Raw genomic sequence first — 72,089 nt, forward strand, 5'->3', positions numbered from 1 at the left:
GAACCAGTGTATTGGGGAGGCGTATGTGCAGAATAGTTGAGGAATGTTTAAACTAGGGACTGGGTGGGCAGGGAGGTCAGTTAAGAATTTATGTGGGGAGAGACGGAAAGCCCAAATAAATATTAAAAGTAGACACTGTAAAAGGCCTACCATTAGTGGTCTGTATTTGAATGCTAGGAGTATTAGAAACAAAATTAATGACTTAGAGGCTTTAATTTCTTCTGACAATTACGACATTATAGGAATAACTGAAACATGGATGAGTGACAATGATGGTGATGAATATAATATGGATGGTTATACGTTGTTCCGTAGAGACCGGATAGGCAAGAAGGGAGGTGGTGTTGCAGTATACGTAAAAGAAAACTTGCAGGCAAGGGATCTCACTGATAAAAATAAAAATTCAGAAGCTGTATGGATCAAACTTGATGCTAAAGATTCAAATGGCCTAATTGTCGGGGTTTGTTATAGGGCACCTAATGTAGCTGTAGAGGAAAGCAGAATATTATATGATGATATCAGGATTATGAGTAATAAAAATGATGTGGTGGTTATGGGTGATTTTAATTTACCTGGGATACAGTGGGACACAGTCTCTGGCTCTTCTGTAAATGAACTTGAGATGGTGGAATTAGTACAGGATTGTTTTTTTACTCAGTTTGTTAATACTCCTACCAGGGGAGAAGCCCTTCTTGATCTCGTTTTTTGTAATAACCAGGATAGGATTGGAAAATTAGAGGTTTTAGACCCATTGTACGGTAGTGATCATAACATGGTTAAATTCGAGGTTAATTTTAGTGTCCGAAGAGCAAAGTCTAAATTAAAAGTATACAATGTTAGGAAGGCTAACTTTAATGGTATGAGACGGAAATTAGAAACTGTAAACTGGACAGAGTTAAATAGCAAAACAGTTGAAGAGGCATGGGAATTTTTCAAAAGCACATTGTTGCAAGTGCAAGAGGACTTCATACCTGTTTCCAGCAAAACTAAATCTAGGAAACGGCAACCAAGGTGGTTTACTAAGGAAATTAAGAATAAAGTCAGGAGGAAAAGGGCTCTGTTCCACAACTGGAAAATAACTAATGATTTCAAAATCAAGCAGGAGTATCTAAGTCTACAGGCAGAGTTAAAAAATGACATTAGGCTATCAAAGAGGGATGTAGAAAGAAAAATTGCATTGGAGGCTAAGCATGACAGTAAAGGTTTCTTCCAATATTTTAACTCCAAGAGAGCACTAAAAGCTGAAATCACTAATTTGCAGGATAGTAAGGGCCTTATAATTGATAACGAAATTGATATGGTAAACGAGTTTAATGATAATTTTTCAAGGGTGTTCACAATAGAGAACACAAGTAACTTACCACCTATTAATACGAATACAGCATCGTCTATGACCAATATATGTATAACTGAGGTTGATGTGATACTAAGCCTAGCTAAACTCAAAATAAATAAATCGTAGGGGCCTGATGGCATCTTACCTTTAGTCTTGAAAGAGATGAGGGATATTATTAGCCAACCTTTGACTTTAATATTCCAGAAATCGTTATCTGCGGGTGTGGTACCATCAGATTGGAAGCATGCTAATATAACACCCATATTCAAAAAAGGGGATAGAAGTAATCCAGCAAACTATAGGCCAATCAGTTTAACTAGCATTACTGGAAAAATAATGGAAGCTATAATTCAAGTGAAAATGGTAGATTACCTAGATGCAAATAACATTATAAAGGATAGCCAACATGGATTTAGGAGAGGTAGATCCTGCTTAACGAATCTGCTTGAGTTCTTTGAGGAAGCTACAAGTGAAATTGATCACAAAAAGGCCTATGATGTGATTTACTTAGATTTCCAGAAAGCCTTTGATGTTGTCCCCCACAAACGGCTCTTGTTAAAGCTTAAAGCTGCAGGAATTTTAGGAACTGTGGCAGCTTGGATCAAAAACTGGCTAACTGATAGGAAGCAGCGAGTAGTTATTAGAGGCACTATGTCACAGTGGGCATCCGTTTATAGTGGGGTACCGCAGGGTTCAATTTTAGGACCACTATTGTTCCTAATTTACATTAATGATATTGACACGAATACATACAGTAAACTGGTTAAATTTGCAGACGACACTAAGGTGGGCGGGGTAGCAGATACTAATCTAGCAGCAGAGAGGCTTCAACGGGATCTGGATTTAATTAGCGAATGGGCTGATACTTGGCAGATGAAATTTAACACAGATAAATGTAAGGTAATCCATGCAGGGAGCAGAAATATACAGTACAGATATTTTATGGGTTCCACTGAAATAAAGGTAGCTGATTACGAGAAAGATCTCGGTATGTATGTTGATGCTTCCATGTCCCACTCTCGCCAATGTGGGGAAGCAATAAAAAAGGCGAACAGAATGTTGGGTTATATCTCTAGATGTGTGGAGTTTAAGTCAAGGGAGGTGATGTTACACTTATATAATTCCTTGGTAAGACCCCACCTAGAATACTGTGTGCAGGTTTGGTCACCATACCTCAAGAAGGACATTGCTGCCTTAGAAAAGGTGCAACGAAGAGCTACGAGAATGATTCCTGGTCTTAGAGGAATGTCTTATGAGGAGAGGTTAGCGGAACTGAATCTGTTCAGCCTTGAGCAAAGGAGACTAAGGGGGGATATGATTCAGGTCTATAAGATTCTAACGGGTCTGGATGCTGTTCAGCCAAATTACTATTTCAATATTAGTCTAAATACTAGAACTCGTGGCCATAAGTGGAAATTAGCGGGAGAACATTTTAAAACAAATTTGAGGAAGCATTTCTTTACACAGCGTGTAGTCAGAGTATGGAATAGTCTTCCTGCTATTGTAGTGGAAGCTAAAACCATGGGTTCCTTTAAATCAGAGCTAGATAAGATTTTAACAACTCTGAGCTATTAGCTAAGGTCTCCCCAAACGAGCTTGATGGGCCGAATGGCCTCCTCTCGTTTGTAAATTTCTTATGTTCTTATGTTCTTCAAATGATTGCTTGCAAATTTAAGGATCTAGGAAATTAGCTTAAATAATATAATATTATAATATAAATATTATATATATATACACTCACCTAAAGGATTATTAGGAACACCATACTAATACGGTGTTTGACCCCCTTTCGCCTTCAGAACTGCCTTAATTCTACGTGGCACTGATTCAACAAGGTGCTGAAAGCATTCTTTAGAAATGTTGGCCCATATTGATAGGATAGCATCTTGCAGTTGATGGAGATTTGTGGGATGCACATCCAGGGCACGAAGCTCCCGTTCCACCACATCCCAAAGATGCTCTATTGGGTTGAGATCTGGTGACTGTGGGGGCCATTTAAGTACAGTGAACTCATTGTCATGTTCAAGAAACCAATTTGAAATGATTCGAGCTTTGTGACATGGTGCATTATCCTGCTGGAAGTAGCCATCAGAGGATGGGTACATGGTGGTCATAAAGGGATGGACAAATTGTAGCCTCTTTTCCTATTTGTAGTGGAGATGAATGGTACCCGGTGGGGTCTTCTGCTGTTGTAGCCCATCCGCCTCAAGGTCGTGCGTGTTGTGGCTTCACAAATGCTTTGCTGCATACCTCAGTTGTAACGAGTGGTTATTTCAGTCAAAGTTGCTCTTCTATCAGCTTGAATCAGTCGTCCCATTCTCCTCTGACCTCTAGCATCAACAAGGCATTTTCGCCCACAGGCCTGCCGCATACTGGATGTTTTTCCCTTTGCACACCATTCTTTGTAAACCCTAGAAATGGTTGTGCGTGAAAATCCCAGTAACTGAGCAGATTGTGAAATACTCAGACCGGCCCGTCTGGCACCAACAACCATGCCACGCTCAAAATTGCTTAAATCACCTTTCTTTCCCATTCTGACATTCAGTTTGGAGTTCAGGAGATTGTCTTGACCAGGACCACACCCCTAGCAATCATGGCGTTAAATGCAAAACATAACAGTTCATTTCTTATATTTAATCAGTGCAGTATGGTTATTCAGTGCAGTCGGTATAGTCAATGCAGTATTCAATGCAATTTGTATATTTTGTAATATTTTATTACTCTTTTTATACCTCACATTGACTTGAATTGCATTTTCAGTTTCGTTGTCCAAGTGACAATGACAATAAACATTATCTTTATCTTTGTTAGGTGGCTACGTTTACATGCCTTAATGCAATTAAGATGTTTTCATGTAAACAGATTAATCGGGGAACTCATTTATAAATCTGATTGAAAAAGATGGTAAGCATTCATACAAACATTTATAGGAATCCTATAAATACATGATACAATCCTATCATTCTTATACTATGGTATCTTATATCATATAATCTTATCTTAACCTTATGGTAAGTTATCCTGTCTTAGTCTTAACTTATATGCTATTTTATGTTATACAATCTTAACTTGACCTATCTTAACCTTATTGTTGAGCTTTCTGCCTCCATATGTATGAACCAAATGTTCTCTTCATTCATTTGTGTAAATCAATAAACTGATTAATATTGTAAACTGGTGTTTTATTTTACGTCTTTTCAGTATTTACATTTTCGTTTTAAAGCATACATTTTGACACACGTCTACACACGTCTGCTGTCATGAAAAACTTACAGAAAGAGAGAAGAAATCACTCCACACGCAGCATACATCGTGTCACACATTATACATGCGCAGAAAAGAAAAAGTAGACCCTTTTTGTCAACATCGTGGAAAAAACTTAATAATCAGAAATAATACAAACATATGAGATGAGAACACATAATCCAACACTTATCCTATATAATCTTAACTTATCCTATGTTACCTTATGCTACAGAACTTGATCTTAACCATAACATATCCTATCTTAATACTGATAGCCCATCTCCACAGCCAACTCCTGAACCCCAGGGATGGCACTTAGCTGCTCCAGTGCATCAATAGGAAAGATGAAGACAGCATGTTCCCCTAATTTCCTGTTTCTGATGGAACGCCATCCGACCTCACCGTGGCGAAATGAATGGCTGATATTATAGGTACGGTAATAGATACAATTAGACAGTTGTATTGTCTGGCGTTGTCATAGCTGCAACACTAAAATAATATAACTAACCAGAGTGCACATGCACATGCATTGGTACTATGTCTCCGCGATGCTTCAAAATCCATCGGCAAACATCTCTGTGATGCAGAAACATCGCTACCGAACATTTGATTCCATATTCCCCCGATGTCTGCGCCATGTATTTCAACAGTGATGCGATGTTAATTTGATCACTCTGCAGCCTTTAGCCCGCTGTTATTTTCCGTTATTAGGTTATTATACAGGGCAGCTCAGGCCGGGGGAGCAGGCGCTGATGCAGCCCGGTGCCGCACCCACCACACGTCGGAACTGCTCGCGATCCCGGCCGGCGACCCCCCAGGCAGAGATCTAGACACGCTCGATTCAGTCCCACCCTTATTATAATTACTTTTATATCCTCCTGAGACCCAAGGAAAAAAGTGTCCTTCAATTGTAGGTTATGTGTCTTTGGAGGAAATAAGACATCTTACAATTTAGATTTTTTCTAATTTATTTTTATTTTTAATTTCACAGCATGTCCTCTTTAGTGCACAACAGGAATAAATACGTTTCCTAACATCAGTGAAAAAATAAATGCAAAAATACAATGTCCACTACAATGGACATAAATGAATGGGTCGGGTCTCAGGAGGATATGCAGTAATTGGTAACTAGTCATTTTCAGTAACTTGCACGAGACTGCCAGTTGGCTGAATCCGAAATAGTTGTAGTGCTACAAGGCTGGATTGTTACAGGGACTGTGTTAAATGCAAATGCTGTTCTGATTGCGTTAAAATCAAACGTTTTTGCTCAGATTTCATGAATTTGGTGGTGTGCTCTTTATACTATGCCAAGTTTTCCTAAAAGCAGATATTTTATTTTAAAGGTGAAATAGAGCAGCGCATTGAATTGTAATGCCTGTATCTTGAAACGTAGCGTGTTGCCAGACTCTCCGATGCACAGCTCTATGGTCCATACAGAGGAGATGAGGAACATGCAGTTTGCAAAGTCACCAAATTACCTTTTGTTAAGTGGCTACGTTTACATGCCTTAATGCAATTAAGATGTTTTCATGTAAACAGATTAATCAGGGTGCTCATCTATAAATGTGACTGAAAAATATGAGAAGCACTCATACACACATTTATAGGAAGATTTTGGGATTTATGAAGAAAACGTTTTGTGAAAAAAACGCACATATCCCTGGGGAAACCAGACCACCTTATAATTAGAGGAAAAATATGTCCATTGCTTAAAATTATCATACAGACCCAGTGAACTCAAAAACAGGTATTTTGTAAAAATAAATGAGATTGAAGGAGATGCTGTTTCGACAGAATCCTGTAGAGGGCACTGTGTATGCTAAATCGAAGGCTCCAGGAATGTATTCGGCAGTTATAATAATAAACAATAATAATTCAAATATTTGTGTACACACGGCATTTGGCTCTGAAATTACACAGTTCTTTAAAATAAAATTGTTTAAAAAAAGTTTTATGAACAAGTCAAATATGAATTATAAAATACAATTTTCCAGTTAAAATACTTATTTTAAATACATGCCTCAGAAATTCCGACACTGAAGAGGGAAGTATGGTGAATAAGTATCATTGGTTCTAACTGAAGCCAAAGGCGAGGAGTACAGCAATTTCACCCAAGAAATAAAAATATCCTCAAAGCCAAACCGCTTCAGAACATAAAATAAATAGTTCCATTCAACATGATCAAAGGCTTTCTCAGCATCTAAAGATAGGAGTACCTCTGGGCACTCAGACGAAGATGATGTGTAAAGGATATTAAATACACGCCTAATATTAAAAAAACAACTGTCTATTTTTAATGAAACCAGTTTGATCAGATGACACAATGGAGGGTAATACAGATTCAAGACGGAGAGCCAACACCTTAGCCAGTATCTTAACATCAACATTAAGGAGACTAATTGGACGGTAGGAGGAGCAAGCGAGGGGATCCTTGCCCTTCTTCAGAAGTAAGGATATTGATGCCTGACGTAGAGTTGGAGGCAGGCATTGGGACTTTAAGCTGTCATCAAATACATCCTTGAGTAAAGGGTTTCATTTTGCTGCAGACTTTTTATAAAACTCTGTAGGAAAGCCGCCCGGGCCTGGACATTTCCCACTCTGCATGCATGTGATAGCTTTATGAATTTCATGTAAGGAAATAGGATTCTCTTACATTCTCATCCACGGTGGGTATATTCAGGTCTTCAAAGAACCTATCCATTAAACTCAGATCAAAAGAGTGTTTAATACAAATTAAAATAGAAATCACTAAACTGCTTATTAATATCTAAGGGATCTGATAATAGTCCTGTGTCAGAATCAATCTGGGCAATTACTTGAGTACTAGATGTCTGTTTTAAACTATAAGCCAGAGCCCTGCTTGGTTTCTCCCCATACTCATAAAACATGTGTCTGGTTTTTAACAGAGCCCGTTCCGCCTGTCCAGTTGAGAGCAGATCAAATTCAGCCTGATACATCATCCGCCGTTTATATAGCTCTGGAGATGGACCAGTGGCATAGGCTTTGTCTACTCTAGAGATGAATTCCAAAAATTATGTTTGCCTAGCTACCTGTGCTTTATGAACAGAGGCATTGTAGGAGATAATTTGGCCCCTCAGGTAAGCCTTGAGCGTCTCCCAAAGTAAGGAAGGGGAGGTCTCTTCATTTACATTAGTTTCTAAAAACATATCTATACCAGCATTTACGAAGGCAATAAATGATTCATCTGACAAAAGAAGTGAAGTGAGCCTCCATCTGAATCTGCTAGGTCTATGATAGGGGAAGGTCAGGACCAGTGTTACAGGTGCATGATCTGATATTACTATACTGTTATAAACACATTCTTTTACCAATGGGAGTAGATATGTATGTATGTATGTATAAAGAAATAATCTATACGTGAATAATAAAAAGAGTATTCCCTCTTTGTAGGATAAAGAAATCTCCATGGGTCAGACACCTTGCAAGATTGTAAAAAAGTCTCTATGCATTCAGCTGTTTCTGAAGCACCAATTGGGCGATTGGAGGATCTATCCAATACTGGGTTAATTACACAGTTACAGTCACCAGCTAAAATAAGCTGATGAGTGTCCAGGTATGGTACGGTCAATAGAAAATTGTTCATGAACTTAGAATCGTCCCAATTTGGAGCATATACACAAGCTAATATCACAGGCAAACGGTACAGTTTACCCACCACAATAACAAAGCGGCCATTGGGGTCCAATATTGTTTCAGACACTTCAAATGATACTGATTTGTTGATCAAGATTCCAGCCCCCCTGGCCCTACTCCGAAAGGTTGAATGGAATACTTGTCCAACCCAGCCTCTTTTTAAACTCAAATGATCTGACCTGCGCATGTGCGTCTCAGTTAAGAAGGTTATATCCGTTTTTAAAAACTTAAGATGAGCAAGGACCTTGGTGCGTTTCATAGGATGATTTAGGCCTTTCACATTCCAATTAGTAAACTTAACTGACTGGCCACTCCTCCCAGAAGCCATATTTGAATTTGCCATATTTAATACTGGTAATATCCAGCAGACATAATCTGAGTTGCAGTAAATTAATTCTGTGACTCTGGTAGATGTCATGTTCGAAACAAAGTGTAACCACTAATGGACAAAATGAAAGACAAAAAAAACAACAAAATAAAAAAGAGACTTTAAGTACAAAAACACCACCACCCCCACCCCCCAGCACTATCCCGAACACAGTGCATATCCCAAGAGCAAAACACTGCAAAATTCTAACTTGGGTCTCTAATTTAACCAAAAACGACCCAAAGCACAGCGAGCAATCACATTCAGAAATATATATACAGTGGTACCTCGGTTCTCAAACTCACTAGAACTCCAATTTCTTGAAAGTCGAACAAACCAGTTTGACCTAGAACTCGATCTGAATATCAGAAGTCGAACCATGAACACTGACTTAATATAAATTGTACGCGCCAGGAAATGAGTCATACGACAATGCAATTCTTACTTGAATGCCTTCTTCACAGACTGGACGATTAACCAAATAAAACAGCGCAACATTACAGTAACTAACAATAAATAAACCACTAACTTACGTGTACTATTAGAGCATTTATGTCATTTATTTAAACTTTATTTTACCAGGTAAATTAACTGAAAACCACTGCTTTACGTGATATTCGGGAGAAATAGCAGATTACGCATCGGAACTGCCTGGGATACAAACGTCATGCATGTAACTAAACTCTTCAGCCAATAAGGGCAAAGGTGTGTTGTCACGGAGGCGGTTCCAGTTTGTGCAGCCGGGTGAGAGGTCGCAATGCATCTAACCGTAATGCATTGCGTCAGGATCAGAATGTGTTGCTTTAAGCCAGCGCTGTAAGCAAGTCGAACGCACCCAATGACCGGACTGGGGAAACAAAATTTACAAGCGGACTTAATACAGAGGACTAATGACAACAACCAGAAACAGCTGATCACATGGGGATCCCACACGAGCTTAACGAGGGGGCGTGGCACACGGAAGGAGCGGACGATCGGGGCAGGACAGGGGTAATGTTGGGATAATATCTTTATCGTTTTGGAAGCCATTAAGAAAAAAAATGCTCTTCTTGTTTTATCCTGTTCATTTTGTGTTGAAGTGCTTAAAAAAACACACACACACACACACACACACACACATATTTAGGTGTCATTTTGGGGGGCCGGGAACCAATTAATTGGTTTTCCATTATTTCTTATGGGAAAAATTAGATCAGAACTCAAACTTTTTAGGATTCGATCTGGAGTCCGGAACGGATTAAGTTCGAGAACCGAGGTACCACTGTATAGTGCAAAATACCATGTATTTTGTAATGTCTCAAATGAAGTAGGCCTAAACTAATATTAGGCCACTAAACATAGTGTACTATCAAAGAGCAGCCCATTGGTTTTCAATTCAGTAGCCTAATATGAAATACTATGGTTTAATGGTTTAAAATTATAGTAAACAAAAGCAGCTCAAGAAAATCAACTATTCATATGTTATAGCCTATTTATATGAGGAAGAGAACAAGAATTCCCGGCATGTTGAAAAAAGTGCCTACACCAAACCTTTCCATATAGACTAATAACAACCGAGAGAAAAAAGGGAAAACAAATGTCTTTCTCATAAATTGAGCAACATAGCACTATCTGCATTTAGTAGGCTATAGACCTGGTTAATTCAACTTTGACACTGACGGTGAAATAAACCTGTACAGTTCGGTCACTTAAAAAACACTGACCGTTTTTGAAAGTTATGTCTGTACCTGATCATGATGGAGGAGAATGGTAGTCTTTATATACGAGATGGCCCGATGGGGATCGGTAAAGGTTTTTTCCTCGCCATCAAATGTGATACGGAATGTAGCTGGATAACGGAGACCAAATCTCACATCCTTAACAGTTCTAAGGAGCTGCTTTGCCTCTTTAAAGGCAGCTCGCTTCTTTGCTATCTCCAGAGTGAAGTCCGGAAAGATGTGCACACGCTTCTTCTGGCTGGAGAGGCGAAGGATGCGATCCTTCACGTCACCATGATGTACACGGATTATGAATGGTCTTGGCCTCTCCCCTTCCCGCAGCCTCGGTGCTAATGAACGGTGGCCCCAGTCCAGACGTGGAGTTTCCTCCAGGTTCAGTATCTCCTTCAAAGCAGTTGCGCAGAATTGCCGCGGGTTGGTCCCCTCTTGGCCCTCCTCTATTCCAACAATGCATTTAGTTGTCAGGTTACACACATCTGACTGCAGTTTTTTCGCAGCAGTTTCCAAAGTAAAGACTGTAGAGCTCCACGCCGTGGTAGACTGCTCGAGGTCGTCCAAATGCTCGGAATGCTGTGCATTAGCAGTCTGTAAGGAGCTAGCCGTAGAATGCAACTCTTGGCGGATAGAAGTTATTTCTTGCCAGAGGACAGCAGTTTGTGTATCTATTTTCGTGCCCAATAGTTCAATCGCTGTCATAATTTTCTCAACCGAATCCGAAGAAAGTTGCTGTGCATCACCCTCAGTGGTAGCCTTCTTGCTAGCTGTAGCAGGTTTCTGTGAGCGACTAGCCATTTTTAAACGGGGAGGAAAACAAAACTTTTAAACGCGTTTTCTTGCTGCCTTAGTCCTTCAATTAGTGATGTTAAACTTTTCGGATAAATATTTATCTATCAATATGGCTTCTGCAAGTATGTAAATATAATGAAAATGAAATTGCTCGCTGAGCTCCAGGACCTCACAGCCTCACGTGTCGAACGTCAACCGGAAGTTCCCATGCAATTGTTTCTTAAACATACCTTTACCTATCTTATCTTATCCTATGTTATCTTACGTTATGTGAAATGTCGCTATTTACATCTGACAGATAGCCCATCTCCACAGCCATCTCCAGAACCCCAGGGATGTCACTCAGCTGGTCCAGCACATCACTAGGAAATTTGACCTCATCTTCATCAAGTCTCGGTCGCAGGGGCACCCTCATTATCCCCGTACGAATAGTGAGCCTCAGAGTTTCCATTCCTCTGTTGCTTGCAGATGTGAGCTGAGCTCATGAAGTCGTTCCAGAACTGCTGGCACCAGTAATGAGCATAGCACTTGGCATCATAGGTCATCTTATTGTAGTTGCTTATATCGTAATTATTGAATTTTTCCATTTTTTCAATAACAAGAGAAGGGGACAAAAACGGTGGTGTTGGACCCATGACCAGCTGAGATGAGGGGGCCTGCACCAGAACGTGAGGCAGAGGGGTGGGATGAACTACGGCTGGGGCTGAAGATGGTTCTGGAGCTGGGCTAACTGGTGAGGCTACGCATGGGGATGAAGGAGGGGAGTCCATAAAAAGAGATGGAGAAGGAGGTAAAACAAAAGAGGATGGGACTGGTGAGGGAACTAAGAAGGAAGTTGATGATAAGGCTGGTGAGTAGGGCTCAGGGTGCGACGTTGTTGGGACTCGATGCAGGATGGTAGCGATCCCACATGGGTTGAATCGAAGGGGTTACTGGAGAATAGCAGCTTTTGTAAGTTCTTGGTATATGGCCCCCTTCCGTCCTTTAGGTTTCCTCCTTCGTCCTGATAAAAGAATGACGGTACAATTATGCAAAATAAAGTGTAAAAATACAAGAGTCAAATCAATTGATGGCTGTTAGTGACAGACAGACAGCACACTTGCCAGTCAGTACTGCACATTGAGAAAAATACTGCCGTCTCATTGTCTCATTGGAGACAGGAAACGAATGCTTGGGAGACTTACGCGCTGGTCTCGGATTGGGCTGCCTGCATTTCCGTAGGGGTACTTCACCTATAAAAACACACCAGTCAGTGCACAGATTGCCTGATATGCAGAACAGCATTTACTATAGAGAATAGCAACGCTGGAAAGGTTCATGTGCACCAAGGCTAACAGCCCACTCAATCCAAATGCTGGCATCAGGAACTGACTATTCAATCAAATCATTTACTGTATATAAGTGAACTTTATTGTCATTCACACCATACAACAGTACAACAACGGAAGCATAGCTGAACAAAATTGCATACCTCCAGGCTCAATGTGCAGACATAAAAAGACAGGTGCACATAGTCAACATATGGATAACACAAAGAAAATTTCACTTCTTACACAGAAGTAATTAAGACTGTGTAAGACAGCATAAGGCAGCACAGGACAGACACTAAATATACAAACCAATATACATATATCTTGCGCCTTCCATAAATTCCATTATTTCTTTACTCTCAGGGTACCTAAAGTAAGAATTCTGCCTTTTCTGATTTACATTATGGGGACATATTCACCTGTTATCTTACTATTTCACAATGATTATCTGTGATGTTTAAACACATCACAGCAGCAGAATTTACCGATTCCATTATACAATACAGTAACCATGTGGATTAGAGCCCCGTATGTTTACCGTTTCATGGTAACAAACACGATCTATTACTCTAAGTAAAACTCCATCCATCCCTTATGAACATTTTATTTTTAAGTATTCCAAGACACACACTTCCAAAACAATATGATTGTCACAGAATACAAGACTCAACAACACCAGACAGCCCTATTCTGACTTTCATTCTTCAAGTGTTGAGTTACTCTGGCCATCATTTTGCCATTCTTACCGGGGCTAATGGAACCAGGGTTGTTTTCTGGAGCAATCCACACAAGTTTCGGGGTGACAATGAAACAATTAAGACGGACCAATTAGTGCTGGGCTGTTTATCGGATATTTACGGAATATCGATATATTATCAAAACCAGATAAAGGAGGACACAATACAGTTTATATCGACATAATTTGGTCGTTTGTTAAAATCGGGCGCTATTAAAGACTTTGAATATAATTCCTTCCCCTTTTAGAAGTAACGCGAGAGCTGCGGTCCCGACGTTGCACAGACTCCCAGAATTCACAGCGAAAAGCGACCCATTCAGTTAGGATTCATGGGGGTTTGATGGAGGGCTTAATGCAATGGGACAGATAATATGTCACATGTGGTTTTCATTTAAAACTGAATATTTACCACACTTGAAGGAAATTTTCATGTATTGCTAATCTTCCTAAAAATACAGAGGTGGGTCTATGCACTTATGCCGATATTATGTTTTGTTTACCCATGTTTACAGTTTTATCCTTAACATAGCCTCCACGGGTTTGCTCTAAAGACATCTCATTTCATTTACACAATGACAATAAAGCTATCTTTATCTTATCTGAGAGTGGAAGAAGCAAAATGACGCAATGCTAACGTTAGCATTAGCAAACAGCTGCCTAGTAATCTTTGGAAGTAACACGTTACTATAATTCCACTACGTTTGGCTGTAAGGAGTAATATAGCTAAATACCCTTTCAAGTTAAATAACACAATTAACAGTACCGAAATTTAAATGGACTTGTTACTTTTGTCTTTCGTTAAAATATTAAGTTACAAATGCGTCCTGTTCCGCTAATTTCCGGTTTATGATCTAACGCCATCCGACCTTACTGACAATTTGTCAGTTGTATTGTTTCGCACTGTCACAGCTGCAACACTAAAATGATATAACTACCAGGCATTGGCATTGTCTCCGCGATCCTTGAAAATCCATCGTCAAAGCATCTCTGTTGCAGAAACATCGCTACCGAACATTGATTCGACATTCCCCCGATGTCTGCGCCATGTTTCTCAACAGCGAGGCGACGTTAATGTGCTCACTATGCTACCTATAGCCCACTGTTATTTTTCCTTATTTGGCTTTATAACCCACAACAGGTTTATAGTATATATGTATTCCTATAGGGTAGATGTGTTCTGTTAGCCCCACATGCAGGCATACTGTTTAAAAGCACATATATAGAAACAATCCATTACAACGTTTACTGTTTGATATTGACAACATGACAGAAACAGAATCACTAGGTTTAACATTTATGCTGAAGTGATTATAACACAGCAATACTGTCCGATAGTGGTGGGCGGATCGATCCAAATATCGATAATAAGTGTACTTTGTAAATATGTCAAATTTATGTGAAGTTTGTAATTTGACATTCAAAGTATAGACATTGCAAAATGCAGTTTGGAACACTTGCAGAAACATTATAAAAGTACATAGTAAGCAATGCTGGCAGTTTGTTTTGATCCCAGATATCTGATCACCAAAGTCTTGGCTACATGAAGATGACTAAATGGTGTAGTTGCAACATTCATTTGGATAAATAAATAAGAAAAACCTAACTCATGTAACTATTTCTGGCTCCTTTCATTGAATATGTAGCAACTTTAATGTGTATGAATGAACCATTGTCACCTGGCCACGTCCCTACCCCCCTTTTATGGCGCTGATGGGGACGTACAGTATCTGGATCGCGTTTCACCATTGCGCTGTTAATCAAATTACCATGCGAATGCGATTTGAATACGCGCTACACGCCCCCGATGCAGGTAAAACAAAGTAAGGTGACATGGTTTACTTTTTTGCCGATTCAACCTAATTTAAAAAACTTTAATACTTCCGTCAATGGATGTTTTGAAAAGAAGACAGATTTTTCATGATTCTACATTAAGATTTGTGGGATTCAATAGAATTATAAAGAACATACAATGAATAGAGGAAAAGGAGAATATAGCTTAAAGCAGGGCATGATGAAAGGAGGGGGTTGATTCTAAAATAATACAACTAACAGAAATCAGGAACTGACAGTGTGCGAGCAGGGCAGGATGACCTCGTCCCAGACAGTTGGAAAAGAGGAACAGATGCTTATTTTAACTTTTGCTTAACAAAAGGGGGCTGCAAAAATGCTGACACAATAAGATGCTGGGAGGGGGGACATGTGCTAACTGACAAACAGAAGCAAATGTAAAAACATGTTGATGTCACGTAGCTGGGAAAATACCAAAAGAGGGGGGAACACGTACCCGGAGGGCTATAAAAAGACAGCCGATAACTATTGTTCGAGCTTCTTACTGTACATGCTGAATGTATGTCAGATAGTCGCTCCCTGATTGTAATCAGTCAGAGAATAAACTGGTGACTTGCAACTACTCCTCGTCTCAGCTGTGAATCTCTTCTCATCCACGGACCCGGTGGAGACTACTTACTCCAACAGATTTCAGCGAGATATAAACTGAAATAGACGCGAAAAGTACGTTGCATCGCCGACGATGCACTCGACCCCAGAGGGTAAAACAGCAGGGATAGTTCGGGGTTTAATCATCAGATGCATGCGTTTATTACAATTGCACTACTACAACCCACACACCGGCACTGCTCACCGTGCACGTCGCCCCGTTTACTCCTCATACACACGGTGGGCGCACGCACACATACACACACACTACACACAACAATAAACATTAACCACTATACATGACATAACACACAGCACATTTATAATCACACAAGCGATTACTTATAACTATTTATAAGCTATCATCAGTCCAAGGAGTGACGCCGATGTTTCCGTTCTGCCTTATTTGCTGTAACTGTAGTTCCGCTTTTTGCCAGCAGGCTGCGCACAGACAGCGTTTCTGTGGGCTGCACATGGTATGTAGTTAGATTAGTATTTCATAACTGCACTGCAGGACATTGCGTAAAATCATTTTCTGCAGTAAGTATTGGAGTGTTTATAAAGGATCTTTTAAAAAAAATAATAATAATAATAATAATAAATCAGTTTCTCACAAACACCTCCATTCATGACTGACTGAAATATCAAGGATGAAAGTGATTAGGATCAGCTCAGAGAGCCCATGCCGAGCTGTTGCTAAAGTAGCAGCAGTCAACTTTAAACCAATGTTAAACAAATACTAGTCTGAAAACAATCAGTCATTAAAATTAATCAGCTTGCTAAGTTGTGTTTCCTTTAATAATATAAATGTTATAGAAAAATGGAAACCCCACGCTCTCCGCGAATATTAATCACCAAGATTTATAAAAACCGCAACTGTACTGAAAAATAACGTTGCTTATGAATGTTGGCAAGTAAAAAGTATTTGTACTTTGTGATCAAGTGCCATTCTTGGCACATCACACAACGACGAAATGTGTCCTCTGCATTTTAACCCATATGTGACATATTAGTGGGCGGCTATATTATTTAGCTTCATTCTTAAAATAATAATACTAATACCAATAATAATAATAACAAAACCAAATATCCTGTAAATTTTAGAATGTGAAATGGTCGGCTAAGTTGACCTCGAACGGTTCTGCGTACTCATTGTTTTTTTTTTTTTTTTTTTTTCGTTTCTTGTTTTAAGAAACTGAAGCCACCCAATCAGCGTGCCAATGGAGTGACGTCAAGCGAAGGTTCAGAGAGATTCTAGAATTTATAGTTATTGCTACGTATATCTGGAAGCAGAAGCTGTATTTTTTTTTATTTCTCTCAGTCTTGATTTGGGCTTGGTTGGTGATTACTGTTCCTGTTCAATTCCTTTAAATAACTTCGGCAATGGCTCCTTTCAGTCGCTTACGTAGTTTTCTACGCACTTGTCTGAGAAGCTTGAAGCGTTCCAACTTTCGTGTGGGCAAATCCACTGCACCATGCTCAAGTGTTGCAACGGGGGTTGCTATAAATGGCAACGCCCCTGCAACGGTCGGGAGTGGCATCCACCTCCCCAGTGGACACGGGGATCACGGGGATCAGTGGGCGGCAGTCTGGGAGAAAATTACAGCCCTCGAAGACGAGGTGGGCCGTTTACGGTCCGAGATCTCCCAGCTTGCCGGTGCCCTGACTCACCCAAATATGCCCCGGAGCAGTTCGGAGACCACTCTTATAGTCCCCACTTCAGCTCCAAGCTGTTTCCCGCCCCCTCCTCCTCCTCCACCGCCTCCTCCTCCACCGCCGCCTCCTCCTCCTCCGCCTGCTAATATCCAGGGCCCGAAGCAGAAGAGGAGTCATCCTCAGGGAAGTGGCACAGGACCCACTAATGGCCCCAGCATGGTGGATGTTCTGGCGGAGCTGCCGCACATTAAACTGCGCCCAGTGCAGAGGTCGCCAGTTGGGACGCCAGTGACCAGGAGGGGACCGACGCAGGGGACGCCCATGCCCTCAGAGGACTTTGCTGCCATTTTAGCAGAAGCACTGAAGAAAAAGTTTAAGCATCAGAACCACTCTGATGAGTAAGAGCAGCAGTCCTCTGAGGCCTTTAACACTAGGTTTGCTAAACCTACGCAAATCTACGTAAAATCCCCTCGGCCCGACCGGAATGGAACTCCGTAACCGATTCATGCTGCAAAAGGCAATGGAAGCAGAGAGGGAAGCTTTTGCAGCTGCTGCATCATTTGCTGCTGCTGTGCCAGGAACTGTTCAGACAACTCAGTGCCAGGTACAAGAGAGCTGCAACAGGAATCGCAGCAGATATCTCTGCGCAAAGTGTTGCAAATTCACCTGCGCCAAATGCAGGCACAGAGGTTACTGGGTCTGCAAACGCTGCAAACACTGACTATGAAACCACTGAGATGATGAAGAGGAACTGAGGGACTGAGAATTTTTTTTTACTTCTTTTATTATTATTATTATTATTATTGATTCTGTTTTCAGTCTATTTTTGACAAATAAAACACTTGTGTTTCTATATTTTGTGAAATTGTGTCTTTCATATTTGTGGGTCAGTCAGAGTGTGGGATATTTTGTATAGATATGGCAAGCTTGCCAGCAGCAGTGGCGGTAAAGAAATGCAAATGTGGCAGGGTTCACAGGTAACTAGTGTTTTTGCACAACAAAAGCAGGAGGACAATGGAGCTAATGGCCTCTCCACCCGAGGACGGGCCGAGGGAATTCTCACCAGAAAATAAAAAGCTCAGTAAACCTAGTGTTAAACCTTTTTTACTTAAACTTTTTTTACTTAAATTTTTTATACTTATAACATTTTTATACTTATAACATTTTTATACTTATATCATTTTTATACTTAAGATTTTTATACTTATATACTTTATATACTTAAACTTTATATACTTATACTTTGTGTACTGATTCTATATACTTATTAATAAATAATATATTTATATCACTATTATTTTTAAAAGAGTTGCTGATTTTGTAATACTGCTGCAGCATTCTCCACATGCTAATCACTGCCCCACATCGAATTGGCACTTTGATCAGCCACGAATCACTTCACTACCCCCTGTTGAATGTTGCATCGTATGTTGTTAGATATTTCGTAGTAGTAAGTACTTCATTATTAGGCTGCACAATATTGGAAAAGATGTATTTCTGCAATGAGTATTGCAGTATTTATTTAAATTGAAAATGCTTAAAACAAACCAATTTCTCACAAACACATCTATTCATGAGTGATTTAAATGGCAAGGATGAAAATGATTAGGATTACCTCTTATGATTAGCTCTTGCCAAAATAGGGCTTGTAAACTTTTGTGGTACTCAGAATTAACCCAAACAACTATGACTCTATAATCCTCTATAATCACTCTCACTGAGGGGGCCTGCACCAGAACGTGAGGCAGAGGGGTGGGATGAACTACGGCTGGGGCTGAAGATGGTTCTGGAGCTGGGCTAACTGGTGAGGCTACGCATGGGGATGAAGGAGGGGAGTCCATAAAAAGAGATGGAGAAGGAGGTAAAACAAAAGAGGATGGGACTGGTGAGGGAACTAAGAAGGAAGTTGATGATAAGGCTGGTGAGTAGGGCTCAGGGTGCGACGTTGTTGGGACTCGATGCAGGATGGTAGCGATCCCACATGGGTTGAATCGAAGGGGTTACTGGAGAATAGCAGCTTTTGTAAGTTCTTGGTATATGGCCCCCTTCCGTCCTTTAGGTTTCCTCCTTCGTCCTGATAAAAGAATGACGGTACAATTATGCAAAATAAAGTGTAAAAATACAAGAGTCAAATCAATTGATGGCTGTTAGTGACAGACAGACAGCACACTTGGCAGTCAGTACTGCACATTGAGAAAAATACTGCCGTCTCATTGTCTCATTGGAGACAGGAAACGAATGCTTGGGAGACTTACACGCTGGTCTCGGATTGGGCTGCCTGCATTTCCGTAGGGGTACTTCACCTATAAAAACACACCAGTCAGTGCACAGATTGCCTGATATGCAGAACAGCATTTACTATAGAGAATAGCAACGCTGGAAAGGTTCATGTGCACCAAGGCTAACAGCCCACTCAATCCAAATGCTGGCATCAGGAACTGACTATTCAATCAAATCATTTACTGTTGAGGGAATAATGAATAAAATAAAGGGAATGATTCTATAAGGCTGTAACTAATCAAAACAAGAACTGACTGGCGCGCCGGCAAGGCAAGGCTACCTAATCGGAACAGATAGGGGGGGCGACAGAGAATATCAGCGGCCCCTACTTATCTTTTAGCCTTCCAGAAGGCCAAGAACAGTACGAGCCGGCTGGAACCACACATGCGGTTGTCACGTACACGGAAGGTACCGAGAAAGGGGGGGAGATGCCCAAAGGGCTTTAAAAGGGATACAGCTGATACATATGGCAGAGCCTCCTCCTGTACATGCTGAATGTATGTCAGACGGCCGCTCCCGGATTGCAATCTGCCAGACAATAAACCGGTGATTTGCAACTTCTCCCCGTGTCAGCTGTGAATCTCTTCTCATCATCGGTGGAGACGCCGTGCTCCAACAATTTGGGGGCTCGTCCGGGATCCCCAGGAGATTCGCAAGATTCGGCTAAGGGGTGACGCGGCCTACTTGGACACAGAGAACTGCGAGGCGCCGACTAGAAGTGGTAAGCAGAGCCTGTTACATCAAAATCTGCACATTGGATATGTCAAATTGAGCAGTTTGAAGTGTCCAGTGGCCCGTCGGTAAAGTAAGACGGAGGAGAGGTTGCACGCACTGTGTTTATACAATATATTGTGTTGTCTATGTGTTGTGTATGCATTGTGTCTAGGTATCGTGCGCAGAGAGATAGAACCTTAAGGAGCAGAGGGTATGGGACCCCGCAGGGAAATAGAATTTTAAGGAGCAGAGGGTACGGGACCCCGCAGGGAAATAGAATTTTAAGGAGCAGAGGGTACGGGACCCCGCAGGGAAATAGAATTTTAAGGAGCAGAGGGTACGGGACCCCGCAGGGAAATAGAATTTTAGGGAGCAGAGGGTACGGGACCCACACAGGGAAATAGAATTTTACGAGCGGTAGAAAAGCTGGGTGGGAGACCCAGGGAATTCAGGACCCCGAACTCTAGATTGGGAGGAGGGAATAAGGTCCCCCTCTCTAACTAAAAAAAAAAAAAAAAGAGAGAGAGGGTGAATCAAAGCACCAGCTTGGGTGCAGTTGTACTGGTTTGTGTGTGAGCAGCGTTGTGGGTTCTTCCTGTTCAGGGTGCTCGCCGCTCGCTCTGTGTTGGTTGAGCTTGCCCGTGGCTCTGCTGTCACTGCTTGCGGTCTTACAGTTTGTCAGAACCGAAGGGGAGTTCTCACAGAACACCCCCTTCCAAGTTGACATTGCTGGAGATCGGGGGGGTTTCGGCTGGGAGCGGGCCTGTTTGACTGGGATTGAGCTTGTGGGACGTGCCCTGTTCAGGGGGGACACAACAGTAAGCTGCTTTGAATATAGTCTTATTATTTTAGAAGTTGTTGATTTATGTATTGGTGGTGTTTGTTAGTAGGACATTCGACTAGGATAAGGAGGTAGCTGATGCCGGGGAGCGTATGTGTGGGGCGGTTCGGAGCGCCGGATGTCGAGTAGAGGATAAACGCTCACTGGGAGAATTACTGTGGAAAACGGAGAGAGAGCATGCTAGGCAGAGGGATGAAGCAGCACGCCAGAGAGCGAGCGCTAATTTGATGCAGAAGTGGGGAAAGTAATTACGTCCGCAGTTTTGGGTCCTTGTTCAACAGATAAGTTGCAAGTAAAGATGTATAAAGCAGAAATAAGTACAAAGTAGAAGAGATCAAGTTAGCAGGGGTCGGGATAGAGCATTTGTGCATTTCCATAAAACGTCATTGACAGTAGTGGAAGTGCGGGTTGGTAAATTTAGAACTTAAAATCTTAATAATAAATCTTAAAATAATAATTAAATAATAATTAAATCTTAAAATAATGTATTTGAATAAAATATTGTGATTAATAGATTTTATGGATTATAGAGACTAAGTTTAGAGATAAAGGGTATTAAAGCACATCTTTGTGAGAAAAATAACAGTTTATAGACCAGAGGTTTTAGTATATGTGTGCCCGTAGATAATTGGGTGCAGTGTTAGGGATTTTAGTTAGGAGAGGAAATAAGTAGAAAATAAATAATAATAATAATAATAATAAATAATAATAAATAATTTAGAGCCACACATCAAGGTGAAGTAACTACTGTCAGGGAGAGAATTAAAAAAAAAAAAAAAAAAAAGAATAGAGCACGGGTTGACTGTGAGGAACTCTGTTCATTTTTAGACAGGAAAACAGTTCAAGTGACAGTAGAGTGCAGAAAAGCATTAAAATGCAGGCCCTGGTAAAGGCAGCAGAAACACCAGTACAGCAGTTGGGGAGAGAGCACCCCCTGCTTAAAGCGAGGATAGAAAAGATGTGTAAAAAGTGGGGGAATAGAACAAAGGCCCTGGTAACTAAGTGGCCTAAAGGGGGCACATGGGATGTGGCAGTGTGTGAGGAGATGGAGACTCTGATAAAGTATCATAAGGCTAATAAGAACACAGAAAGGCGTAAAAAGAAAAGGAGTGAGGAACTGGAGGTACTGAGGTTATTTAAAGCAAAGGGAGAGGCCTGGAGAAGGGAGCAGAAAGCCATGAGAAAGGCACTAAATGAGAAGAAGGGGGGTGAGAAAGAAGAGATGAGGCAGGAAGAAATATGGCCACTGTCATATCAAAGTCAGTGTCCGTTAGTGGAAGCCCCCCCTCCTTCATACAAGGGTCAGTTTCCAGTAATAGAGGGGAAGGTAGAATTCAGAGGTGAGGTGACACAGAAGGATGAAGGAAGTAGGGAGCAGAACGGAACGGCAAGTTGTTTAGATGGATACAGGGCAGTGAGTGCATTGCTGCGGCAGGCAGTGCAGGAAGGACTGCGAGGGAGTGAGAGAAGAACAGAAGGCCAGGCATGTGGGCCTGAGAAACAAGGGAGTGAGATAAAGGTGGGGTACGGAGCAAGTGGTAGTAATGCAGAAGGGCTGGTGCATCTGCTGGACACCCCTAACCCTCCATCTAAAGGATGGAGTCAGTTTCAGGAGAAGGAGACAGAAACAGAGAGTGAGGAAGGAGTAGAGGAGGATAATGCAGATCATAGAATAGTGAGAAGCAGGAGGGCTGTGAAGCCCCCCACCAGGGACACTCCGATGCTTCCGCTGAGGGTGAACGGAGCACAGACACAGTAGGTGCCGTGGGCAGGACAAGATCTGGAGGGCCTGATTCTCAGACTCCCAGTTCTGGCAGAAGGGGCCGGAAAATGGATAAAAGCATTTGAGGAGGAAACTATGGGTCGGCTCCTGGCGATGGGGGACATAAAGGCGGTTCTGGCTTGCGTTTTGGGGGTAGACGGAATGGAGAGACTGCTGCGAAGCAGTGGCCTGGCAGCGGCGACAGGGACTCCTGTGAATGATGCATGTCACTTTGACGGTTACCATGCTAACTGCTGGCATCAGCTGCGACTAATGTTTCCTCCACGGCTGAGTGTGGTTAAAATGAAGGTGGAGCCCATCAAGGAGGGGGAGAGCCCAGCTGCCTATCTGCAAGCTCAAGAAAAGCGGTGGCGCACTGAGACGGAGCAGGACCTGCAGAATCCGGCATTCAGAGAGAGGAGGAGGACTTTGCTAAAGAGCGTGAGAGGGAACTGACAAAGAAATGGAATCAGATGCAGCTGGAGGAGCTGACCGCTAAAAAGAAAAAGTCCAGGCACCAGTGGTCTCTCCGGACCCAAGCCCCGGGGGCAGCCTGTGGACAGCCGACAGTCTCCTGTCGCTGGGGCCCCCCATGATACTAATTGGCCTCAGGTCCCTAATTGGAACAGAGTGAGTAGATACAATGGATGGGGGTTTCCTCAAAGGGCACCCATTTACCCACAAATTTGATGATCCCAGACTTTGGAGAGACTGGGGAACAGGCTGGTTCAGCTGGTGTGCTGGAGCTGTGATCAGCCAGGACACACCTGTATGTTCCAAAATCTTGTTTAGTGGAAGTTCAGATAGGTTACAAACATGTAAATATGCCCATACTAATATTAGAGCATATCCCAGTGAATTTGTCAGGCAGAGATGCTTTGTGTCAGCTGCAGATAGACATAAAATGTACAGAGGGGGGCGTAGAGGTGCTCAGTGGACAGTACAGCCTTCTGCGACAAAATTTGTTGTTCAATAGGGGACAGCATAGTTCATAAGGGATTGAAGATGTTACTGATGAAGTTGGGGAAATTCTAGAACAGTGTGGCCCATTTATACAGGAACAATATAGCAATAGGCTGAATTGGACATAGAACAAACATACTTGTTTGTTGCAATGGAGAGATTTCAGTGTGAGGGAATGTGGGCTGCTACTGAAGGTGAGTTGGTGAGAGTCAGTGGAGTGCAGAGTATGTAGGAGACTTGAGAGGTTTGTGGCTGTGGAGCATGATAGGAGGGCAGTGTGAAGGGAAATAAAGTGCAGAGGAATGTTGGCAGGAGACAAAGTGTGGAGGTTAGTTTATGATTTGTGTGCAGCGAAATAGTTAGTGGAGGATCAATCAGTGGGAGATCCCAGTCCTCACACCCTGCTAACAGATGTGCCACCTAGTGCAGAGTGGTTCACAGTTGTGGATTTGTAGATGGCATTTTTAAGTGTGTCCCTAACACAACAGTCACAGTGTTTGTTTGCGATCACCTATAGGGGTCAGCAGTTCATCCATGCGAGGATACTGCAAGGATGTGAACACATGCTTAGGGCAGATTTGGATGGATTGAATCACATTGCTACAGTATGTGGGTGATCTGCTCTGTGTTATATACACAGGCACTGAAGCCACCGTTGCTGAAGGTCTTAGCGAAAGGGGGGTTGAGGTGCCCAAAGCTAAGCTGCAATACTGATAAGAACAGGCTGCATGCTTGGGGTGTGAGTTCAGCCACGGGAGGGGGCCTTATGAGGCCTGTGTGTGGACACAAAGGGGATGCTAAAGACTCTGATGGTCTGTTTCACGACTGTGATGGATTTTTGGTTGTGCCTTTGTCGTGTGGTTGACACCTTAATAATGCATGCGCATGGTCTTGACCATTGCGCAAGGAGGGAGTGCTATGAAAAGAAAAGAAAAAAAACAAGGTTTATGAGTTGAAGTTGTACATGGGGTGTCTAACTCAAATATGCAAAGTTATTTTCAAGCAGGAAGAGGGGAAAGCAAGACGGCAAGAGAAGAACAGACACAGGAGGTTTGCAGGCAGGGTATGCAGTGGTGGCCAGACAAGGCCAGGATTATGTAACCTTGAAGGCAGACAGACTGGGGGGAGCCCAGTCAGCCCAGAGAGCCGAGGTGATAGCGGTTATCGAGGCCCTGAAATTAGCAGAAGGGAAAGAAGTTACCATAGACTCAGACTCAGCATATGCTGTAGGCGCAGTGCATGTGGAACTCAGCCAATGGCTGAGGGCAGGATTCTTGACCGCGGGAAACAAGCCAATAAAACACGAAGCAGAAATGAGGGAATTGGCAAAGGCCTTGATGCTTCCCAAAAAAGTGGCGGTGGTCAAGTGCAAGGGACATGAAGGGTCAGGAACAATGGTAGCGAAAGGAAATCAGGCCGCAGATGAGGAAGCAAAGAGGGTCACAGGGTACGTGATGTCCAAACAGATGATCATGGTAGAGGAGGAAGTTCACCCAAATTACCGATTGACCCTGGAGAAAGCGTTGGGATTGAGACATGCGTTCGGAACTGTGTATCATCCGCAGTCCCAGGGAAAAGTGGAGCGAATGAACCAAACAATAAAACAAAAATTGGCAGAAATCTGCGCGCAGACCAAAATGAATTGGGTTGACGCTTTACCACTGGCAATGATGTCAGTGAGGTGTTCCATAAACAGGGGGACCGGGTTCACCCCCTTTGAGCTCCAGACAGGCAGGCAGTTCCTAGGACCCCAGAAAGGGTTAACCTGGACCCCCAACGAGAAGGGGGAGCAAAATCCTAGAGCATATTATGATTGTTTGCAAGGTCTCGTTGCAGATTTCTCTAAACAGATCCAGGAGGCGAGACCAGAGAACCAGCCAGCCAAACCACACACGGCGGAGTGGGTCCTCCTGAAAGTCATCAAACGGAAGTGGTCAGAGCCCAGGTGGACGGGCCCCTTCCAGGTTACTGAGAGGACGTCACACGCGATTCGTCTGAAAGGCAAACGTGACACGTGGTTTCACTGGAGCCAGTGCGCGGCTGCGGAGGACCCAGGGAGAACCACAGCAGAGATCCAGGAGGCCCTTAGGGAAGGAATCCAGGGCGTCAGTTCGGCTGAACTAGACGCAACTCAGGTCTCAACAGAAGGGGCAGAATAATCCCCTGACCTGAGCAACCAGAGCAGGGTAGTCCACCCCTGCTCCAACGACCAGAAAGAACAAAAGCACCTCATCCACCGCCAGACAACACTAGGACCAGGATGGAGATCAAGATAAAAAGGGGAATGTTGGGGGAAACAAGTGTGTTATGTGTGATGCTTAAAATGCTTAAAATGTTAATGATTAGTGGTTTGTGAGCCATGCCAGCCATGGACCCCGAAGGGGGGCTGCGCCTGTGGCGGGCTGGGAGTGGAATTTCCCTGAAGCTCAGGGTTTTTGCCCTCCTTCCTAGGCTGGATGGACAGATTGTGTGTGGAACTCTTTGGAGTCCTAAAGGGGGGAGTGTGCGCTATGTTTGGGGAAGAATGCTGTACTTACATTCCCAACAACACAGCACCAGACGGCTCAGTGACCAGGGCACTCGAGGGTCTCCGGACCGTCTCCAAAACGATGCATGCACACTCCAGGATCAATAACATCTGGGATGCTTGGCTGACCTCGGCGTTCGGACAGTGGAAAGGCTTAATGAGCTCGCTTTTATTATCCTTTGCTACTTTTGCTGCGATTTTAGTTACTTGCGGGTGTTGTTGTATTCCCTGCCTGCGCGCACTGTCAGTTCGTCTCATCACTACCGTGATAGAGAAGCGGGATAGCTCCTATGCGCAGATGATGCCTCTCCTGCCTGTTGGGCCGGAGAGGGGCAAAGGTCATTTGGACAGCTTTGAACTACACCTCCCCCGCCAATAGGGTGATCTCCTTGCGGAGACCAAAAGGGGGAATGCAAAATTTCATAAATAAGGGAAAATATTACTAATCAGCATAATCAGGGTGATCTCCTTGCGGAGATCAAAAGGGGGAATTGAGGGAATAATGAATAAAATAAAGGGAATGATTCTATAAGGCTGTAACTAATCAAAACAAGAACTGACTGGCGCGCCGGCAAGGCAAGGCTACCTAATCGGAACAGATAGGGGGGGCGACAGAGAATATCAGCGGCCCCTACTTATCTTTTAGCCTTCCAGAAGGCCAAGAACAGTACGAGCCGGCTGGAACCACACATGCGGTTGTCACGTACACGGAAGGTACCGAGAAAGGGGGGGAGATGCCCAAAGGGCTTTAAAAGGGATACAACTGATACATATGGCAGAGCCTCCTCCTGTACATGCTGAATGTATGTCAGACGGCCGCTCCCGGATTGCAATCTGCCAGACAATAAACCGGTGATTTGCAACTTCTCCCCGTGTCAGCTGTGAATCTCTTCTCATCCACGGACCCGGTGGAGACGCCGTGCTCCAACACTGTATATAAGTGAACTTTATTGTCATTCACACCATACAACAGTACAACAACGGAAGCATAGCTGAACAAAATTGCATACCTCCAGGCTCAATGTGCAGACATAAAAAGACAGGTGCACATAGTCAACATATGGATAACACAAAGAAAATTTCACTTCTTACACAGAAGTAATTAAGACTGTGTAAAACAGCATAAGGCAGCACAGGACAGACACTAAATATACAAACCAATATACATATATCTTGCGCCTTCCATAAATTCCATTATTTCTTTACTCTCAGGGTACCTAAAGTAAGAATTCTGCCTTTTCTGATTTACATTATGGGGACATATTCACCTGTTATCTTACTATTTCACAATGATTATCTGTGATGTTTAAACACATCACAGCAGCAGAATTTACCGATTCCATTATACAATACAGTAACCATGTGGATTAGAGCCCCGTATGTTTACCGTTTCATGGTAACAAACACGATCTATTACTCTAAGTAAAACTCCATCCATCCCTTATGAACATTTTATTTTTAAGTATTCCAAGACACACACTTCCAAAACAATATGATTGTCACAGAATACAAGACTCAACAACACCAGACAGCCCTATTCTGACTTTCATTCTTCAAGTGTTGAGTTACTCTGGCCATCATTTTGCCATTCTTACCGGGGCTAATGGAACCAGGGTTGTTTTCTGGAGCAATCCACACAAGTTTCGGGGTGACAATGAAACAATTAAGACGGACCAATTAGTGCTGGGCTGTTTATCGGATATTTACGGAATATCGATATATTATCAAAACCAGATAAAGGAGGACACAATACAGTTTATATCGACATAATTTGGTCGTTTGTTAAAATCGGGCGCTATTAAAGACTTTGAATATAATTCCTTCCCCTTTTAGAAGTAACGCGAGAGCTGCGGTCCCGACGTTGCACAGACTCCCAGAATTCACAGCGAAAAGCGACCCATTCAGTTAGGATTCATGGGGGTTTGATGGAGGGCTTAATGCAATGGGACAGATAATATGTCACATGTGGTTTTCATTTAAAACTGAATATTTACCACACTTGAAGGAAATTTTCATGTATTGCTAATCTTCCTAAAAATACAGAGGTGGGTCTATGCACTTATGCCGATATTATGTTTTGTTTACCCATGTTTACAGTTTTATCCTTAACATAGCCTCCACGGGTTTGCTCTAAAGACATCTCATTTCATTTACACAATGACAATAAAGCTATCTTTATCTTATCTGAGAGTGGAAGAAGCAAAATGACGCAATGCTAACGTTAGCATTAGCAAACAGCTGCCTAGTAATCTTTGGAAGTAACACGTTACTATAATTCCACTACGTTTGGCTGTAAGGAGTAATATAGCTAAATACTACGGTGGCCCCTAGAGACAAAACACACACAAAAGAAAAAGCAGAAACAAAATGAAAATGCGCAGCAAATTAAAAAAACACACAAAAGAAAAAGCAGAAACAAAATGAAAATGCGCAGCAAATTAAAAAAACACACGCAAAAGAAAAAGCAGAAACAAAATGAAAATGCGCAGCAAATTAAAAAAACACACACAAAAGAAAAAGCAGAAACAAAATGAAAATGCGCAGCAAATAAAAAAAACACACGCAAAAGAAAAAGCAGAAACAAAATGAAAATGCGCAGCAAGTTAAAAAAACACACGCAAAAGAAAAAGCAGAAACAAAATGAAAATGCGCAGCAAGTTAAAAAACACACACAAAAGAAAAAGCAGAAACAAAATGAAAATGCGCAGCAAGTTAAAAAAAACACACGCAAAAGAAAAAGCAGAAACAAAATGAAAATGCGCAGCAAGTTAAAAAAACACACGCAAAAGAAAAAGCAGAAACAAAATGAAAATGCGCAGCAAGTAGACAATCCCAAACCGGAAGTGCTCCACCACGCTAGGGGGCGCGGTGAGCTCATGTGGCACAGTCGCTACACAGTAGTGATGGGAAGTTCGACTGAATTAACTAATTTGATTCTTTCGAGCTGTCCGTTGTAATGAATCGATTCTAAAATCGATTCTGTGATTCACTTTTTTTCCGTCTTTTTTGCGCCTGACCGTATGAGTCAACGAATCATGGGATCGGATAATAAATCAAACGGTGTCTCAAGGTTACGTTATTTGACTGAAAGATGGGGCTGGTGTTAAACAAAAATGTTCAGCTTGACTATTCACAATAAAAAAAACAATATATAAAAAGCAGAAAGGGTGCCGATGCTGAATAAACACGCGTGTATATATAGTTCTTATTTTCTTGACTTTAGCCAAATTCATGTGCATGAGTATCAAGGACTACATCACAGTTAACAACTGCAATATTACCAATACAATCACACACACATACAATGAGCATGAGTAAACTTGCATACGTTGTTGTGTAAACGTCAAAGTTAATAAATATCTTTGGTTTTTGATGAAAGACATATGGTTTTATTATGCAGAAATGCAATAATTTACTGTTGTGAACGCCGCAATGGCTCTTGGGATCGGTTCGCAAACCATCCGTTTGAGTCGCCGACGGAGTGTCCGAGAGTCCGTTCGATGAACAAATCGAACTTCGGACACTCGGTCGGTGACTAAAACGAATGGTTTGCGAACCGATCCCAAGAGCCCTCGCCGCCTCGCGGCATTTGCTGCGGAAATGCAGTTACGCTGTTGAAAGGAATAAAATTAACGCAGCTGTTCACAGGGCTGTCAACTTTGGTCAGCCGGTTGGCCAGAGATTTTCCATTTCAGACAAGTCCGCACACGCATTTACACCTTTGTGACAGTTTTATTCCCTTGTAAATGGTCTGTAGGGTTTGCAAACTACCCCAACGCTTTTGCTGCAGCTAATTTTAGGTTTATAATGTAATAATATAAATTTGCAGTAAGATTTCTTGCACGAGCGTGAGAATCCGAAAGCGTGAGTGTCACGCCAGATGCGTGAGAGTTGGCAGCCCTGTGTTCATTTATCACAACAGTAAATTATTGCATTTCTGCATAATAAAACCATATGTCTTTCATCAAAAACCAAAGATATTTATTAACTTTGACGTTTACACAACAACGTATGCAAGTTTACTCATGCTCATTGTATGTGTGTGTGATTGTATTGGTAATATTGCAGTTGTTAACTGTGATGTAGTCCTTGATACTCATGCACATGAATTTGGCTAAAGTCAAGAAAATAAGAACTATATATACACGCGTGTTTATTCAGCATCGGCACCCTTTCTGCTTTTTATATATTGTTTTTTTTATTGTGAATAGTCAAGCTGAACATTTTTGTTTAACACCAGCCCCATCTTTCAGTCAAATAACGTAACCTTGAGACACCGTTTGATTTATTATCCGATCCCATGATTCGTTGACTCATACGGTCAGGCGCAAAAAAGACGGAAAAAAAGTGAATCACAGAATCGATTTTAGAATCGATTCATTACAACGGACAGCTCGAAAGAATCAAATCAGTTAATTCAGTCGAACTTCCCATCACTACTGTGTAGCGACTGTGCCACATGAGCTCACCGCGCCCCCTAGCGTGGTGGAGCACTTCCGGTTTGGGATTGTCTACTTGCTGCGCATTTTCATTTTGTTTCTGCTTTTTCTTTTGCGTGTGTTTTTTTAACTTGCTGCGCATTTTCATTTTGTTTCTGCTTTTTCTTTTGCGTGTGTTTTTTTAACTTGCTGCGCATTTTCATTTTGTTTCTGCTTTTTCTTTTGCGTGTGTTTTTTTAATTTGCTGCGCATTTTCATTTTGTTTCTGCTTTTTCTTTTGCGTGTGTTTTTTTAACTTGCTGCGCATTTTCATTTTGTTTCTGCTTTTTCTTTTGCGTGTGTTTTTTTTATTTGCTGCGCATTTTCATTTTGTTTCTGCTTTTTCTTTTGTGTGTGTTTTTTTAATTTGCTGCGCATTTTCATTTTGTTTCTGCTTTTTCTTTTGCGTGTGTTTTTTTAATTTGCTGCGCATTTTCATTTTGTTTCTGCTTTTTCTTTTGTGTGTTTTTTTAATTTGCTGCGCATTTTCATTTTGTTTCTGCTTTTTCTTTTGTGTGTGTTTTGTCTCTAGGGGCCACCGTAAAATACCCTTTCAAGTTAAATAACACAATTAACAGTACCGAAATTTAAATGGACTTGTTACTTTTGTCTTTCGTTAAAATATTAAGTTACAAATGCGTCCTGTTCCGCTAATTTCCGGTTTATGATCTAACGCCATCCGACCTTACTGACAATTTGTCAGTTGTATTGTTTCGCACTGTCACAGCTGCAACACTAAAATGATATAACTACCAGGCATTGGCATTGTCTCCGCGATCCTTGAAAATCCATCGTCAAAGCATCTCTGTTGCAGAAACATCGCTACCGAACATTGATTCGACATTCCCCCGATGTCTGCGCCATGTTTCTCAACAGCGAGGCGACGTTAATGTGCTCACTATGCTACCTATAGCCCACTGTTATTTTTCCTTATTTGGCTTTATAACCCACAACAGGTTTATAGTATATATGTATTCCTATAGGGTAGATGTGTTCTGTTAGCCCCACATGCAGGCATACTGTTTAAAAGCACATATATAGAAACAATCCATTACAACGTTTACTGTTTGATATTGACAACATGACAGAAACAGAATCACTAGGTTTAACATTTATGCTGAAGTGATTATAACACAGCAATACTGTCCGATAGTGGTGGGCGGATCGATCCAAATATCGATAATAATGTTGGTATTTATATTGATCAATACCAGTTTAATGAGATCGATACTTATAAGTTTCAATCTCTCTCCCGAATGCACCGCAGCTGTGTGTTCGCGCTGCTGCTCTCAATTGCTGCTCCCAGCTGTCACATGACTCAGCGGCGCCAGGCTAGCAAACAGGCGCGGGCGCACACACATACACACACACACTATAATATTTCTAATAAAGTATTTTAATAGTGGGTCGCTGAGCCATGCTCACAATAATTAACCCTCTGGAGCCTAGGGGTAGGAAACACACTTTCACTGACTGGGGCATGGTCACACATTTCTTCAAATATCATAAACTTAATTCATGACAAATAAATTATTTCTTATATATTTGGTTTGGCAACAAACTCATCTTAATCTTAGTGTACTTTGTAAATATGTCAAATTTATGTGAAGTTTGTAATTTGACATTCAAAGTATAGACATTGCAAAATGCAGTTTGGAACACTTGCAGAAACATTATAAAAGTACATAGTAAGCAATGCTGGCAGTTTGTTTTGATCCCAGATATCTGATCACCAAAGTCTTGGCTACATGAAGATGACTAAATGGTGTAGTTGCAACATTCATTTGGATAAATAAATAAGAAAAACCTAACTCATGTAACTATTTCTGGCTCCTTTCATTGAATATGTAGCAACTTTAATGTGTATGAATGAACCATTGTCACCTGGCCACGTCCCTACCCCCCTTTTATGGCGCTGATGGGGACGTACAGTATCTGGATCGCGTTTCACCATTGCGCTGTTAATCAAATTACCATGCGAATGCGATTTGAATACGCGCTACACGCCCCCGATGCAGGTAAAACAAAGTAAGGTGACATGGTTTACTTTTTTGCCGATTCAACCTAATTTAAAAAACTTTAATACTTCCGTCAATGGATGTTTTGAAAAGAAGACAGATTACGGATTTTTCATGATTCTACATTAAGATTTGTGGGATTCAATAGAATTATAAAGAACATACAATGAATAGAGGAAAAGGAGAATATAGCTTAAAGCAGGGCATGATGAAAGGAGGGGGTTGATTCTAAAATAATACAACTAACAGAAATCAGGAACTGACAGTGTGCGAGCAGGGCAGGATGACCTCGTCCCAGACAGTTGGAAAAGAGGAACAGATGCTTATTTTAACTTTTGCTTAACAAAAGGGGGCTGCAAAAATGCTGACACAATAAGATGCTGGGAGGGGGGACATGTGCTAACTGACAAACAGAAGCAAATGTAAAAACATGTTGATGTCACGTAGCTGGGAAAATACCAAAAGAGGGGGGAACACGTACCCGGAGGGCTATAAAAAGACAGCCGATAACTATTGTTCGAGCTTCTTACTGTACATGCTGAATGTATGTCAGATAGTCGCTCCCTGATTGTAATCAGTCAGAGAATAAACTGGTGACTTGCAACTACTCCTCGTCTCAGCTGTGAATCTCTTCTCATCCACGGACCCGGTGGAGACTACTTACTCCAACAGATTTCAGCGAGATATAAACTGAAATAGACGCGAAAAGTACGTTGCATCGCCGACGATGCACTCGACCCCAGAGGGTAAAACAGCAGGGATAGTTCGGGGTTTAATCATCAGATGCATGCGTTTATTACAATTGCACTACTACAACCCACACACCGGCACTGCTCACCGTGCACGTCGCCCCGTTTACTCCTCATACACACGGTGGGCGCACGCACACATACACACACACTACACACAACAATAAACATTAACCACTATACATGACATAACACACAGCACATTTATAATCACACAAGCGATTACTTATAACTATTTATAAGCTATCATCAGTCCAAGGAGTGACGCCGATGTTTCCGTTCTGCCTTATTTGCTGTAACTGTAGTTCCGCTTTTTGCCAGCAGGCTGCGCACAGACAGCGTTTCTGTGGGCTGCACATGGTATGTAGTTAGATTAGTATTTCATAACTGCACTGCAGGACATTGCGTAAAATCATTTTCTGCAGTAAGTATTGGAGTGTTTATAAAGGATCTTTTAAAAAAAAAAAAAAAATAATAATAATAAATCAGTTTCTCACAAACACCTCCATTCATGACTGACTGAAATATCAAGGATGAAAGTGATTAGGATCAGCTCAGAGAGCCCATGCCGAGCTGTTGCTAAAGTAGCAGCAGTCAACTTTAAACCAATGTTAAACAAATACTAGTCTGAAAACAATCAGTCATTAAAATTAATCAGCTTGCTAAGTTGTGTTTCCTTTAATAATATAAATGTTATAGAAAAATGGAAACCCCACGCTCTCCGCGAATATTAATCACCAAGATTTATAAAAACCGCAACTGTACTGAAAAATAACGTTGCTTATGAATGTTGGCAAGTAAAAAGTATTTGTACTTTGTGATCAAGTGCCATTCTTGGCACATCACACAACGACGAAATGTGTCCTCTGCATTTTAACCCATATGTGACATATTAGTGGGCGGCTATATTATTTAGCTTCATTCTTAAAATAATAATACTAATACCAATAATAATAATAACAAAACCAAATATCCTGTAAATTTTAGAATGTGAAATGGTCGGCTAAGTTGACCTCGAACGGTTCTGCGTACTCATTGTTTTTTTTTTTTTTTTTTTTTCGTTTCTTGTTTTAAGAAACTGAAGCCACCCAATCAGCGTGCCAATGGAGTGACGTCAAGCGAAGGTTCAGAGAGATTCTAGAATTTATAGTTATTGCTACGTATATCTGGAAGCAGAAGCTGTATTTTTTTTTATTTCTCTCAGTCTTGATTTGGGCTTGGTTGGTGATTACTGTTCCTGTTCAATTCCTTTAAATAACTTCGGCAATGGCTCCTTTCAGTCGCTTACGTAGTTTTCTACGCACTTGTCTGAGAAGCTTGAAGCGTTCCAACTTTCGTGTGGGCAAATCCACTGCACCATGCTCAAGTGTTGCAACGGGGGTTGCTATAAATGGCAACGCCCCTGCAACGGTCGGGAGTGGCATCCACCTCCCCAGTGGACACGGGGATCACGGGGATCAGTGGGCGGCAGTCTGGGAGAAAATTACAGCCCTCGAAGACGAGGTGGGCCGTTTACGGTCCGAGATCTCCCAGCTTGCCGGTGCCCTGACTCACCCAAATATGCCCCGGAGCAGTTCGGAGACCACTCTTATAGTCCCCACTTCAGCTCCAAGCTGTTTCCCGCCCCCTCCTCCTCCTCCACCGCCTCCTCCTCCACCGCCGCCTCCTCCTCCTCCGCCTGCTAATATCCAGGGCCCGAAGCAGAAGAGGAGTCATCCTCAGGGAAGTGGCACAGGACCCACTAATGGCCCCAGCATGGTGGATGTTCTGGCGGAGCTGCCGCACATTAAACTGCGCCCAGTGCAGAGGTCGCCAGTTGGGACGCCAGTGACCAGGAGGGGACCGACGCAGGGGACGCCCATGCCCTCAGAGGACTTTGCTGCCATTTTAGCAGAAGCACTGAAGAAAAAGTTTAAGCATCAGAACCACTCTGATGAGTAAGAGCAGCAGTCCTCTGAGGCCTTTAACACTAGGTTTGCTAAACCTACGCAAATCTACGTAAAATCCCCTCGGCCCGACCGGAATGGAACTCCGTAACCGATTCATGCTGCAAAAGGCAATGGAAGCAGAGAGGGAAGCTTTTGCAGCTGCTGCATCATTTGCTGCTGCTGTGCCAGGAACTGTTCAGACAACTCAGTGCCAGGTACAAGAGAGCTGCAACAGGAATCGCAGCAGATATCTCTGCGCAAAGTGTTGCAAATTCACCTGCGCCAAATGCAGGCACAGAGGTTACTGGGTCTGCAAACGCTGCAAACACTGACTATGAAACCACTGAGATGATGAAGAGGAACTGAGGGACTGAGAATTTTTTTTTACTTCTTTTATTATTATTATTATTATTATTGATTCTGTTTTCAGTCTATTTTTGACAAATAAAACACTTGTGTTTCTATATTTTGTGAAATTGTGTCTTTCATATTTGTGGGTCAGTCAGAGTGTGGGATATTTTGTATAGATATGGCAAGCTTGCCAGCAGCAGTGGCGGTAAAGAAATGCAAATGTGGCAGGGTTCACAGGTAACTAGTGTTTTTGCACAACAAAAGCAGGAGGACAATGGAGCTAATGGCCTCTCCACCCGAGGTCGGGCCGAGGGAATTCTCACCAGAAAATAAAAAGCTCAGTAAACCTAGTGTTAAACCTTTTTTACTTAAACTTTTTTTACTTAAATTTTTTATACTTATAACATTTTTATACTTATAACATTTTTATACTTATATCATTTTTATACTTAAGATTTTTATACTTATATACTTTATATACTTAAACTTTATATACTTATACTTTGTGTACTGATTCTATATACTTATTAATAAATAATATATTTATATCACTATTATTTTTAAAAGAGTTGCTGATTTTGTAATACTGCTGCAGCATTCTCCACATGCTAATCACTGCCCCACATCGAATTGGCACTTTGATCAGCCACGAATCACTTCACTACCCCCTGTTGAATGTTGCATCGTATGTTGTTAGATATTTCGTAGTAGTAAGTACTTCATTATTAGGCTGCACAATATTGGAAAAGATGTATTTCTGCAATGAGTATTGCAGTATTTATTTAAATTGAAAATGCTTAAAACAAACCAATTTCTCACAAACACATCTATTCATGAGTGATTTAAACGGCAAGGATGAAAATGATTAGGATTACCTCTTATGATTAGCTCTTGCCAAAATAGGGCTTGTAAACTTTTGTGGTACTCAGAATTAACCCAAACAACTATGACTCTATAATCCTCTATAATCACTCTCACTCTGTCACACTTGAATCAAACTCCAGACCTCACATGTAATGAGCAAAGTTTTCTTCTTTATTCAGCAATCCAGCATAGTGTTCCAGCCACACTCGGGGACAATGCGCAATGCACCCCGCACCCAGAAATCAGCAGGTTAATATACTATAAGACGAATTCCTCTATATGGACTTCTAAGTCCTGATTGGTTACCAAACATCTGCAAACCAGGTTTCGAACATACAACAAACATAATACGCCACCTCTATTGGTCTACTTCAAGGATGTTCAACTTCCAATCCTCGTTAGGCCTAGGCCTCCTATGAGTCCCACACATAAGCCTGTCTTTCCAGCCTAGGAAGGAGGGCAAAAACCCTAAACATTAGGGAAATTCCACTCCCAACCCAGCAAAAAGGTGCAACCCCCCCTTCGGTGTCCATGGCTGGCATGGCTCACAACGCTATCAGTAAGGGAAACCCCAACCCTATATTACCTAAATAAAGACTTCAGCGTAAACATATACAACCCTTATGGGTACATAACTTGCTTGTGTGTTCAAATGCTACCATACAACAAACTGCGTCTAGCATAGTACAGCAGCTACATTTCAAGGCCTCCTGCAGGTCCCCTTTCTCCCCCCGGCGATGTTCCCTTCAGCCCAGTTCTACAAGGTCTGTGGCCTGCAAAGCTGGTTCCGTGCAGGTGGCTGCGAGGCAAGGACACACGGCACCATCCCCAAAACAACAAAACCTGAGACACAAGAACAATCCTACAATGCCTCCCAACCCTGGCCTACCATCACTTTAAATTTCCCTTCCACACTTTGAACTAATGTTAAACATATACTACATAATCCTGAAAAGGAGTGGTCACTAAAATTAAACAGCGAAGAGAAAGCGAAGAACAGTGAGAGGACACCACTGTTTATGGTGTCCTCATCGACCCTTCGCTTGACCCTCTATAGCACAGGTGTCAAACTCCAGTCCTGGAGGGCCGGAGCCCTGCACATTTTTGGGTTTCCCCTCATTAAACACACCTGATTCAACTCCTTGTGCTAATTACCACACAGCTCTTGAGCTGAATCATTTGTGGTGGAACAGGGAAAGAACTAAGCTACACAGGGCTCTGGCCCCCCAGGACTGGAGTTTGACACCCCTGCTCTATAGTCTGCCTACAGAACCAACAGACCTGTGGACGATGCAGTTAACACTGGACTCCATTTCTTACTCCGACACTTGGAGTGCCCTGAGACATATGTTAGGATTCTGTTTGTGGACTTTAGCTTTGCATTTAATACTATTCTATCGGAGCTAATGCGGACTGAACTCTCACAACTGTCTGTGCCTGATCCAAAATAACATATTATAACCACGATGGCCCAGTTTTACGCTACAATCATTGAGTCCATCCTCACCTGCTCCATCACAGCCTGGTTTGGATCAGCCACTGAACGAGACAAGGCCAGACTGCAACACATCATCCACTCAGCAGAGCGAATAATCGGCAGTAACCTGCTTACCCTCCAGACACTTTACATCACCAGAACCAGGAAACGGGCATACAAAATCTTTGAGGACCCATCTCACCCTGCTCACCACATCTTTCAAGCCTTACCCTCCATGAGAAGACTCATGGCAATCAGAACCAAGACCACAAGACACGCCAAGAGCTTCTCCCCTCAGGTAGTCTCTCTCATTAACCAAACCAGTCTCTGAATGGACGTTCAATTAATCGTCAGCTGCAGTGAAATGTCCACCAGCATAACCAGTGAACAACTGATAAACTTCCTCTATGATTATATTCTGCACTCTTGCACATTATGCACACATACTGCAAACTCTGTATACATATTGCACTCTTGCACATATAGTTGACTTGGCTGCTAATTAATAACGGCACCATTTAAGAGCCCTTTAAATTATTATGCCATTTATGTAGTTTATATTCATACTACAATTATTACTATGTACACACATATATAAATATCATAATACCATCATCACTGCCATTTATAAAATTAATTATCATGTAATTATCATATTACCTAATTGCCAATCTATTGTTTATTACCTTTCTGCATATGTCTTTGCTAAACGTGGTATGTTCTTTGTAATGTCATGTAAAAGCACCACCAAGGCAAATTCCTTGTATGGAAACATATCTGGATTCCGATTCTACATCCTTCATCAGTACTAGAAAACTTCCATCCAGCGTTGCATTTCACTTTGACGCTGTCGCTTTTGAAACACTTTTCTGTGATCTAGCTCTTGTTTTGGTCGCCGGCTATCATCCAACAAAAGGTTCATTTCAGCTCTCCTAATCTGACATAAACCACACTCACAAACACTTTCGGGTTACTGTGCCACCGGGAAGGGATGGACTCCGGTCGGGATGGGTTTCCAGCATTTCCTATCCTGGCTGTTCTCTTTAGGGACAAACACAAGAATGGAGTCTACCCAGCTGGAAATTGTACGTTCCCTGTACGTTCAGAGAACGTACCCATTGGTGTAAAGGACGTCGCTGTGTAACCTTCCCAGAATGTTCCCGGGATGTCACGATGTGGAGTTCTTTAGACGTTCGGGGAACATCATTTTGGGAAAATTCGGGGAACTTTCACGACGTGTTGGTAACATTTTGGGTCCTATGTGGTCTTTTCATCACTTTCCCAGGATTTTTATAGATCTTGAGTGACAATTACAGTAACCTTTAGGGGACCTACCTGGAATGTTATTTTTTAGTCCTTGCACCACCTTCTCAAAGCTAGGGCTATACGATCACATCACCATATGTGATCTTTCCACGAGTAATACTGAGATTTTTATGCAACAGAAAAGGAGAGATTACCCAAAATAACCTGTAATGAAATAGGACTTGTTATTATCTACCAATTAACATAGTGTGACAAATAGGTTAGTGGTGTTACCCCGAGCTGCAACAACAGACACAAAACAGTACCTAATCCAATGAGTAATATTGTGCATGCGCACATCACAATGATGCGGAGGTGGATTTTTCGTACAGCACAACTCAGATCGTTTGCAGAACTTTAGTAACATTACAGGGACTTTTGCACAACATTTAGGTGACTTAAAGTTTAATATATGCAATACCAAAACGTGTTTACACTATAAAACAATTATATCCAATGCATTTCAGTTCTTATTATTTCTTTTATTGTTCATAATTCGAGTGAGAGAGAGAGAGAGAGAGAGAGAGAGAGATGTTTTGGTTTTGGACCAAAAATGACTCAGATTATGTAAAACAATTATTTAAACAAATTATTTACATGAAACAATTACTTCAGTCACTGTAGTAACATCTAAAATGTTCTTTTCTCAAACTGAGCTGAAACCATCCAAAAACACTATCAATAAAAAAGAAAGAAACGTTTGAGAGAAAACTCCGTCACTGTCTTCAATTTGATATCGTGTAGATGGCCCAGGTTCTTCTTCCGCTGCCTGAAAATCATAAATAACAATATTTCCCAGTCACTTCGTTTACTTTTTAATTGCTTTTGATTACCCTTAGGTGTACAGGCTATGAGGTAACTTAGCATATTAACCAAATGTGTTTGCCATGTAAAGTGTGGAAATATAAGACAAAACTGAGATTATTAGTGGTTAGACTATGAGTAGGTGTCCATGAATTTGAGACAGAAACAAAGGTTTAATAGAGAGACAAGGTGAAGGGTAATTAAAGTAACCAGTTACACTAATATCTTGGATGTCCTCCTGTGTTGCCATAAAATGTTACAGCACCTTTGTCACGACCGGGTGACGGGCGAGCGAGTGGGATGCGGAAAAGCAGGAGCAGGGAGACCGCAATCCAAGGGCAACGGGGTTTATTATGGAGAACAAGCAGACAGGGGAGCACTCGGTTAACAACGTCAATGACAGACCTGGGGAAACAGACTCGAACGCGGACTGAAACACACAAGACAAGCCGAAATAACAGGAAATAGGTGATCACAATCAGGGTAGTGCACGTGAGTAATGAGGGGACGTGGCACACACGAGGATCGGACGAGCTGGGCGTGACGACCTTGGCTTGTCCGATTTAAGTGAACAGGTACTACGAATTTAAAAATGGCATCAATGTGCAGTGCAGTTTTAAGTGTTAACTGCTCCGAAGAAAAACAAAAAAAACTTACAGGTATTGGGTGGATCTTTGCACGGTGAGGTGCGTGTTTTAGGGTATCCCCTATATAATTTTCAATGTCCTTCTCGCTAACCCTCGGAAATTGTGCAGCACAAGCTCCTAGAAAAAATGCAGTATTTAATAAATATTAAACAATGGGTCTATGCAATGTAATGGACATTTTGTGAAATCTAACCGTTTAACATACTAGGTAATTTAAAACAACATGGTGGAGTGCTGTTCCCAAGAAGGACAGCTTTCCTTTTCGGCCTTTCAGGCTGTAACTGTGACCAGACCTCGTTTGTAGCCATCTTTCTGAGGGTTCTCCTCACAACGTCCCCAATGCTGCAGCCTCCCATCAGACTAAAAAAACGGATCTATACAACATATGAAGATAAATACTTAAAAACAATTCTTAGTGTTGCAATTAGACAAACCCTTTTAAACAGCAATATAGCATATCAACATTCCATCTTTTGTTTTTGTTCTGGGCCCTCCAACTGCAATTTGAATCCCTCAAGCTCTTGCACTGTCCTGCAGGGCTTCTCAAAACACATGTTCTCCATGGACGCCGGGCCAGGGGGATTTTTTTGAATGGTCTGGACCAGGTGTTCAATACTGTTTCCAGTGTCTGCCTGCATCCTTTCAATGGCCATCATGATTTTTTCATGGATGGGGTCTAGGGGGCTTAACAGGGTTGCCAACTAACGCATCTGGCGTGACACTTAAGGCCAATTGATGCTTCACTTTTCCGTGTTCGTTTTCAGATGCGGACAAGGGGACGTCACGTAAATTTCACAATTTCTCGCGTTCGATTTTTACAATCTTATCCTAATTTTATCATATCCTATGTTATCTAATGTTATACAACCTATCCTATCCTTATTATATATTATTTTATGCTTATCGTAAGCTATCCTAATTTTATCGTATCCTATGTTATGTTATATAATGTTATCTTAACCTTATCTCTACTTATCATTATCTTAATCTTATCCTTTATCTTATACAATCTTATCTTAAACTTCTTCTTTTAACCTATCCTATCTTGATTTTATGGTATCCTATGTTATGCAATTGTTTCTTTTTTTTGTCAATGTATTTTTTATTGGTTTTTCCAGACATACAAAAACCCCCCACAGGTACAAGCATTAAGACAAATAAACATAACACCACAAGACAAAAAAAAAAAAAAAATGTAGTCACTCAGTTACTTTGTACACATCACACATTATCGAGAGTCAAGGTGCATTGTCAGCTGTTCTATATGAGAAATAAAAGGATGTCATACCATATCAAACTTTCCCACTGATCCATGCAATGCATATCTAATCTTTTCAATCTTAAGGAAAAACATGACATCACATATCCATCTAACAAAGGAGGGGGGGTTTCTCATTTTTCCAATTTAAAAGAATGAGTCGCCGAGCCAAAAGGGAGGAGTAGGCTATACAATTTAATTGTGTCTTTCGTAATGGGAGATCATTCAATGGTACGCCAAAAAGTCCAATAAAAGGACAAAGGTCAAAGGTTACCCCCGAAATCACAGAATACACCTCAAATATTGAAGACCAGAATGCAGTCATACTTGGACATGACCAAAAAGTGTGAAAGAGAGTAGCAGGTGCTTGTCTACATCTGTCACAAATAGGATTAACCCCCGGGTAAATCTTGGATAACTTAACCCCAGACATGTGAAGTCTATGTACAATCTTGAACTGAATGAGGCAGTGCCTCGCACAAATAGAGGAGGAGTGGATTCTTTGAAGTATGTTAGACCATTGACCATCATTAATAGTTGTACCCATATCCTTCTTTTACTATTGTCAGTGAAGAACCTTCCATGTCAAATATATTTGTGTACAGCTTTGAGACGGTTCCCCTAAGCTCTGGCTGACTTTCTATGATTGAATCAAGAAATGATGTCTGAGGTAGTGAAGGAAAATGACTGACGTTATTCTGTGTGAAATGTCTAACTTGTAGGTATCTGAAAAAGTGATTTGCTGGCAGAGCAAACTCCTGTCTAACCTGATCAAATGACATGAAGACGCCATCCTTATATAACATCTTAATATTCAACGCTCCATTTTTAAACCATTGTCTGAATGCATTATCTAATAGAGAAGCTGGAAATAGCAGGTTGGCCATGACAGGGGCGTAAACAGACATGGAGGCTAGGCCATAATGTTTACGAAACTGAGACCAGATCCTTAGTGCAGGGCTTAAAGTATTCCGGCACCGTGCCGGATCTCCGGCGTGCGGCCGTGAGGGAAAAAAATAATAATATTTTAGAGCCTGCGCATGCGGTTTAATATTTTCGAGCCAATTTATTTCACCTACCAATCATATGAGAGGAACGCAGCTTTAACTAACGTTACAAGCCTATCAGAAGCAGAGAAGGGCGGGTCCTTGCAACACGGTATGATTGACACCCATACGTCAATGTCACGTTAGCGTTGTCGGAGAAAAAAAAATGGAGCGCAAGTTTATGAAGCCTGGGGATGATGTCCTAGCAATAGATAAAGGACTCAAAAATAAATGGTGCTGGGTGTGGATTGAAGAAAGTAGAAATGGCGAGCCTTTTGGCAGTTGGTGCAAGAAACTGAGAGAGCCCGGGGCTTGTTTCTGCACGATTTGCTCGAGGAAGCTACTGTATGCCAGCAGCGGTAAGAAAGTGCTTGCTTGTCATGATTTAGACTCCGGTCATAGAGCCACTGCCCGTGCACTCAAACTTACCACGACGTTGCCGGGAGCAACTGTTACAGCTGACACACCGTTGTCTATGACTGACCGTGTCTGCGATTTAAAAATACGTTTGTGCACATTTATAGCAGAACATGATTTGGCATTCAGAATTTCGCATCCACTGGTCACCCTGTGTAAAAAACTGGCAGAAGACAAAAAAGCGTTAACTAGCCTGTCGGTTTCAAATCAACATGCGAGTTACATGAACACTCATGGAATTCCATTACAGTTCAAAAAATGTTTGTCTGAGAAGCTAAAAAAATGCATGTTCTCACTCAATGTTGATGAAGCAACAACCTTGAATATGGATAAAACACTCAATGTGCTTGTTCGCTTTTTTGATAATGAAAGCAACAGAGTAATAACACAACATCTGGCAAGCAGAAAAGTCAACATTGCAAATGCCCCAAACCTTATGCTGGAACTTAAAGATGTCATGCAGACTTATGGTCTTGAGTGGAGACAAGTTACCAGCATCCTCCTTGACAACTGTGCAGTCATGAGAGGAAAAAAGTCAGGCCTTGAAACTCAAGCAAGGAAGGCGAACCCATACCTCCTTGACGTATCTGGAGACACCGTGCACATGGTTTCCAATGCTGCCAAGGCCCTCATGAGTCCGTTCAGCACAGAAGTGGAAAATTTCTGCTCCGATGTCTATTATGATATTGAGAAGTCACCAAAACAGAAGGAGATTTTCTCAGACTTTCAGAGTCTGCTCCATCTTCCTTCCAAGAGCTTGATAAGACCTATTAGCAACAGATTTCTTCAGATGCTGGAGGTGTGCACCAGGCTGAATGAACTCATGGATGTACTGGTGGTGCATTATTACTATGTGCTGGATTGATTGATTGATTCCCTTTATTGCTGTTGCAATTCACCATGTCACTAGTCACAAGTACCAGCGAAAAGCAGGCCATCAACCCGACCATACATACACAAACATTATAGGGGGGCAGACAGGTCAGGAAGACAGGGGACTGTAGGAAAACTCAGAGAAACAGATTACGTGAGGAGAGTGGAGGTGAATAAAAAAAACAGCCCCCAGACTGTACTCCAGTAGGAAGTACAATATAGGAACAGAAAAAAAAACACCTCAGCAATAAGCACATAGTCACCACATCTCACAACACTAAAGTCGAGACTTGCAACAGGGTAGGGAAGGGAATCCAAATGAAGAACACAAATACAGGTAATGCTAATCATTTTGTAGTATAAATTAAGTATTTTTTAATGTGCTGTCTCTGCAGTTAACCATTTTTATTGTATTATATTGCATGTAGAGTGATGTGCTAGTTTAGAGTGTTGTTAGGTTTTATGTAGGAATAAGCAATGAAAATAGCCACAGTGGTGTGTGTGTGTGTGTTTGTGTGATACAGAAGGCTTCTTAATGAATTGCTGACGAGATATGCACTAACAGTTGAGGAAAAGACCAGAGTAGAAATTCTTCAACAAGAACAAGCCACAACATCCCGAATGGGAACACAAGCCAACCTTGACCGGAAGGCACGAATCTCTGTGCTCTTTACAGAGTTTGACCGATTCAAAGTCATGGTCGACATGTTCAGAGGTATCTTGTAGCAGGCTAACTTGTGTAGGCAAAAACTTTAGGCTAAATGTAATGAAAGTTAATAACAGTTGTTGTTTTTTACAAAGGGAACAGCCAGGTCTCTACTACAGCAATCAAGATTCAAGATTCAAGATTCTTTATTTGTCACATGTAGTTATAGCTGGTACAACATACAGTGAAATGTGTTTTCCTGGCTGAACTCCGACTGTGCTAGACGTAGGATAAGTGTATAAGTACTAACAGAGGATAAGTATAAAAAGAGGAAAAATGAATTTATGTACATCTATATACAGAAGTAAATATGCATTTACCATGTAATAAATAAAGTGCCATAGGTGCAGACAAGGTAAGGTGCAGATGTGCCATGAGGTACAGATGTTTTTATAATTTACAGATGGAAGAAATTAAGTTGTGTGTGTAGTTGTCCATTGTGTTGCCCCGTTATGTGCTGTGGTTTAGGAGTCTCACTGCTTGTGGGTAAAAACTCCTCCTAAACCGTTCCGTTCTTGTTTTCAGGCTACAGAGGCGTTTCCCAGACCTCAGTGGCCTGAACAGTTTATGGGTGGGATGGCCGGAGTCACTGGTGATCCTGATGGCCCGGGATCTGCACCTTTCAGTGTAGATGTCCTGCAGTGCTGGTAGAGGGGTTCTCATGGTGCGTTCTGCTGTGCGCACTACCCTCTGCAGGGCCTTCCGTTGCTGAACAGTGCAGTTCCCGTACCACACCGTGATGTTGTTGCACAGGATGCTCTCAATTACTCCAGTGTAGAATCTCCTCTGGATGTTTCCGGAGATCTTAAACCTCTTTAGACGCCTCAGGTAATAGAGGCGCTGTCTGCCTTTGCTGATGAGGAAGTCCGTGTGTGTATTCCAGGTGAGGTCCTCAGTAATGTGGACGCCGAGGTATTTGTAGTGGGAGACTCTCTCCACAGGGGTTCCGTTGATCTGGAGGTGGGTGTGAGTTTGCTCATCTCTCTGTCTCCTGAAGTCAATCACCATCTCCTTTGTTTTACTGATGTTCATGGAGAGGTGATTTGCCTTACACCACTTTGCTAGACCGTCCACCTCACACCGGTAGGCCCTCTCGTCATTCCTGGAGATGAGTCCTACCACCACTGTGTCGTCAGCAAACTTCACAATGGAGTTAGTGGGGTGCCTGGCCTTGCAGTCCGCGGTGTAGAGGGAGTAGAGAAGGGGGCTCAGCACACATCCCTGGGGGGCCCCTATGTTCAGTGTGAGTGTATGGGAGTACACATCCCCTATTCTCACTGACTGTGGTCTTGCGGTCAGGAAGCTGTGTATCCACCTGCACAAGGACGTACTGAAACCCAAGTCCTGGAGCTTTTCCGAGAGGGTGTGGGGGACTATGGTGTTGAATGCTGAGCTGTAGTCTATGAACAGCATTCTCACATAGTTACCACATCCCTCATCAAGGTGGCTCAGTGTGGAGTGCAGGACCTGTGCAACAGCGTCTCCGGTGGATCTGTTTGTCCGGTATGCAAACTGCAATGAATCAAAGTCAGAGGGAAGGAAGCAGCTGATGAAGGGTTTCATGAGCCTCTCGAAGGACTTCATCACTATAGATGTCAGGGCTACTGGGCGGTAATCATTGAGGCTGGCTGGGCGGGGGTTCTTCGGGATTGGAACAATCACTGATGTTTTAAAGCAGGTGGGGACTACCTGTTGGGCTAAGGAGGCATTGAAGATGCTGGTGAATACCGTGGTCAGCTGATCTGCACATACTCTTAGCACACGTCCCGGTATGCCATCTGGTCCCGCTGCCTTCCTGCAGTTGGTTGCCCTCAGAGCTCTCCTCACATCATGTTCAGACAGTATCAGAGGTGCTGGTTCAGCAGCGGGGGCGGGTGCAGCGCTCTGATTTGCCACCACAGCAGACACCTCGAAACGCGCGAAAAAAGCATTGAGGTCGTCAGCTAATTCCGGTTTCGTGCATCTCTCAGTGCTGGGTTTATAGTCTGTGATTGTTCGTAGCCCGTCCCATATACGTCGGGAGTCGCCGTGTTGGAAATGCGACTCCACATTGTCCTTGTAGCGCCTCTTAGCCGCTTTCACAGCCTTCCTTAGTCCATAAGAAGAGGCCTTGTAGCTGGTCATATCGCCCGAAGTGAGTGCATTATTGTAGGCAGTGGTTCGTGCCTTGAGAGCTTCCCGGACAGTAGAGTCTACCCAAGGTTTCTGATTAGGAAAAGTCCGGATTGTAGCCTTTGGGATGACAGTGTCCACTAGCATGCCAATGAAGCTAATCGCTGTGTCCGCGAACTCGTCAATGTTTGCGGAAGTATCCTGGAATACGTTCCAGTCTACGTCACTGAGTGCGTCCTGCAGCGTCGCCTCTGAGTGGGCAGTCCAGCGTCTGACCTCTCGCGTCACCGGAGCTTCCTGGTGTAGCCTTTGTTTGTATTCCGGTGCGAGTAAGATGGCGGCATGGTCCGATTTCCCAAAAGCCGGTAGAGAGATGGCTTTGTAGCCACCCTTGAACGGACTGTAACAGTGATCTAATGTGTTGTTACCTCTGGTGGGACAGGTGACATGCTGGTGGAAGTTAGGCATGATCTGTTTTAATCTGGCTTTATTAAAATCCCCTGCTACGATGAGGGCGGCGTCTGGATGTTTAGCCTGGTGGCCACTCAGCACATCATGGAGGTCCGATAGCGCCTTATTGTTGTCCGCTTGTGGCGGGATATACACTGCAGAGATAATCACAGCAGTAAACTCCCGAGGGAGGTAGAATGGGCGACAGAGAATGGTGAGAAGCTCCAAGTGGGGTGAGCATGACCGGGAAAGGACAGTGATATTCCCAGGGTTACACCATCTGTTATTGACCATAAAACAAACCCCACCGCCTCGCAATTTACCGGACTCTGCTGTTCTGTCCGAGCGGAAAACAGAGAACGATTCTGCCGGGGTTATCGCGTGGTCCGCCACAGAGCTGGTCAGCCAGGTTTCGGTCAGGCAGAAGATGTTGCAGTCTCTGATGTCGCGCTGGTACCTAGTTCTTGCCCTGATGTCATCCAGCTTGTTCTCAAGTGACTGGACGTTGGCTAGCAGTATGCTAGGCAGTGGAGGACGGTGTGCTCTGGTGCGCAGCCTGTTCCGGACCCCTGCTCTTCGACCTCGGTATCGCCGTCTCCTTTGTCCCCGGCGACCTCTGGGGTCTTTGTTTCCGTCCCGGAGGATCTCTTTCGGCCACGACGTTGTGTCGAGTAAACCGGTAGCAGAGGTGAGTGAAAAGTGTTGTCCTATGTCCAAAAGTGAGCCAAAGTCATATTGAGTCAGACCTTGTGCAGCATGAGCAAAAAAAACGATGAAAAAAATAAATAAAACAAGAAAAAAGCACAGTCGTGCCGGAGCTGCCAGGATGGCGGCCGAACACACCAGCGCCATTTTAGAGTCATATAACCAGCTTTAGAAGTTATGCAGAGTTATATAGAAGTGTTCAAATAAACAGCAGTTTATTGTTAAAAAAAAGTGAATAAAGTGAAATTATTTTTAATCAGTATGTTATTTCCATATTTCAAATGTAATGGAAAGATTAGACATTCAATTCCAAGGCAAAAAATGTAAAATACTTTATTAAGTGTGCATTTTTTTTACAGGAAATGAAGAGAAGGAATATTTATCTTAAGAAAAAAATATAGCAGTGTTGTGAATTTTTTCTTTTCTCTTCAGCCACAAACATTGACATACACTTAAAACATTTTAAAGATTTAACTGATGATAACATCTGATTATGATCTGATTAACATCTGACAAAAACAATGATTATGCACCAAAATATTACTTCAGTAATTTAAAGTTAAGTTAAATCTTGAAAAATGTCTTAAGTTTATGTCAAGTGTTTGAAAAATCTCAACATTGCAATTTTTTTATTTTTTTTTGGGAACAGATTCATATTCCGTTTCCTTTGCTTCCAGTAAAAAAAATTGCAGACCTGGTCAAATTCGTTAATAATTTGATTTGGAGTAATTTTTCCATTACATCTGATATATGGAAATAAAAGCTATTAAAAGTATTTATACTTTATTCACTTTTTTAAAACGCACTGCTATTTATTTGAACTGTATGCAACTTGTCTTTAATTCTGTTTTCTTGTTGGGTTTTTTTTACGCATGTGAAAATGTCAAATAAAAATAATTTTTTTTTTAATGTTTGCAGGCATACTTTCAACATTTCAGGGATTTTTGAAAAAAATGCAACATGAAAAACCAATGGCGCACTTGCTGCACGTGGAGATGGTGGCCCTAGTTCGAGAGCTCCTCAGCAAATTTATGAAGCTGGAAGCCATCCCACTGAGTGCAAAGGATATCATCAAGGTTGATGTCCGGAGTAAAGATTTGCAACTTTAAGACAAAAGGTTGTCTGTTGGAAGATACTGCTACTCTGCACTAAACAAGGCCCGTGTGGAGAGGCTGATATGGGTGAGAAACATTTACAACTCTCTCAGAGAAGGGTACATGAAGTCATCAGAGTTCCTTCTCAAAGACCTTCCTCTGGACAACAAGATAATCACCTCACTTTCTGCACTCACTCCCTCTCTGATTCAAGATGACTCCATCTGTGGGGCTTTTATCACATTAGGAGAGGCCTTGCCTAATGTGGTCGCACCAGAAGAGATTGGTCAGGTGGAGGAAGAGATACGGGCGTACCAAATAGAGGTGGACCTGGTAACGTGTGCCCAGAACTACATTGAAGAAGAAGGCCGAGTTGATGTAGATTGGTGGAACAGAGTTGTATCCATGAAAAATCCAGAGAGAGGTGTGAGATTTCCCATTCTGGGTCAGCTGGTCAAAGCACTACTTAGCATTTTCACAGGCCCCCTGGTTGAGGGATCATTTAATCTCATGGGTGATATTCTTGAAGCAGACAGATGCTCCATGAATGTGGAAACTTATGAGAGCCTTGCAATTGTAAAATCCACGATTAAAGCAAGGGAGTGGACAGCATCGACAATGACAATAGACCAGCCATTAAGGTGGTCTTGCCTGTCATCGTATCAAACATATCAAAAACATCTGCAGAAAAAGAAAGAGGCACAACAGGCACAAAAGAAGAAAAGGGTGAATGAGGCAGCAAGGATTCGGCCATCACAGATGGCAAACAAACTCATACGGCAGGCCAGGAATATCGCTGGATCAGCCAAAGCCTCCTCTAGACGAGTCAAACACTCATCCTCGTCCACTGGACCATCCAGACCTTTTTCAACCTCCTCTGGACCAGCCAGACCCTCACCAACCTCCACTGGACCATCCAGACCCTCACCAACCTCCACTGGACCATCCAGACCTTTTTCAACCTCCTCTGGACCAGCCAGACCCTCAGCCTCCTCCTCTGGACCATTCAGACCATTTTCAACTTCCAATGGACCAGCCAAACTCTTTCTCTCTCCCTCTGGACCAGCCAAAGCCTCATCTTCATCCTCTGGACCAGCCAAAGCCTCATCTTCATCCTCAGGACCAGCCAAAGCCTCATCTTCATCCTCAGGACCAGCCAAAGCATCATCTTCATCCTCTGGACCAGCCAAAGCCTCATCCTTATCTTCTGGACCAGACTCTTCTGGACTAGCCAAACTCTTTCTCCCTCCCTCTGGACCAGCCAAAGCCTCATCCTCATCATCTGGACCAGCCAAAGCCTCATCCTCCTCCACTGTACCAGCTCCATCTTCTGGTCCAAATGTCTTAAAAAGAAAGAGTTTGCAGGACTTTGCTTACAACCCAGAAAAAAAGAAAAAATAAGTGATAATGGCCTTGATTTCACTTCTAATCTTCAGTTTAGCAGTTCAGTTCTTTAGCACTTTGAGCACTTGTTATTTATGCACTTTAAGCACTTGCTATTGTTTAGCAGTTTTTTTTGTACTTTATTTTTGTTATTATTGTCAATATTTGAAGTAAGTCCTTCAAATAAAAAAGTCCCCCCCAAAAAAAAGTTCAACTGTAATGAAAAATAACGTTGCTTATGAATGTTGGCAAGTAAAAAAGTATTTGTACTTTGTGATCAAGTGCCATTCTTGGCACATCACACAACGACGAAATGCGTCCTCTGCATTTTAACCCATATGTGATATATTAGCTATATTATTTAGCTTCATTCTTAAAATAATAATACTAATACCAATAATAATAATAACAAAACCAAATGTAGCCAGGTCTATAAAGCTACCATAAGGCTTTGAAGCTATTATAGAGCGTAATTTGTAAAGAGGGAGACATGAACCTTAGAATAAGTTGTGTATACCAAAGTGGGCAGCTGTCTCTTTAAGACGTTCCTGAGTGCCGAAAGGTAGGGTGGGAGTTTTTTTTTTCCGGCGGGTTTTTCTAGACGGAGTGTTAGAGTGGAAAATGTATTACTTTTATCATATTAAGTATGTGTGTTAGCAATATGTAATATATATGTATCAGCCCCTGCGTCTAGAGACAGGGCAGAACGAAGTGGTCCCTAGACGCCAAAGGATGAGAGAACAGGAACTATAACTCTGGGTGGGGAATAGGCTTGTCAACATGGCCAAGGAGGCCTACCCTGGGTTGTGTAGCGTTTCCTGATAAACCTTTGTCTGTAAAGGTACTAGCAGTATTAACAGTTTAAACTACGCCCCATGTAAGCCCCTCCCGCCAAGTATAAATAAAGAAGCCAAGGGACTGCCCGGTGTGACACTGAACTGAGGCGCAGATACTGTCTGTTGCATCTAAGTGAGTGGGCACCCTTGCGCAAGTAAAAGATAAGAAGTGTGCTGTCTCTTTAGTCCTGAGTCCAAGAAGTGCATGTGTGGAGTGGCAAGCGACAGCGCTTCCTCCACACAGGTAACGGTGAGAGGAGGAAAGCTCAAAGCTACGGCGCTTTCCTCCTGCTCCCCAACATAAAACTTGGTCCTTCGAGCCGGATCCGAGAGGAAACCAGAAGACGCCGACCAGTCCGCCGACGAACAACACCGAAAACTGTCGACAGTCTCGCTCTAGAGAGTGAGTGAAAGACCTGTGACGTGAATTCGTCTACAGGCCGGTGGTTAGGACCGTTCCCGACGGCTGGGGCGACGTCTGATGGGCCTCCGGACAAGAACTAGAAGCACTTCGCGAAAGGATCAGGTGAGAAGCACGACGCTGCAGCGTGAATAGAAAACAGACGTGTATTAAGAGACCAGTAGAAGGTCTGCACGTCTGGCCTGGGTGCAACAACATACTGGTGACCAAGGGAGAAAGGACGGGTTTCATCCCTGAAAACTGATACCGCTGTCTCCATAGGAGACAGTAGAAGGCCGTGTCAGTGTCCTCCTGAGGTCTCATGCCAGGGACTTGCACCTAGGGGTTGTTGTTTTTTGTAGAAAAATGGGACAGAGTCAGAGCAAAGTAGAATTGGCGGGAGATGAGAAATTTATGGAAACATACAAGAAAGGAGCAGGAGTTGTGAGTAATCGGAAATGGCAGAAAAGATATAAATTTCCTGGAAATCTGAATACAGGGGACATTTTAAAACTGCAGACCGAGTTAAAATTAGATATATTGGCCTGTTGCCGTTCAGAGAAAGATAAAATACAGAAAAAGAGAGAATACATGCTGTCTGAAGCGTGGTTAGAGCAAAGCAAACTCCGAGATAAAGCGAGGAAGGAGAAACAGAAAAATAAAAAAGAGAAGTTACAAGCAGCATTGGTTAAAATAGATGAGGAGACATCGCCCACTGCTCCCCCGCATGTGCCCGCGGCTGCGCCACTAGGGCCACAGCCACCACCCTATCATAATCAAAACGAGCCTGCACCTTTGCAAGCGGCTCAGGGAGCGGAGGGAGAGAGACCAAGGTTACATGGAACCAGGGCGACAGATCCACAACTGCAAAAACGCATAAACCCTGAAAGTCGGAGAGTTCAGTGGCATGCAATAGAATCAGATGAGGAAGATGAGCTTCTCGCCCCGATGGTGGAAGTGGCTAATCCAAGGGTAGCCCTGGGTGAAGATGGCTTAGCCCCACCAGCCACCATATTAGTTTACCGCCCATGGACAGCAGAAGATAGGGCAGCCGCCCTGAAAGGCATCCCTGCCGTAGAGGACGGTGTGCCTGAGTTCTGGACAGCTATGACGGAACTACAGGCCAGCTCTCACCTTAATGGGAGAGAATTATTCCGCTGTTTTAGACAGGTCCTAAATCACAAATGGGAAGACTTGGGACAGTTTGTGAGCTGCGCATCACACCCAAAACTTAAATATACGACGCAGCCAGGGACAGAATGGAGTTATAATAAGGGGAAAAATATTTGGCGATTTCCCCTAGGGTGGAGAGTACCCATAACACCCACTGCCCACATGGAGGACCCAGCTTGATTAATAGCAGCAACTCCAACGGTAGAAAACGAAGAATTAGCGGAAATTCCGAAAGAGTTGTGGTCCTCCTCCCCCACGGACGTAGGGATAGTGAAAGGATTCCCTCCACATAAGGTAAAACTGAAAGCTCAACAAGAACCTATAGTTAGGCAATACCCGTTGAAGCCTGAAGCCGAGGCAGGGATAGCGCCAGTCATACAAGATATGCTAAAGTCAGGAATTCTAAGAGAAGCACCCGAGGCCACCTGCAACACCCCCATCTTTCCAGTACAAAAAGGCCAGACGGGGAGGTGGAGGATGGTGCAGGACTTAAGGCCCATAAACAATATAGTGCAGCACGCGGCACCAGATGTTCCCAATCCGCATTTATTACTGCTTAACTCCCTCACGGGAGATAAGAAGTGGTTCTCAGTGATAGATTTGAGTAATGCCTTTTTCTCAGTGCCACTACATGAGGACTCGCAACATTTATTCGGGTTCACCTACAAAGGGAAGAAATATACTTACACTAGATTACCGCAAGGTTTTTCTGAAAGCCCACATGTGTACACAATGGCCCTCCGCTTCTCTATGCAAACGTGCCCAGTGCTGGAACACAGCCAAGTATTGTTGTACGTGGATGATATCCTAGTCGCAGCCGATACTAAGGAACATTGCCGGCAGATGACCTTGGCTGTGCTCCAACATTTGTACAAGACAGGACATAAGGCCTCGAAAGAAAAGCTACAATATTGCCAGAAGAAGGTCATATATTTAGGTCATTATCTTACGGGGGAAGGGAAGGCGCTCCTAGAGACTCGCAAACAAGCGATTAGAGAAGCGCCTAAACCAAGGACAAAGCAACAGATGATGTCCTTCCTCGGGCTGTGCAATTACTGTAGGGAATGGTTACCAGACTATGCAACCTTAGCACAGCCTTTGCAGGAGTTAATATATGGGAAGGAGATGACACTAAAAGACCAAATACAATGGACCGGCAAGGGAGAAGCAGCATTTGAGAAACTGAAACACATGCTGCAGACAGATGTAGTCTTGGCCTTACCAAACTATGAATTGCCTTTCACCCTATGCGTAGATGCACAAGAAGGGTATATGAAAGCTGTTTTAACACAACCGTTTGGAACTAAACACAGACCATTAGCGTTCTACTCTAAAAGACTAGACGCTGTGGCAGCAGGGTTTCCAGGCTGTCTGCAAGCATGTGCAGCAGCAGCGGAAGCAGTGAAAATATCAGCAGAGCTAGTGTTATGCCACCCCCTGACCCTGAAAGTACCACATGCCGTATCGCTGATATTGCTCCAGACACCACTACCCTTCTTAACGCACGCTAGACACCTGACCCTGGTCTCACTTCTGCTTTCACAGCCCAATATAACCTTGCAGAGGTGTGGACCATTAAACCCCAGCACCCTCCTGCCGTCTCAGGCAGAGGGAGACGCGCATTCATGTAAAACCATAATAGAAGAACAAACAAAACCCCGAGCTGACATCTCTCAAACGCCCATACCCCAGACTACAGTCCTGTTCGTGGACGGGTCTGCATCTAAAGATCAGTATGGCAAAAACAGAGTAGGGTATGCGGTAGTAACCCAAGACAAAGTAATAGAAGCAAAGGCATTGCCGCCGACCTGTTCAGCACAAGCTGCAGAACTGTATGCCGTCATCCGAGCCTGTGAAATACATGAGGGGAAAGAAATTACAATATACACAGATAGTCAGTACGTTTTCTCAGCAGTGCATCATCATGCCGCTGTGTGGAAAACGAGAGGATTTAAGACGTCCCAAGGGACCACATTAACTCATTCGGCATTACTACTAAGACTGTTAGAAGTCGTGCAGAAACCAAAACTACTAGCACTCTGCAAATGCAAAGCGCATCAGGCCAATGAAACTGAGGAAGCGAAAGGGAATGCTTTCGCTGATCAAACGGCTAAGGAAGCAGCCCAAAGCGCACCGCTCGAAGAGAGCGATGGGCTCTTCCTCATAGAAACTGATGTACTACGAGACGCACAGCAGAATGCCCCAAAGGCAGAAAAACAGAGATGGACTAACAGGGGGGCACAGGAAAAAGATAATGTGTATGAAGTGGACGGGAAGCCAGTCCTTCCGCGGAGTCTGTATAAAACAGCAGCTTTAGTGAGCCATGGGAAAACCCATGTCTCAACAGGAGGGATGGTACATATAATACAACAACACTTTTACACAATAAATTTTTCTGATTTTGCAAAAAACTATTGCAGAGCGTGCATGATTTGCTGTAAACATAACGCACAAGGGAACATGAGACCCAAGCGAGGCCAGTTCCCCATGCCGGAGCAGCCGTTTCAAGCAATACACATGGATTTCATAGAATTGACGTGGTCACAAGGTGCAAAATACTGTTTGGTAATAATAGACACCTTTTCAAAGTGGGTAGAAATATACCCAGCAAAACACTGTGATGCAATCACAGTAGCTAAATGCTTAGTGGGACAATTCTTTCCGACATATGGAATCCCCGAAATAATACGATCAGACAACGGCTCACATTTTGTAAATAAAGTACTAGACTTATGCTCACAAGCACTAGGATTCACACTAAAAAATCATTGCGCATACCACCCCCAGAGTGCAGGTCTAGTGGAGCGAACTAATGGAACAATAAAAAATAGGCTAAAGAAAACCATGGAAGAAACAGGCAGACCATGGCCAGAATGTTTGTCACTAGTGAAACTATGGATGCGTATCACGCCTGCGGTCAGTGGACTGACCCCCTTCGAAATAGTATACGGGAGACCGTTTCCGTTGATAGGGGAAACTACTGACGTAGGGAAGGCGGGACATGAGCAAACGCTTGCGGATTGGATGAGCAGGCTGCTCGCTAAACAAAGCGCTCAACATCCTAGTAATTTGCCAGAAGCATCTGTGTCTGTGTTGCAGGATTCTGTGAAACCTGGAGATTGGATACTGATAAAAGTCCTGCAACGAAAGGATTGGACTACGCCCCGGTGGGACGGACCATATCAAGTACTCCTGACAACGCCTACTGCATTAAAGATTGCGGAAAGACCGTCGTGGATTCACAAAAGTCACTGTAAGCTCATAAAGCCCTTGCCAGACGCCTCACTCGCGGAGTAGCAGTGGAAGTCCGCTACAAAGGCACGAAATACAATAGGTTTTCGCTGTCTCAACCCGGTGAAGAAACCAACTGAACTGCACTCCTTTAGGATGGCTCTGACAGGGTGTTCTTGGTGGGCTAAAGGTCTGATTGCAGGTCTTTTTGTTATACTAATAATACTGATATTACAATTTGGAGATGAGAATGTGGATGTAGGGAAAAAGTGGACCCCGGATGGGATTCACCTCACCCGTATAAACGGAGATGCACAACATCCGTTCCTACAGAATTACTGGTACAGATATGTACATGACGCTGTGAAACAAAAAAATCTGTCTAACTGTTATGTTTGCTCTGTCATGCCACACCATAGTGAAGGCCCAACCTTAACCGGGAAACCTATGAACAGATCCCAGGCTAAATGTGCTTCCTCATTCGGAGGCGTCGGATACCAGCACACAGGTATTAAAATAAATGACACAAACCCATATGCCCCAGGGATCGACAATAACACTTGTGATCGACTATTTTGGATTGACTTCAAGGTCACCAAGTCCAATAGTTCATTTCCGTTCCCGGTCCTTATGAATAAAGACCCGAGAACATTCAACCATACTATGTGCTATGACCAAATGAATGGCACAAACCCCCTAGGTAACACTACAAACTGTGATCAAATTGCTGTTTCAGGTGAAGGAGCACCAGTCAACATGTCAGGCCCCAGCAATGGGTCCTATTGGGTGCAAGGCGTAGCCTGGTTGTGTGGTAGCCGTGCTTATTTTGTGTTACCACCCGGCTGGTACGGAGTTTGTGCACCCATTTATGTTTCAGATCACACCTATGTAATAAGTACCGAGGACACAACTAAACGACGTAAACGCAGCACGGAAGAAACCGTGAAACAACATGATAGCGTGTGGGGAACAGATGTCCCCGACGATCAAAAGTTGTGGTCCGAAGGGAAGAAAGTAATACTTGCCTTGTTTCCACAAGTAGGAGTAGGAAAACTACTGCTCCGCGTAGAAACTCTGACCTACAGATTAGGTTTGTTCATGAATGCTTCCATAATAATAGAGCAGCAACAAAATAAAGAATTGGATATAACCCGGCAGATGGTGATACAGAATAGAATGGCACTAGATCTCCTCACTGCAGCGCAGGGAGGGGTGTGTGTACTACTGAATCAAACCTGCTGTACTTATATTCCTGATAATGTACATTCTTCCAACATGACGAATGCCTTGCAAAAGCTGAAAGATCTACGGACGGTGATGACCGAAGAAAAGAGCCAGCAAGGGTTCTCTTGGTTGTCCTGGTTCACCACCGGAGCATGGTGGACCATTCTGATGAAAATATGTGCACCATTTCTGTTGTTTTTTATACTATTTTTCTGCTGCTGTATCACTGTGATTCCATGTCTGAAAATGCTGATTAATTCTGCTCTACATTCCGCGTTTCGAGCTCAAGAAAATATGTTGTTGTCCCTTACCCAAAATATGGAGACGGACGAAGAGAAGGATGGAGAGCCCGGAGAGGTGTAACTCACAATGACGGACGGTCCGAAAACCTAAAGGGCGTGGACCACTCCTGAAGCTCGAGGAGACCCTCAGTGTGATTCTGCCTTCTTACAATTAACATGATAAACAGGAGGGACTGTTAGAGTGGAAAATGTATTACTTTTATCATATTAAGTATGTGTGTTAGCAATATGTAATATATATGTATCAGCCCCTGCGTCTAGAGACAGGGCAGAACGAAGTGGTCCCTAGACGCCAAAGGATGAGAGAACAGGAACTATAACTCTGGGTGGGGAATAGGCTTGTCAACATGGCCAAGGAGGCCTACCCTGGGTTGTGTAGCGTTTCCTGATAAACCTTTGTCTGTAAAGGTACTAGCAGTATTAACAGTTTAAACTACGCCCCATGTAAGCCCCTCCCGCCAAGTATAAATAAAGAAGCCAAGGGACTGCCCGGTGTGACACTGAACTGAGGCGCAGATACTGTCTGTTGCATCTAAGTGAGTGGGCACCCTTGCGCAAGTAAAAGATAAGAAGTGTGCTGTCTCTTTAAGTCCTGAGTCCAAGAAGTGCATGTGTGGAGTGGCAAGCGACAGCGCTTCCTCCACACAGGTAACGGTGAGAGGAGGAAAGCTCAAAGCTACGGCGCTTTCCTCCTGCTCCCCAACACGGAGGAAGGCGGGTAAAGAGAGCGGAAAGAGGAGTGAACGGCAACTTAGGGAAATAAACGTATATATCTACATATATATATTTGTGTAGATGTCAACGTTTAGAGCACTGTTTATTTTTTTTGGCCTAAGCATACAATTGCAGCAATTAGTGGATAGAAAGATTTTGGTGCAAGTGCTCTCTTTTGGATATCCTGGTAGGTCAATTTACCTGTTTGAAAATATAGATATAGGGATCATTAGTGTGAAGGAAAAACAGTCAGGATATGAATGCGAACCTTTGCTGATTGTGTGGTTGATTATTTTCTTTACTAATGTATCATTTTTTGTAGTTGTATGTAAAATGCTAAAGCTACCTATAAGGCTACTTGCTAATTGATCGGAATACGTTGACTGTGATATGGTGTTATTCAGTTTAGCCACCCTGTTAGTACCATTGCAGGTTGAAATGTTTATAATGTGCATATATAAGTATATACATGTATATGTGTATATTAATGTTATTCAGGAAATCTGTGTATGGCCTAATGTGAATCTGAGATTGCGCTGTATGTTAATGGATGATGGAAAAAAATATAATTTTGTGTGATGTTTAAGTAAGACATCTAACTCTCTGTACTTTGTGTGCAGACTGTTTTTTTTGGATTTGATTCCGTTCCGAATTCAGTATTTTTTCGGCCAAGGAAGATCGCTTGTTTCACAGAGTCGCTCCCTCTGCGTTGAACTGCGCAATGTAACAAGTTTTTTGCAACTGGAGATTTTTTTCTTTCCCAGCGCTTTGTGAAGAAATCCTCAAGTGTTGCAACGGCATCCACCTCCCCAGTGGACACGGGGATCTCCAGCATGCTGCTGTTGCAGCAGAGGCAGGGTCCGAGTGGGCGGCAGTTTGGAAAAAGATTGCAGCCCTCGAAGACAAGGTTCCGGTCCGAGATCTCCATGCTTGCTGGTGCCCTGACTGACCCATATATATCCCGGAGTAGTTCGGAGACCACTGGGACTCCTTTTGTAGTCCCCACTTCAGCTCCAAGCTGTTTCCCGCCCCCTCCTCCTCCTCCTCATCCTCCACCGCCACCTCGTCCTCCTCCACCTGCTAGTATCCAGGGCCCCAAGCAGAGTCATCGTCAGGGAAGTGGCGCAGGACCCACCAAAGGCCCCAACATGGTGGATGTCCTGGCGGAGCTGCCCCGCATTAAACTGCACCCGGTGCTGAGATCGCCAGGTGGGACGCCAGTGCCAAGGAGGGGCTGACACAGGGGACGCCCATGGCCTCAAGAGGACATTACTTCCATCTTATCAAAGGCTCTGGCGGGTGTGGGCGGCCTCCTCTCTTGGGCCGCGGGCTGGGTGGTGCTTGGCTCTGCTGCGCCGTGGTGGGGCCCTGGCGGGCAGTCCGGGGGATCTTGGGACACTGGGGGCCTTCTAGGCGGATTGGGGGGTTCGGTTTGGGCTGGGCGGGGGGGCTCGTCGCCCGTCCTCCCTCTGCGGGCCTCCCTGTACGGGGGTTGGCGCCCCTTTAGTCCCTCGCGGGCTGCTTCCTGGGTTGGGCGGGTGGTTATCTCCGGGGCACATGGCCGTGGGCCCTTGTGCTGGGGGGGCGGCAGGGTGGCCTCGGTTGCCTGGTTTCTCCTGCCTTCGCCTTCGGCCTTGTGGGGGGGTGGGGTGCTGTCGCTTCCCCCGACGGCATCATATGCCAGCACATCCAATGACAAATCAGTTCACACCTACACTTACACATACATATAAGAATGGTTGAGCGATCAGTATCATTATTATTGTTACTTTTTAGCGTGTGTTATAGACATAGGAATTGAAATATACATGTATAAGGGTAGGATCACGTGTGTGTATGCTACATATATATATATATATATATATATATATATATATATATATATATATATATATATATATATATATATACCTATTTGTCACATTATTAATTATAATTATTATTACTGATGTTATAATGTTTGTTGTTTGATGTCCTTGTAATGAGTGTTATTTTTCTTATGGTTGTTTGTATTCTGTATTCCCCTACACTTCATTTTCTCCGTCCCACCTACATTATTAGTTTTATTTTTCCTGTATACCTCTGTTTCCTTTTTTTTTTTTCTTTTCTCTCCCCATGGTGATTAATGTCTGTTCTCGTTACGATTGTTGTTTCTGTATCCCCCGTTTTTTTTTTTTTTTTTCCTTTCCTCCACGGGACGGGTGAGTTCGGAGCAGCCACACTCTTTGCTCTTGAATTTAGTGTAAAATAAAGTTGTCCTCCGAAGAGGGGGGGTGGTGGTGGGGAATTTAAAAAAGAAAGAAAAAAGGAAAGGGAAAAGAGAAAAAAAAATAAAAAAATCAAAGGCTCTGAAAAAGAAGTTCAGGCACCAGATCCACTCTGATGAGTAGGAGAAGCGGTCCTCTGAGCCCTTAAACTTTTTATACTTATATCATTTTTATACTTAAGACTTATATACTTTATATACTTAAACTTTATATACTTATACTTTATGTACTTATACACTCACCTAAAGGATTATTAGGAACACCATACTAATACGGTGTTTGACCCCCTTTCGCCTTCAGAACTGCCTTAATTCTACGTGGCATTGATTCAACAAGGTGCCGAAAGCATTCTTTAGAAATGTTGGCCCATATTGATAGGATAGCATCTTGCAGTTGATGGAGATTTGTGGGATGCACATCCAGGGCACGAAGCTCCCGTTCCACCACATCCCAAAGATGCTCTACTGGGTTGAGATCTGGTGACTGTGGGGGCCATTTAAGTACAGTGAACTCATTGTCATGTTCAAGAAACCAATTTGAAATGATTCGAGCTTTGTGACATGGTGCATTATCCTGCTGGAAGTAGCCATCAGAGGATGGGTACATGGTGGTCATAAAGGGATGGACATGGTCAGAAACAATGCTCAGGTAGGCCGTGGCATTTAAACGATGCCCAATTGGCACTAAGGGGCCTAAAGTGTACCAAGAAAACATCCCCCACACCATTACACCACCACCACCAGCCGGCACAGTGGTAACAAGGCATGATGGATCCATGTTCTCATTCTGTTTACTCTACCATTTGAATGTCTCAACAGAAATCGAGACTCATCAGACCAGGCAACATTTTTCCAGTCTTCAACTGTCCAATTTTGGTGAGCTTGTGCAAATTGTAGCCTCTTTTCCTATTTGTAGTGGAGATGAGTGGTACCCAGTGGGGTCTTCTGCTGTTGTAGCCCATCCGCCTCAAGGTTGTGCGTGTTGTGGCTTCACAAATGCTTTGCTGCATACCTCGGTTGTAACGAGTGGTTATTTCAGTCAAAGTTGCTCTTCTATCAGCTTGAATCAGTCGGCCCATTCTCCTCTGACCTCTAGCATCAACAAGGCATTTTCGCCCACGGGACTGCCGCATACTGGATGTTTTTCCCTTTTCACACCATTCTTTGTAAACCCTAGAAATGGTTGTGCGTGAAAATCCCAGTAACTGAGCAGATTGTGAAATGAGCAGATTGTGAAATACTCAGACCGGCCCGTCTGGCACCAACAACCATGCCACGCTCAAAATTGATTAAATCACCTTTCTTTCCCATTCTGACATTCAGTTTGGAGTTCAGGAGATTGTCTTGACCAGGACCACACCCCTAAATGCATTGAAACCACTGCCATGTGATTGGTTGATTAGATAATTGCATTAATGAGAAATTGAACAGGTGTTCCTAATAATCCTTTAGGTGAGTGTATACTTTATATGCTTATATTTATATACTTATACTTTGTGTACTGATTATATATACTTATTAATAAATAATATATTTTTATCACTATTATTTTTAAAAGAGTTGCTGATTTTGTAATACTGCTGCAGCATTCTCCACATGCTAATCACTGCCCCACATCGAATTGGCACTTTGATCAGCCATGAATCACTTCACTACCCCCTGTTGAATGTTGCATCGTATGTTGTTAGATATCTCGTAGTAGTATTGCAGTATTTATTTAAATTGAAAATGCTTAAAACAGATCAATTTCTCACAAACACATCTATTCATGAGTGATTTAAACGGCAAGGATGAAAATGATTAGGATTAGCTCTTGCCAAAATAGGGCTTGTAAACTTTTGTGGTACTCAGAATTAACCCAAACAACTATGACTCTATAATCCTCTATAATCACTCTCACTCTGTCACACTTGAATCAAACTCCAGGCCTCGCATGTAATGAGCAAAATTTTCTTCTTTATTCAGCAATCCAGCATAGTGTTCCAACCACACTCGGGGACAATGCGCAATGCACCCCGCACCCAGAAATCAGCAGGTTAATATACTATAAGACGAATTCCCCTATATGGACTTCTAAGTCCTGATTGGTTACCAAACATCTGCAAACCAGGTTTCGAACATACAACAAACATAATACGCCACCTCTATTGGTCTACTTCAAGGATGTTCAGTTTCCAATCCTCGTTAGGCCTAGGCCTCCTATGAGTCCCACACATAAGCCTGTCTATCCAGCCTAGGAAGGAGGGCAAAAACCCTAAACATTAGGGAAATTCCACTCCCAACCCAGCAAAAAGGTGCAACCCCTCCTTTGGTGTCCATGGCTGGCATGGCTCACAATGTTATCAGTAAGGGAAACCCCAACCCTATATTACCTAAATAAAGACTTCAGCGTAAACATATACAACCCTTATGGGTACATAACTTGCTTGTGTGTTCAAATGCTACCATACAACAAACTGCGTCTAGCATAGTATAGCAGCTACATTTCAAGGCTTCCTGCAGGTCCCCTTTCTCCCCCCGGCGATGTTCCCTTCAGCCCAGTTCTCCAAGATCTGTGGCCTGCAAAGCTGGTTCCGTGCAGGTGGCTGTGAGGCAAGGACACACGGCACCATCCCCAAAACAACAAAACCTGAGACACAAGAACAATCCCACAATGCCTCCCAACCCTGGCCTACCATCACTTTAAATTTCCCTTCCACACTTTGAAGTAATGTTAAACATATACTACATAATCCTGAAAAGGAGTGGTCACTAAAATTAAACAGCTCGCAGATCTTCACACTGCAAGAAATGCAAAGATGGAGAAAGCGAAGAACAGTTCACAGCCGGCTGGGCACATTGTCATCATCAAAGATTTTAAGCATGTTTATTTATATAGCACAATTTGGGCACAAGGCAATTCAAAGTGCTTTACAAAGACAAGGATACAATCACATTAAAATGTCAAAATCACATTTCAAAGATAAGTAAAAGAAATAATAATGAAAATAAATAATTTTATTAATCAATTACAATGAACACATAATAATAAGAAAAAGCCAAAATAAATAAATAGCTAACTGAAAAGACGTCACATTTTAATGACAGAAAATGACTGGTGCTGCACTAGGAAACTCTGACCATGCAACAATTCATCTAATTCCAGCATACAGACAAAATCTGAAAACTGCTAAACCTGTTGTTACTAGAGTGAAACACTGAACATGTGGAGCAGTAGAGCAATTAAAATCATGCTTTGACTCGACAGACTGGAATGTTTTCAAAACTGCTACTAACAGCGTGGATGAATACACGGACACTGTAACATGGCACATAAGCTTCTGCGAGGACTCTCGCATTCCCAAATAGTCTGTTGTCAGCTATAATAACGACGAACCATGGTTTACAACTGAACTCAGGCAGCTTCATAAAACAAAAGATGAAGCTTACAGGAGTGGTGACAAAAACCTGTTCAAATTCTACTGCGGGTTTGAAAAGCCACATTCGCGCATCATACAGCCCTCACCTTTTCAATGGCCTTCTTCACACCTGGGTACCTTCACACCTCGCCCACACTATACCCAGCTCACCCCCCCCCCACGTCCAGCCACCTCCCCAGGAGAATCAACGACAGAGATGTAAACAAGATCTTCAGTAGCCAGAATACAAGGAAAGCTCCTGGTTCAGACTCTGTCTCCCCAGCCACTCTGAAGCACTGTGCAGATCAATAGTCACCTGTCTTCACAGATATTTTCAACCAGTCACTGAACCAGTCAGTGACTACAGACTGGTGGCTCTCACATCGGTGGTAATGAAGGCTTTTGAGAGACTTGTGCTGTCATACCTTAAAACCATCACAGACCTATCGCTTGACCCCAGGCTACAGTCTGCCTACAGAACCAACAGACCTGTGGACGATGCAGTTAACACTGGACTCCATTTCTTACTCCGACTTTTGGAGTGCCCTGAGACATATGTTAGGATTCTGTTTGTGGACTTTAGCTTTGCATTTAATACTATTCTATCGGAGCTAATGCGGAATGAACTCTCACAACTGTCCGTGCCTGATCCAAAATAACATGTTATAACCACGATGGCCCAGTTTTACGCTACAATCATTGAGTCCATCGTCACCTCCTCCATCACAGCCTGGTTTGGATCAGCCACTGAACGAGACAAGGCCAGACTGCAACACATCATCCACTCAGCAGAGCGAATAATCGGCAGTAACCTGCTTACCCTCCAGACACTTTACATCACCAGAACCAGGAAACGGGCATACAAAATCTTTGAGGACCCATCTCACCCTGCTCACCACATCTTTCAAGCCTTACCCTCCATGAGAAGACTCATGGCAATCAGAACCAAGACCACAAGACACGCCAAGAGCTTCTCCCCTCAGGTAGTCTCTCTCATTAACCAAACCAGTCTCTGAATGGACGTTCAATTAATCGTCAGCTGCAGTGAAATATCCACCAGCATAACCAGTGAACAACTGATAAACTTCCTCTATGATTATATTCTGCACTCTTGCACATTATGCACACATACTGCAAATTCTGTATACATATTGCACTCTTGCACATATAGTTGACTTGGCTGCTACTTAATAACGGCACCATTTAAGAGCCCTTTAAAATATTATACCATTTATATAGTTTATATTCATACTACAATGATTACTATGTACACACACATATATAAATATCATAATACCATCATTACTACCATTAATAAACTTAATTATCATATAATTATCATATTACCCAATTGCCAGTCTATTGTTTATTACCTTTCTGCATATGTCTTTGCTAAATGTGGGTAACTCTCGCCAGTGTGGGGAAGCAATAAAAAAGGCCAACAGAATGTTGGGTTATATCTCTAGGTGTGTGGAGTTTAAGTCAAGGGAGGTGATGATACACTTATATAATTCCTTGGTAAGACACCACCTAGAATACTGTGTGCAGGTTTGGTCACCATACCTCAAGAAGGACATTGCTGCCTTAGAAAAGGTGCAACGAAGAGCTACGAGAATGATTCCTGGTCTTAGAGGAATGTCTTATGAGGAGAGGTTAGCGGAACTGAATCTGTTTAGCCTTGAGCAAAGGAGACTAAGGGGGGATATGATTCAGGTCTATAAGATTCTAACGGGTCTGGATGCTCTTCAGCCAAATGACTATTTCAATATTAGTCTAAATACTAGAACTCGTGGCCATAAGTGGAAATTAGCGGGAGAAAAATTTGAGGAAGCACTTCTTTACACAGCGTGTAGTTAGAGTATGGAATAGTCTTCCTGCTAGTGTAGCAGAAGCTAAAACCCTGGGTTCCTTTAAATCAGAGCTAGATAAAATTTTAACAACTCTGAGCTATTAGTTAAGTTCTCCCCAAACGAGCTTGATGGGCCGAATGCCCTCCTCTCGTTTGTAAATTTCTTATGTTCTTATGTTCTTTGTAATGTCATGTAAAAGCACCACCAAGGCAAATTCCTTGTATGGAAACATATCTGGATTCCGATTCTACATCCTTCATCAGGACTAGAAAACTTCCATCCAGCGTTGCATTTCACTTTGACGCTGTCGCTTTTGAAACACTTTTCTGTGATCTAGCTCTTGTTTTGGTCGCCGACTATCATCCAACAAAAGGTTCATTTCAGCTCTCCTAATCTGACATAAACCACACTCACAAACACTTTCGGGTTACTGTGTCACCGGGAAGGGATGGACTCCAGTCGGGATGGGTTTCCAGCATTTCCTATCCTGGCTGTTCTCTTTAGGGACAAACACAGGAATGGAGTCTAGTGATCACACCGGAACTTGACTTACCTGAACGGAGATGTATGGAGCAGACTCTCATATGCGCAGGGATGCTCTGGAATGCAAGGTCTTTACGCCCCACCGCTATAAGCTACGCCATCCGACGCCATTTCGTCAACTCTTCCACTTTTGCTCTTGTCTTTTCCAATCCAGAAAAGAGAAGAAACGTATACCGGTCCTGAAGACCGAAGAGAGACCCGAGTCGATATGGGGCTGCCGCTTAGCGGGTCGCCGTTAGCCGGGCCTCCGTGACGCCCCCGCGCAGAGTAGAATGCCCAGGGGCGTCGCAGCCACCGGCGTCCTCCCTGTCCTCCTGTCCTCTCAAAAAACAGCAATCATTTAAACAAACATGAGGGAAAATTCAAAAGGCAAAGATGAAGTCATGCCTTACCTCAGCACAGCTGCCCACCGCACAAACGACAGCGTGTCACCTTACTTTAAAAAAAAAGAAAAATTGGGGCCGCGCACGGACAGGGCCCCTCCCTCACACCACATGCGGCTAATTAGTTGGCCATCCAGAGGCACTCAGTCTATTAGTCACCCATTCAGTCAGTCAGTTCTGCCTTTCAACAACAGGGGGCAGTAGAGGTGCACCGTTCCCGGAAGCACTGCAATACCGGGTCGATGCCTGGAGCAGATGGGGCAAGCCCCACTTCCGGCTCCCTGTTCCAAAAATCCGTTTAATATGTGGTCCCCTCCATGGGGGACGTATCAAAATAACCTTTTCATACCAAAACAAAATGTAAATCAGCTCAAATACATGAATAATAAATATTATGCTTGTACTACTTACATTAACACATAATCACAATCTATAAGGCTGAAACATTCCCACACTATGCAAATCATGCCAACACAGTACAATAAGACTTTCAAAGATAATATTAAACAAACACCCACAGAGTGTTCCAAAGTGCATTTTGCAATGTCTATACTTTGAATGTCAAATTACAAACTTCACATAAATCTAAAGTACACTAAGATTAAGATGAGTTTGTTACCAAACCAAATATATAAGAAATAATTTATTTGCCAGGAATTAAGTTTATGATATTGAATGAAATGTGTGAGCATGCCCCAGTTAGTGAAAGTGTGTCCCCTACCCCAAGACTCCAGAGGGTTAAAAAGGAACACATCCGCAGACTTCCAAGCTCTGCACTAGGGCTGAACGATATTCTGTTTTGACATCGACATCGCGATGTGCGCGTGAGCGATAGTCACATCGCCGGAACATACGATGTGAAGGGTAGAAGCCCATTGTGTATTAAGAGAACGGTAGCACACAGTAAACACGAGTTTGTTGTATGGCTTGTTGCTGGGGTGACATGCACGTTCCGCGTGCCTGCACAGTGATTGGTTCGCTGTGTCGCTGCTCACCGCTCACAGCCAACATTCACTGCTAAAAATGCGCGACGAAGAGGATCCGCCGCAAAAAAATTATTTCGTACCAAAAAGAAAGTCGAAATCATCTATTTGGGACTATTTCGGCTACAAAAAGGAGGATGTTGACCAAAAAGAGGTACCTTGCATGGAGTGTCATAAAGTTGTGGCCACAAAACATGGAAACACCACCAATTTGTCTGATCACTTAAAACGGCACCACAAAGCTCTTTACAACGAATACAAAGCCAAATCTGGATGTCAACCAAAACAAACAAATGTTTGTGATGCCTTTGCCAGTGTGACACCTTACCAGAAAGGCTCTCAATGACAGAAAGAAATAACAGACGCAATAACGTTTCATATCGCTAAAGATATGTTGCCATTAAATACCGTCGCCAAAGAGGGATTTAAGAAAATGATCCGAACGCTTGACAGGCGGTATGTTATACCATCCCGCACATATTTTTCCCAAGTTGCGATAAAAGAGCTGTATGAAAAATGCAAATCTAAGATTGAAGCAGAACTGTCGCACGTGGAATACTATGCAACTACAACAGACTTGTGGTCCAGCAGGACAACGGAGCCCTACATGAGTCTGACGGTCCATTTCATCGCAGAGGACTTCGAGCTAAAAAGTCGCTGTTTGCAGACGGCATTTTTCCCGGAAAGTCATACAGCCGAGAATGTCGCAGAGGCCCTGAGAGAAGCGGTGTCCGCTTGGGGCTTAGATGAGACACGTCAAGTCTGTATAACAACAGATAATGCAGCGAACATGGTGAAAGCTGCCGATCTGAACAAGTGGACCAGGCTACAGTGCTTCGGCCACAGACTGCATCTTGCAGTTGGTGAGTAATGACCATGATCTTTATCCAAAATAAAAATACATTTTTACTCAGCTGTTTTACTTAATAACCTGTCCTGAACCTGACAAAACTTGTAAAATGAATTTGTTGCATGTGTGTACGTAGAGCTTTAAAACGTAAGAAAAAATACAGACACTAAACATTTAATTTTAAACAAAAAATAGTTTTATGAGCACATTTGAGGAGCTCTTTTCCAAAATGCGATAACTCCATTTCAATAGTTTTCAGGGAAATTAATTGTTTTACCTAGACCCACACATTTTGTGAATATTCAATTTATCCTGTTAAAATGTTTTTTGCTTAGTCTGAACATGTTGAATAATGATTATTAAATCAAACAACTATATTGTTGTTGAAAAATTCAAAGTAAATTTTTTTTCTTTTCAAAACGCTATAAATCCATCCATTTTTCCCAAAAATTGATGGTTGTCTTTTTTTAAAAGTCTTTTGTCTTTTATTTTTCATGTTCGCAGTTATTAATAAACAATTAAAATGTCTCATTGCAATATTTTACATATTCCTAATCATTACTTTTGCTGGTTCTTTGTCACAGCTTTTAGGGGCCGTGTACATGAACGCGTCCTGCATCAGCACCGAAAACTGAGAGAGAGAGAGAGAGAGAGAGAGAGAGAGAGAGAGAGAGAGAGAGAGAGAGAGATTATTATTGGCGTTTATCGCGTTTTGGAAAAGAGCTCTTCATTTATTGTTTGAAATAAAACAGTGTGCTTCAATAATTAAAGTTCGCAATGTTTTGTTTGTTTTCTCCGCTTAGAAAATGCAGTGAAAAAGGATGGCCGCAATGATCGTGCTACAGGAGTCTGCAAGAAGCTGGTGAGCCACTTCTCTCACAGCTGGAAGGCCAGCGATGCCCTGGCAAAAGTCCAGAAGGAACTCAATCTACCATCACATTGTCTCATCTCAGAATGCCAAACAAGATGGGGTTCCAGACAGATGATGATCAGCAGGATATTAGAGCAGCAGCAGGCTTTAACTCAGGTCCTGTCTGCAGACAAGAAGCTGCGGCATCTAATTCCAACCTGGCAAGATATAGATGTGCTGGAGTCTGTAAGCAAGTCACTGGGCCCAATGCTGGATTTCACTGATGCACTTTCAGGCGATGAATACGTCAGTGTCTCCTTTGTAAAGCCAGTTCTTCAGCTCTTCAACACTTCACTACTGGAAATGCGAGAGGAAGACACAGACCTGACCAAGAACATAAAGATGAAGATGCTGGACTACCTCAATGAGAAATACGAAGATGATGATACTCAGAAGCTGCTAGATATGGCATATTTTTTGGACCCCCGGTTCAAGATAGACTTCATCAGTGCAGACAAGAAGACCCAAGTTAAGGCCAGAGTGGTATCACAGATGATGGAATGCCAGGAGAAATCAAGCTGCAGCACTGACGTGGAGCCCAACGTTACCAGTGCACCCCAGGCAAAGAAAGCAAAGAAGTCATTGGGAAGCTTCTTTAAACAGAGAGAAACTGAAGCAAAGGGTGATTCCTCTCTGACCCTAAAGGATGCTTTGGAAGCAGAGTTAAACACTTACCTGCTAACACCTCCAATAGACAAAGAGGAGGATCCACTTGCATGGTGGAAAGTACACAAACTAAGCTTTCCTCATCTCGCCAGACTTGCCCGCAAAAACCTGTGTATTCCTGCGACAAGCTCGCCGTCAGAGAGACTTTTCAGTACTAGTGGCAACATCGTCACTTGCCAACGAACCTGTCTCAAGCCTGCAAAGGTTGATAGTAGAGGTCGACCGATATGGGTTTTTCAATAGCCGATGCCGATGACGATATTTAGGAGTCAGGGTCAGCCGATGGCCGATATATGCTGCCGATATTTTTTGGCCGAAAATTGGACGTTTTCCCCTCTATTTGCATGATAAAATATCACATTAATAATAACAAACGATACACAAAATTTCTCAACTTAGCATTTACTGAATACTGACTTGTGTAAATTTAAATATAAACTTAAATAACAAAAACACAATACAACTTATAAACAACTTAAACTTATAAACAATAAAGATAGCAGCATCAGAATCTCTTTAGCAGCAAACTCATTCTTCAGCTCCCAAGCTCACCAGTCTGCTGCAGATATTGCACCTGGCTTTTCCTGGTGTTGGCTTTGTGAAATGCTGCCATACAGGATTAGATTTTTGTTCAGCCATCAGACAGCAATTACTAAAACAGAAGAATAAATGCAAGGTTAGAATTTTTATTATAGTACCTTCATCTTCAATTCATTCTACAATTCCAGTATTCCATGCACATTAAAACAATTACACTCTAATACATTTTGAAGAAAAAAAAAACACTAAGTGCATCATGGTATGATGAGTAGTGTACACTAACATGTTGTTTCTGTTGTTAGCAGACAGATAGCTTAAAGCCAAATTCACAATCAGAATCTAGTGATCCCGGAAAATAAAATAAAATAACTGTCGTATTGCACAGCCTTGTATGCAAGGACAACATAAGCCCCTAGTGATTGTGACGTTGTCTACGTATAAGCCCGTATAAAGGACAGACATGTTTAATGAGGAAACTAACTGCGCAAAGTCATGCACTTTTTATCTAGACGTCTGACAAATTGTTTGAATCTCCGGTCTCAAATGAAAAAAAGTTGCACAGAAGGACCATTGTCAGCATCAGCTCAAGTAAATGGTAACCAGGCTTTCGAACAAACACTTTTCTCCGCCATGCATTGTTCTTAGCAGCTCTGTATCTCCCGAGGACGGCGCTGTCTGTGATCAGGGCAGAGTAACGCAACTCTCACACACGCTGCAGTATTTGAGAGCTGCCTGCTCCGCCCCACACACTCACAGAGTGAAACTCTCCGACACAAGAAAAAAAACATAACTGATAACATCGGGCTGATATGGTAATAATTAA

General features: G+C 42.7%; 2 long non-coding RNA genes and 1 pseudogene across 2 annotated transcripts; 1 reads left to right on the top strand and 2 right to left on the bottom strand.

The window, feature by feature from the left end:
• Window positions 1-20,031: 20,031 nt before the first annotated feature.
• Window positions 20,032-27,199, top strand: LOC140586357 (uncharacterized). Its single transcript, XR_011988187.1, has 2 exons — window positions 20,032-20,246; window positions 25,656-27,199. It is a non-coding gene; the product is annotated as an uncharacterized lncRNA (long non-coding RNA).
• LOC140586356 (uncharacterized) lies at window positions 26,656-28,148 on the bottom strand. The gene is made up of 2 exons (XR_011988186.1): window positions 27,928-28,148; window positions 26,656-27,262 (listed from the first exon to the last, which is right to left on the bottom strand). It is a non-coding gene; the product is annotated as an uncharacterized lncRNA (long non-coding RNA).
• A 39,370-nt stretch (window positions 28,149-67,518) lies between these two features.
• Window positions 67,519-67,751, bottom strand: LOC140586364 (U2 spliceosomal RNA; annotated as a pseudogene).
• Between the last annotated feature and the right edge of the window lie 4,338 nt (window positions 67,752-72,089).

The sequence above is a fragment of the Paramormyrops kingsleyae genome, unplaced genomic scaffold (genome assembly GCF_048594095.1).
Source record: "Paramormyrops kingsleyae isolate MSU_618 unplaced genomic scaffold, PKINGS_0.4 ups44, whole genome shotgun sequence".
NCBI classification, from domain to species: Eukaryota; Metazoa; Chordata; class Actinopteri; order Osteoglossiformes; family Mormyridae; genus Paramormyrops; species Paramormyrops kingsleyae.